The sequence below is a fragment of the Pelophylax lessonae genome (genome assembly GCF_965119305.1).
Source record: "Pelophylax lessonae genome assembly, chromosome: 4".
Classification (NCBI taxonomy): domain Eukaryota; kingdom Metazoa; phylum Chordata; class Amphibia; order Anura; family Ranidae; genus Pelophylax; species Pelophylax lessonae.
This window is the reverse complement of record NC_138771.1, coordinates 322,341,245-322,403,072: the sequence shown is the minus strand read 5'-3', so window position 1 is coordinate 322,403,072 and position 61,828 is coordinate 322,341,245. Positions and strand designations below refer to the sequence as shown.

General features: G+C 41.6%; 1 protein-coding gene across 1 annotated transcript; it reads left to right on the top strand.

Moving 5' to 3' along the window:
- Positions 1–4,657: 4,657 nt before the first annotated feature.
- On the top strand, positions 4,658–32,916 carry LOC309552634 (uncharacterized protein). Its single transcript, XM_082253574.1, has 10 exons — positions 4,658–4,797; positions 7,196–7,236; positions 9,058–9,123; positions 10,598–10,663; positions 11,771–11,956; positions 14,014–14,046; positions 16,507–16,578; positions 26,264–26,329; positions 30,962–31,130; positions 32,824–32,916. The coding sequence occupies exons 1-9, from the start codon at positions 4,680–4,682 to the stop codon at positions 31,118–31,120; spliced, it is 807 nt and encodes a 268-aa protein (XP_082109700.1). The 5' UTR covers positions 4,658–4,679; the 3' UTR covers positions 31,121–31,130; positions 32,824–32,916.
- The last annotated feature ends 28,912 nt before the right edge of the window (positions 32,917–61,828 follow it).

The following is a 61,828-nucleotide window of genomic DNA, read 5'->3' as shown; positions in this document are numbered from 1 at the left end:
TGGCCTAGATAGGAGCAATGACTCTTCTTCTAGAACTAAGATGAGTTCCTCTCACCCCTAAAAGAGGGATGAGTATACTCCTTACCTTCCGATCATATATTCACAATCTAGCAGTCTTACGCTAAAATCTTAGATCAACACTTATTGCTCTAATAATCCATCACTTAACTTTACCCCTCTATCCCATTGGGGACAGAGACTAGGAATCCTACCCTCCTCACACCCCCCCCCCCCCTCCTTCTTACCCACTTCTATATTACCCCTCTCTTCTGCCCCACTGAGAATTAATATCTCTTTTTTTTTTCTGTTTTACATTGCTCCCACTCTGGGGGGAGGGACGAGCGCCCTGCGCCCAATGGGATGCGGGGGGCGAGTTCCCCCCTCCTCCGGGGGGGTTATATGTCTTACAGCAGAATAAATTCAATCTCTCTTATTGAGTCTTGTTGACATTCCAACTTGGATATATGGGAACATTCCTCACACTCAGAGATTCACTTTAAGCTCATATAAGCTATGATATATCACCTATTGTTTTTGATGTCTAACTCCATACCGTTATAAGTATGTGTTTGAAGCCTCTTTATCCTTGTTGACACAGACGTTATTGTGTATTTGCTGTATACCATTCCTTTTTCCTATTAATCTTCAATAAAGATATTTTGGGGAAAAAAAATACTGTTTTTTTTTTTTGTTTTTTAAATTGTTGGCCTTTTTTGTTTAACCACTCTAGCCCCGGAGGATTTTCCTGCTTAATGTCCAGGCCACTTTTTTCAACTTGGCACTGCACAAATTTAACTGACAATTGCACGGTCATGCAATGCTGTACCCAAACAAAATTTAGGTCCTTTTTTTCCCACAAACAGAGCTTTCTTTTGGTGGTATTTGATCACCTCTGTACTTTTAATTTTTTGCGATATTAATAAAAAAAATAGCGAAAATTTCACAAAAAAAAATTTACATTTTCTACTTTTACAGTTTAAAAATATCCAAATATTAAATTTTTGTCATATATGTAGGCCAAATGTATTTAGCTACATGTCTTTGACAAAAAAATTCTCAATGAGCGTATTTTTAACCACTTTAAGAATGGAAGATTTTACCCCATTCCTGACCAGGCCATATTTTGCAATTCGGCACTAGGTTAATTTAACGGACAATTGCGCGGTCGTGCAATGCTGTACTCAAATTAAATTTATGTCCTTTTTTTCCCACAAATAGAGCCTTCTTTTGGTGATATTTGATCACCTTTGCAATTTTTAATTTTTGAAAAAAAGAGCGACAATTTAAAAAAAAAAAAAAAACAATATTTTTCACATTCTGATATATAACATTCCCCCAAAAAAAATTACAAATCAAAATGTTTTAACATTTTAGGCCAAATTGTTTTTTTCTGCTACATACTTTTGGTAAAAAAAATCACAATAAGCGTATTTTCATTGGTTTGGGCAAAAGTTATCACGTTTACTAACTACGGGAAAGATTTGTCATTTTATTGTTTTTTATTTTTACTAGTAATGGCGGCAATCTGCAATTTTTTTTGCGGGACTGCGACATTGTGGTGGACAGATTGGACCCCGAACTGACATTTGTGACACTTTTGGGGGGACCAGTGACATTACTACAGTAATCAGTGCTATAAATATGCACTGTTACTGTAATAATGACACTGGCAGGGAAGGGGTTAACACTGTTGGTGATCAAGGGGTTAAATGTATGCCTCATGCTTACTAACATGTGTGGGGGGAGGGGACTGTGTGGCACAGACACAGATCGCAGGTTCAGCTATGCTGAATCCTGTGATCTCCTCCTGTCTGTCACAGAGGAGATCCGCCCGCTTTGTTTACACAAGCGGACAGATTTCCTCAATCTTTCCCCGCCGATCGGGGAAGAGTGGCAGTGATCACCGCCTCTCCTCCCCTGGCGTGACTCCCGCTGTGTCTGAATATAAACAAACAAGTGTCCCTGGGGAATTTAACTGGACAAGGCTGAGTAGTATGGAAGTATGAAAGAATAGGAGAAGTGAATAAAAAGTAACATTTATTGTTCAATATTAAAATGTGAACGTACTATAACAACAACACATAATTCAATAAAAACTGAGGAACATACTCACAAGAGTATGTTCAAGTGATATTGCATGTGGCCCAATGTAAGAGTGTAGATCACTGGTTCTTCATACAGTTGTAAAGGTCAAACATGTTTCGGACACTGAGTTGCGATTCCTTCTTCAAGGAAGTATGTAAAGTACATGTAATCACCACATCAACATCTGCAGAAATATAGAAAACATGCATGGAGTTTTTTTAGGATGTGCAGAAATGTTAGGCTGTTTTTCCATCAAGGCAACAAAAGGGGGAATAATAATACATTGACCAATATACAGATGCATCCACTTACCGCAATGGCAGGATGCATTCACATAGATCATTCAGCCAGTGGGTGAAAGGAGAATGGTTATAGATAAACCCAATTGCCAGAAGTAGTTGATATAACCCCCTTGGTTACACTGGTGGAAAAGAGGGGGGCTAATAAGGTTCAAAGCAAGAGGTGGGGAACGGGCCCCAGCATGACCCTAGGAGCACCCGCTGTCCGTCGCTCACCTCCCCAAGTCAGCACCCCGATAGCGGTCACAAGGAGCACAGGGATAGGATGGATCATTACCTGTGATTAAATAGTACAGGAGGAGGAATAAGTAAATGAGGTCAAGTAACTCCCACACAATTTTTGGGGGAGAGACACTAACAAAAGCAATTGCTTTTAACTTACCCGGTAGGGAAGGTGAAACGATATGTGGACAGCCAGGGTGTGAGCCCGTCCGCAGTGGCCAAAGGTTATGGAACACTGCCCTCTGAGTGCATATATATGCCTCTCAGAGGGATACTTGCCTTAATTAGGGAAGTGACTGCACGTGTGGGGGTTACACCCACCTGTGTCCCCATGTATCCAACATTGGCCACATCCTGTCCGAAATGTCAAAGGTATGACCCCATCCCGCAGGGAATTGCAGGAAAGGGGATCCATCCATGAAGGACTCCCCCGGTCAATGTGGCGTCCGGTGTCGCCACGTACACCTGTCGCATCGGCGTCCGACGTCACATGACCGCCGACACAAAGACGGGCGGCCGACGCGGGAAGATGACATAATTCCCATGAACAGGTGCGAACGAAGGACACATGACGTCAAGGGAGATGTCTGGATCCCTCCAGCGTCTTAGAGGGCCGCCCAAACTACAGGCCCCAGCATGCACTGCGGGGGCCTTTGTGTGCCGGGGAACGCCACGGGGGCCGACCAGCAGGAGGGAGAGACAGCGGCAGCGGATAGCTCAATATCCCAAAAATTAATAGAGGAAAAGAAGAGAACTCAACAAGGCAAGAAAGACGAGTAATAAATGTAAAATAAATACAAGAATAAGATAAATAAAATAAAACAATAATACAAAAAGAAAATTATATATGGATAAATAAATAAATATATATGGATGAATACAGCGGGAGCGAGCCTCCGGCTGCGCACGCACGCCACCAAGAGAGGGAGAAGTCCAGCGATGTAGGTCTACGTCGCTGGACCCAGCCGAGCCGCTCTGCTGCAGTAGCAGCAATGTGAGAGGTCGGCAAGCGGTTAAAGTGCAAAAAATAAAAACCGCAGAGGTGATCAAATACCACCAAAAAAAGCTCTATTTGTAGGAAAAAAAGGACACACATGTTATTTGGGTACAGCATTGCGTGACATCAGTGTTATCAGTTACAGTACCCCAGTGCCCTATCGTAAAATATGGCCTGGTCATGAAGGGGGATAAATCATCCAGGGCCAAAGTGGTTAAGAGCGCCATCACATATTCACTGTTTTTCGTGTTTGCTTATTTGCACTTATTTGTGATCTCAAACTTGAGCACATATTTATTGTGTTTTTACATTTGCTTTTTTGCACTTACTTATGATTTTTTTTCATTTAAAGGGACAGTGCACCTTTTTTTATTTTAGTACAGTTTATTGGCCAAATATTCAGGATATTCAGGATACCAGAGTTGCAGCAGTGAACAATATTTTTCCTTTGGCTGAGCGCAAGAATTTATTTGACTTTACAGAGCATTTTAAACACTCCATAATGGTAGGCCCCTTTACTCCGGTGGTCAATGGTAGTCGTATACCCCTGACTGAAAAGAATGGCCTAATAGATAACTTTTTCAGAAATTAAAAAAAAAGCAAGGCCCTATTTGAGGTTCTCCCTGAAACCTATATTATTATGGTAGATGTAGCTTCTACAAGAACCCAATAAGTCCAGAAAGCTTGCAAAGTTAATTAGCCAATAAAAGGATAATACTTAAACTTCAAACTCTCAATATACAATGATGGCTATGTTACGAGACTCTACTGCAGTCACCTTAACTCTACTTTTCGTTTTGTGGACCTTTTCTCACCATGGAGCTGGTGGGATACAAAGCAAACCTATTTGTTCAGTTTCATAATCATTGTATATAAAAAGGAAAGTTGGCTTAAATAATTAGATTACAAAATTAGGACAAATGCATGTTCTCTGAATATACATATAAATGTCACAACATCCTTGTCATAGGATGCTGGAATTTTGACAATAATTAATTCCTTGCCAATCAACAAACAAGGAAGCTGACAAGATCTGCCTTAAGCATCATTCTGGATGTATATAAAGGGGATGGTAAATGCTTTGGACTTCAGAGAGCAATTACAATCTGTTAAGTTTAATAGCTTTACGAACATTTTGCGCCATCATGAAGATTGCTGTGATTTTCCTTCTTGTGAGCATCTCCAGCTTTATTGGTAAGAACAGCCCTTGACAATGTATATTTTATTATCGTAATCTTTAAAGTAGATGAATACCCTAAATCAATGACAATCTGCTAAAGCACTGTGAATTTCTTGGGGTTGCCGCAGCTCATTTGCAGCTACTGCTTGTCTGCAAACATGCAACTGCTGAATGCCATTTCTCTAAATGAGGTTTACTAATGCTAAAAACAGTAGAACATGTCTTGGCAATGTACAGAGCTGCCTATAGTCAGGGACAGGCCATTGTCACCCTTTAACAGTGTCTGCAAATGGACCTTAATGGCAAGATCACCCGATATAATTTTTAAAAAATTTGAAATTAGTTGAACACGATAAAGCTTGTATAAGATTTTAATAATTGGGTTAACATATAGGTCAGTAAAAATGTTTTTCATATCTATGTATAGTTTTACAAACAATGCATGTATTCCCACTTTTCTCAAAGATCACAGATCAAAAACTAATAAGGAGGTATAACTACATGAATGATGATTTTTGTCTAATGCTTAAAGTATATGTAAACCCTCACCTTGTAAAAGAGCCTATTCATTTTAAAATAGAAATCAAAGGAAAATATATAATATATATGTATGTGTATACATACATATACATATATACATACATACATATACATAAAAAAAAAAACATTATAAATAAATTTTTTCCCTTTTTTATAAGTAATTACATACCCATTGAACTTCCCAGTGAATGGCTGTGCAAGGGGGAGGTGGGCATGTCAGCACAAGTCTGATCATTGGAGGAGAGCAGGCTCTATGCTATGAGTTTTATGCTCTCATGCCTAGTGTGGTAAGTTTGTAATAGGAATATAGAGTGACTGGCAAGGATGCCAGGAATTTCATATGAAGGGACCAATACACAGAGAACAGGACACTTTTTTCAAACAAGCACAAGGTACAGCAGGTACATATCATAAATATGAAATGTTGGGTTTACATTGTTTAACTGTAGCTACAGGGTCTAAATAAAAAAAATGTATTACTATGTGTTAACATTTAAAGCCTAAGTTTTGATTTAAAAAAATAAAAATCTGCACAAGAGATATTACTTACCTTCAGTGAGATGTGTCCCTTTGTAGCAGAAAACCTCCTACACTAATGCTCCCCCCACTCCTGCCACCATTATCTGCTGGTGCAGCAGAGCTTAATTGAACCTGTGACAGGCACTTAACAAGAGTACCTGACTATGTTCATCCTTTTCACCCAGCTGTTACTATAGCTTCTATGAATGAAACAGGATCTATAAATGGAGAGGTCAACCTTTCAATCATTAGGCCCCTTTCACACAGGGGAGTCCGTTGGCTGACTCTGTTTATCTCAGCGGGGGATCGATCCGCCAATCAGCAGGTGGATGGCAGCTCTGTCTCTGCGCTGTGTGCAGAGACAGAGCTGTCAGGTCCCCGCTGTTCTCTATGGGGGAATCAGATGGGAACGGACCGATTGTCCATTCTCATCCGATCCAATCCGCTGGACGGATGGTAAATAGGGTTTCCATCCGTCCAGATTTGACGGATCGGATGTCAGCTGACATGTCTCCGCTGACATCCGATGCCCCATAGAGATGCATGGGGCATCCATTCAGATCCGCCAAAAAAACGGACAGGTGGATCTGAACGGTCCGCCTGTGTGAAAGGGACCTTATAAAACAGGAAAAAATCTGCGCTAGGTCAAGCAAAAAGAACGAAAAGGTAAGCAGCCACTTAACCAACTATGATACCAGCTGTAACTGATCAATAAAAAAAAAAAAAAAGCTGCGCTAAATACTAATAGTACAATCATGAATAATCATTGATTTTTTTTCAATTATATATTTTGCTCATAATTTATTCACTGCATGTTTAGTTGTTTTCATGCCACATTATTTTCCATATTATAATTCATGATTGCACTATTAGGATTTAATGCCACTTCTTATTTTTATTAACTTTTCACTCATTCCCTATCCTCTATTCTTGTTTCATTTATAAAAGCTGTAATGCTTATTTAAATTATTACAGGTATTTATATATCACCATTTATTTGTACGGGGCTTACATACTGTTCATTCACATCAGACCCTGCCCGCAAAGGAACTTATAATTTGGGGTCTCTAACTCACAAACCTAAATATATTAGGGCCACTTTAGACAGGAGCCATTTAAACTACTAACGAGTCTTTGGAGAGTGGGAGGAAACTGGAGTACCCGAAGAAAACCAATGTAAGCAGAAGAAATACAGGAGTCACACTGAGGTTCCTAGTGCTGCAAGGCAGGTGTACTATTCACTATAGTACACCTGTCATACAGTCGCTGTTATGCCAATGTTAGATATTGATTAAAACGTTCTCTTAGTAGGTTTTCCACTATTAATACATCTTCCAACATTTTTTTTTTTAGAAACAAGTAATGGACTGGTCTCTAATCTGAAACCGTTGGATGTAAGAAACTCATATATTATTGTGCTTTGGTATTGTATAGTGTATTGTATGGTTTTTATTTAGAGTGTTACTACTTAAAACTATCTATAACGTCTAAGTATTACACAACATGCATCCTCCTGAACTGAAGAATTGTAATTTGCTGGGTGATTTCTAATGGGTGCTTATAAATTGTTCCCTGATGTCCCACCAGACAAACCCAAGATTCCCATGTAAAAATTAACATTCTAAAAGTTGATATTTGCATCCCCTTAACCACTTTAAGACTGGAAGGATTTGCCCCCTTCCTGACCAGGCCCTATTTTGCGATTCGGCACTGCGTTATTTTAATGGACAATTGGGCGATCGTGTTATGCTGTACCCAAATAAAATTGATGTCCTTTATTTCCCACAAATATAGCTTTCTTTTGGTGGTAGTTGATCACCTGTGCGATTTTTATTTTTTGTGCTATAAACAAAAAAAGAGCTACAATTCTGAAAAAAAAAAAAAAAACAATATTTTTCACATTCTACTGTATGACATTCTCAAAAAAAAAAAATAATTTTAAAAATTAAAATTGTTTTAACATTTTAGGGCAATTTGTTTTCTGCTACAAATTTTTGGCAAAAAAAAAAAAAAAAGCAATAAGAGTATTTTGATTGGTTTGAGCAAAAGTTATTGCGTCTACTAACAACGGGAAAGATTTATGTCATTTTTATTGTTTTTATTTTTTTTTTACTAGTAATGGCGGCGATCTGCGATTTTTTGCGGGACTGCAACATTTCAGCAGACAGATCGGACCCCTGTCTGACAATTTTGACACTTTTGGGAGGACCAGTGATATTACTACAGTAATCAGTGCTAAAAATATGCACTATACAATAATAATGCCACTGGCAGGGAAAGGGTAAACATTATGGGTGATCAAGGGGTTAAATGTGAGCCTAGGGGAGTGATTCTAATGGTGGGGGGTGTGGCTTCTGAAATGACCATAGAGACATGTCATCCTATATAGAAGGATCACATGGGCTCTATGATCTTTCCAGGGAGAAGAACGGTCAGCTGTGTTTACAACAACTGACCATTCTTCTCTCTCAGTGGGGAACGATTGCGGGTGTCAGGCAGCATGTACGGCGATTTGCCTGGGAGCGGCGCGGTCGTAAAGCGCTTAAGCATGCCCCCCAACAATAACTTAGAAGATGCACTAGAGTCATATTCGATTTATTAAATACACCCTAAATAAACCTAAAATCAAGATTTGCCTCAAGCATTGTTCTTTAAAGGATAAGTTCACATTTTATAACATGTAACATGTTCCACCTGTATTTAGGGTGTAACATGTAACATGTTACTGTTGCAGCAACCCCATTTTTTTCACTGGTTTTCAGTCCCCGGCGCTGGCATCTTAACTATGGGCAGCTGGCTGTGACCCTTGTGGTGTCACAGCTGGCTGCCAACTGTGCATGTGTGAGCTGGGCTGTGCTTTGAGAATGGCCCCACAGTCTTCTGGGACCTTTGACGTGTCCTAGAATGCTGTGGGCAGGTAGGGGGTGGGGAATTCGGCTTACATCCGCAAAAAATTGCACAGTGCAGAGTGGGTGCAGGCATCTGTCAAGACCAGGGACCCCCCCCCCCAATAAAAAGGTGTCAAATATGTAAGAGAAGTTGGGGGTGGGGGAGGAAGAGAAAAACTACCCTTTTGGTTGACGTTTTGCTTTAAAGGCTTCCTCTGAACTGAACTGAAATCTCAAATCTCAACTCTCTGAGTTATCTTTTATTCTTTTTTGTTTTTATTTGCTTCCCTTACTTTGTTATAAAATGTATTTACAATTTGTTTTCAGAAAGATAAGGCTCAGCACTATGTCCGTTGTGTAGAGTCAACTATTGAAAAAGTTGAGATTTTGAAGGTAAATATCATTATTATAAATATTATATGTTAAATAGAAAGCACGGTTTGCCATGCGTTACTGCAACACGTGGTACTTGGTTCAGTGTCATTCATTTAGAATAACACTTCAATGCACAAGGAAAACTGATAGTAACACAACCTAATGGGCTTCAAGAGTTTCGAAGAGGGAGCTTCATGTTGCTCATTCCAGTCTCTCTTCCAGTAAATCTGTGGTTTCACACTTGCCTCAAAAGGTCATTAACACATTTCCTATTGACTTGCCCTTGCGATGGTGCATACATTTCATTATTTCTTACAGGTATCGCCATTAATTTATGCAGGGCTTTACATATGTATTAAACATTCACATCAGCCCCTGCCCTCAAGGAGCTTACAATCTATGGTTCCTAACTCACTTTCATAGATACACATACTAGGGCCAATTTACACAGGAGCCAATTAACAGCTTATTTCACACTGTTTGCAGTGTTCAGACCACAGCTGCTATTTGTATTTTAGGCGTCAGACGTGGAGTGCTGCCTTTAGAAAAACTTGGAATTGAATGTTGTCCTGCACATACATTACAATGTAAATGATCTGTAAAAGCCTGTGTACATGACCGTTGTTTAGATTAGAAATGCTTCTCTTTCCACACCATTTAATGAGAGTACAAAGGCAGCTTGAAGATGGTTAAAATATTCATGTACAGACTCATTGCTGCATGAATTTATAAATTTAAAAGCAAATGAAAGATGGTCTGTTCATACAGGTGCATCTCATAAAATTAGAATATCTTCAAAAAGTACATTTATTTCAGTAGTTAAATTCAAAAAGTGAAACTCATATATTTTATATAGATGCGTTACACACAGAGTGATATATTTCAAGCATTTATTTATTTTAATTTTGATAATTATGGCTTACAGCTAGTGAAAACCCAAATTGTAATATCTCAGAAAATTAGAATATTACATAAGACCAATAAAAAAAAGTATTTTTAATACAGAAATGTTGGCTTACTAAAAAGTTTATCTGTGTATAGTATAGTATGAACTCAATACTTGGTCGGGGCTCCTTTTGCATGAATTATTGCATCATTGTGGCGTGGCATGGAGGCAATCAGCCTTTGGCACTGCTGAGGTCACCCAGGTTGCTTTGATAGCAGCCTTCAGCTCCTCTGCAGTGTTGGGTGTGATGTCTCTCATTGTCCTCTTGACAATACCCCACAGATTCTCGTTGGGTTTGCTAGCCAATCAAGCACAATGATACCATGATCATTAAACCAGGTATTGGTACTTTTGTCAGTGTGGTCAGGTGCCAAGTCCTGCTGGAAAATGAAATCAACATTTCCATAAAGCTGGTCAGCAGAGGGACGCATGAAGTGCTCTAGAATTTCCTGGCAGAGATAGCATTGTACTAACATCTTCATAAAGTATACCCTGTATACCTGGTACACAGTACTAAATTATTTTAAATGTGTGTACTTTTTGCAGAAATGCCCTGAAGAGGAAAGAAAAACAAGACAAATATGCCTAGTCGAAGACTTACTACATACCTTGGTAATTTGGATTACTTTTACTTTTGGTAATTTTTAAGTAAACTATAAGGCTAGGTTCACATCTGTGTGGGTAAGGAACCCATGCATAATCGCATGCGTTCCTGACCCACAGGCAAAATGTACAGCTCAAAAGCTTGGTCGTGCTATTCATTTTTAATGCCATCCCAAAGCATTGAAAAAAACTGTGCATTTCCAGTGCGTTTCTAATAAAATTGGGCTGCGGTGCCCATGCAAACACGGCACATAGGACCCATACAAGTGTGAGCAGAGCATTAGGGTTCCATTTAAATGTAACATTTCTGTTCTGTGTAGTTGCTGATATTTCCATTCCCATGCTATCTTCTTCCACATGGATCCATTGAAGTTTCATAGCAAGTGAAAAGCCAAATGATAGTTTAATGCTTCCCTGGTGGATTTTTTTTTATCAAGGCAGAATCTATCTGTGAGAAAGTGACCTTTTTTGGACTTACGATAGGAGATCTATGCCAAAAAATAGGGTAATTTGATCAGAAATGCCACCCAAAAACAAAATACTGGTTATAAGTGTAGCTGACCTTTAGTTTAATAAACAAAGGCATTTTTAAAAAAGCAACAACTATTTAATAAATTATATTATTTTAATAAAACATGCGACTTAAGGAAACAATCAGAGCCCATTTTAACACTAATATAACCAAAAAAAATCAGACTTTTTTTTTTTAAGTGTTGAAGAAGGAAAAGGCATCTACTAACCAAGCTTTACATGTTGCCTGTTCTTGCTTTAGTAATGCTCCAATACTACCTTATTCTTTAAAGAGGACCAACATTGTAAAAACTGTGTCCAAAAAAAGGCAAGCAGAGAACAAAAGACTATTTATTCACTTGTATTGCAAGATGCCTCTATGCTTAGGCAAAGGCTTTTTCTACTTTTATTTTATAAGAAATTCCAAGCCAATGCACATTTTTAAGGGACTGCTTAGGCAGCATTTCCATTTCTAAATGTTCCCTATAACATAGCAAATCTCCACTCTATGAGTTCAGGTCCAGCCTAAATATGTTTTCAAAACTTGGAAGTGTAACAATGTATAGTTTATATTTTAAGCATGCACTTCTTTGTATATTTTTTCAGACTATGCTAGCCATGGATCTACAATGTACAGTGGAGGATGTCTTGGAACTACTGGTATGGTTATCTGAAATTGGTTTGATCAACTTTCAACATTATTTAATTAGAAATATTTGTTCCCTGTTACTTTTTTCACTTACAAGCCAGATTTTAAACCCTTACCACAGTCATACTACCATATTTTCCGGCGTATAAGACGACTTTTTAACCCAGGAAAATCTTCTCAAAAGTCGGGGGTCGTCTTATACGCCGGGTATCGTCTTATACGGCGGATGCTGGAGCCGAGCTGGAGAATATGCGGTGGGGGGAGTTAGAGCACTTCAGCTATGCTGCCACACGTACTGCCTAAGCTGACAGAGAACTCCCATCCAGGCTCCCCTGCCCCTACCTCCACCGCTGTCTAAGTTAAAAGCCTGTGATTTGTTGTTGCTAGGGCCGGTCCTAGCAACCAATCTGCCTGTTGAATGGAAAGTTGGACACTTCCTGCCTTATGCTCGGACATGCTGCATCCTCTATCTGCTGTGTAAGGTAAGGGGGGGGGCTGTAAAGGGGACTGTGAAAGGGAGTAATGTGCAAGTAAGGCGGGACAACTGTAGAAGAGACTGGGATACAAGGAGGGCGACTGTGGAGGGGATTGGGATACAAGGAGGGGTACTGTGGAGGGGATTGGGATACAAGGAGGGGTACTGTGGAGGGGACTGGGATGCAAGAAGGGGGGTTGTGGAGCATGGCAGCTCCCATGGGTTTGTTTTATCCTTCCTTTCAGCTTTAAAATGGAATTTGGAAAAGTTTAATCCACTTGCACTGTTTTATGCATACTCTATATTTTCACTGGAAAAGTTGGGGGGTCGTCTTATACACCCAGTCGTCTTATACGCCGGAAAATACGGTACTGCTTAAAAAAATAAATAAATAGCTTCTGGCACATTCACATACCTCCCTTTCTGAGATGGGAATGAGAGACGCCTATTAGCAAAAGTATGTGAGCATAGGACACACCTCCTGTCACGCCCCCTTAAAGGAGAATGGAAAAAAAATGATTGGTTAAACCCACAAGTGCTTTTTTTTAACTACTACTATTCCTTTATATTGGCATTTGTAAATTACAAATGCAGCAATTTAGAAATTGGATGAAAGGTTTAGCACTGTAAAACACTTTTTGATAGATAGGGAGTGCATTTTATATACAACTATATAGATCAGATCAAAATGAGGGACAAATGAGGAGGAAAGAGGGACAGAGACATTGTTCCAAATCAGGGACAGTCGCTCAAAATCAGGGACAGTTGGGAGCTATGCATTCATAAAGCACAACTACATGTTTTACAAATGCGTTTTCAGATAGCCTTGCCTGCGTACTCAGCCACCAATTGTTGAAATTGGGAATGATACACGTTCAAACTATACAAGCCCCTTTCTTCTGTCCCACTGTAGCTCACCTTCCCTGCCTCTGTCAGCAACTCAGCTGTCAAAATAAAAATCAGGAGTTGCTATTCGAATATGGCGTATGATACAGATGCCGCTGTCAAAAAACAGACCTTCTGACACAGTTTTTAAAAATACTGTTTGGATCTGAAATAGACAGATACAAGGAGGTTGATTTACTAAAACTGGGGGAGTGAAAAATCTGGTGCAGGGCTGCATTAAAACCATCAGTTGTTTATTTCAAAGCTTAGTTGAACAAGCTGAAGTTTGAAGCTGGACATTGGGCTACCATGTACAGCTGAACCAGAGTTTGCACTCTCCAGTTTAAGTAAATCAATCCAAAGCAACTTTTTTTACATTTTTATTTACTTTGTTTCATTTATCTGCAGATCAATGGATAAACACAAGTAACAGGGACAAGTAAAAAAGTGTTGTTTTTTTTTTTTTAAATGTGTTTCTTTATAACCCTGTATTAACCATTAGCTTACCCCAATCAGCCCTACCAAAATTCCTTCTTTCCCTTCTACCCATTTATTTTATTTTCCTTTTTGTTTTTTTTGTTTTTTTTTATTTCTATTTTTCTAACCATATCATTTAAACTTTTTTTTGTTTTTATTCTTTTTGTTCATTAATAGAAAAAAAAACAACCAAATAGGAAACTTTTTAGTTTTTATTATTTTTGCTCATTAATAGAAAAAAAATCCTAGCTAGCTAAAATATTCTAAAACTAACCCCAAATAATATTGTTTCTTTGCAACCATGAAAACACCAGATGTGTTCTGAGTAGAGAATCACTATGTGCTTATTTTTTTTTTTTATAGGAACTTCCACTCAATGCTCTAGAATTGTTAAAGGTAACTTTGTATTAATCTCCATGACAAATTGAAATCATTGAATCAAATGTTGGTATCAAAATTCAAACAGAAAAAAATGTTTTTGTTTTTCCTTGAAAAAAAAAAAACTTCTTATTAATATTGATTGATAAAGTATTAAACTACAGAAAGCCAGGGAAATAGTAGGGGCTCAGCATTGGCAGTCTATATATATATATATATATATATATATATATATATATATATATATATATATATATATATATATATATATAAACACAGGTTTATTTTACATTTTTAAACTTATACTAAGTTCAGTCAAAGGGATTGCATGATGACAAGAGGGCATACAATGCGATTAGAGGAGAAGCGTTTTAACCTCAGGCAACGTGGGGGGTTCTTTACTGTTAGGGCTACAAGATTGTGGAATTCTCTACCACAAGAGGTGGTTTCTGCGGGAAGTATGGTGGCTTTCAAAAGACTCTTAGACGTACATCTCAAGGATCAGAACATTCAGGGCTATGAGAGATGATTACGGCCACTCACACCTACACAGGTTGAACTGGATGGACTATTGTCTTTATTCAACCTCACCTACTATGTAACTATGTAACTATGTACTAAGTTAAAAGAAAGTTAAATGGCATGAACAACACAATTCTAAAATTGGATGCTATATCTATTAAAAAAACACTATTGCATCCAATATTCTTTTATGTGTTTTATGTGTATACATTTTCCCCACATTTACATATAGACCACAAGTGACAGTGACAGGTGTTGGGCCAAACCAAAACATTGACAGGGGTTCTCTTTTAACTTCAATTTTTTTGTATTATACTGGCATAAACATTTTTAACTCAATATACAATTTTTTTTTTTATTGTTTGACATTACTAATCCAGAGAATTTATGGTAAAAAAAAAAACAGTTTAGCAAAGGTAATGTTCATTTAACTTAATAAAAGAAATTAAGTAATGTTCACTTGAATCAACCAGTCATTTGCTAGGAAAAATCCTGTTTTTATTCCTCACAAATGTTTGGGTATTCACAGTGAATGCATGTTCCCCTTATTTATTATCATTTACTATGCAAAGTAAACTTTTTTTTAAAAAAAGTGAAAATTCACTGTGCTAAGCAAATAGTCTTTACTTCCTTAGTAAAATCAACTCCATAATATTGAGCTACGCTGGTGCCGTTCCTTCAGAGTCCCGTGCCGTGACCGTCGGCTCCCGTGCGCGGGCGCAGGAGTGACGTCACCGTGGCTCCAGCCAATCAGATGGCCGGATGCCACGATCCCGAAAGACGGGCGACTAGACATGTTGCCCTTCATACAGGTAAGCGGGCGGCACGGCGGGGGCTCGTTCTAAGGTAAATATTTCATAATGAGCTAGTATGCGTTGACTGCACCAAGTTCATATCAAATATGTCAAGCCTTAAAATTTTGCACAATTGAAACAGCCACAAACTTTAGTACCCTACAACTATCCATAGGCAATGCTTTAAAAGCTTCCACATGTGACCAGTTTAATGTTACCTGTGAATAATGGCTGTAGAATTATTTCTCTCACTCCAGTATGCACGGTGATATGTAACATGTGTAGAGCAGTCTACTTCTTCATACATAGGTGTCCCGGGCTTGTGTGTATATGTTCATAAGTGCATGTACAATATGTGGAGTCAGGGTGGGCTAAACATTTTTTGGGGGGATTTAAGTGCTTGGAGGTAACTTTATTTTTTTCTTACACTTTTTTAAGACTTTATTTATATCACACAGGGGACCAAAAGTCCCTTGTGTAACACAATTTTGTTATGACAGGTTCTCCTCCATTGAAGCTAATAAAGTGCAGGTTGCACTCCAATAGTTTCTTCCCTGGCCACAGCAGCTGAGAAAAGTGACTGCTGAACCCAGAAGTGATGCAATGCACGTCCCTTCTGAGTTATAATGGAGCCCCTAGGCCTACAGGTAGGAGAGTGAAGCTTGGGAAACATGGCAGGGGTGTGCATGTGAGGGTGTATTAACAACTCTCACATGCACACCCCCCGCCAAAGGTTTCATGGAAGAAGTCGGGAGGCTGTACAATAAGCTTGTTAGATTTACACTCTTTTCTGGCTGCTGTAGGAACATCTGAATGCAAAAAAAAGTGCCCTTGGAGTGACCTGTTTATACTTACCAGATGGCTAAATGCAGGAGTGCCAGCGTAAACGTTTATAAACACCTACTTTATCAGTACCCTAGAAGGTTGACAGACTGCCAAGATTTTGATCCATAAAGAGTAAAAAGGACAAATTTAAAGATAAATTTTTCCATAATGCCTATAGACACAGAAGTGCATTAGGGCTTGTTTAAAGTGCATTTAATGTTAAGAATTGTAAATACTTTAACATGCATAGTTTGGCCACAGTTTTAGCTTAAGCATATATTCAAAATGTGATACATGGTACAGCAATATTAAAAATATATAACTTTTTTATTTTTAGTTGGGGGATCTTACAGCATTACTGAATGTAATAAATTTGGACCAGATACTGTCTTGCTTTACTCGAGTATTGGTAAGTTAACTGTACATACTACTGGATCTCACTGAAGTGATCATCTATAGTAACATTTTAAAAGTTTTTTTGCAGAGCAAAAAGTTAATTGACTGAAAAAAGGCTAACCCCCTTTGGGTGGGTGGGACTTTAAGGGCAACTAGTAATTATCTCTCATAGGAAAGATTAATTTAGAATAAAAAACAATTTATTGAAAAAGGTGATTAAGGTGACGTTCCCTCCTATACCATGGCACGGAAATAAAGATTTTCCAGGATCTTTCCCCGATAACCCTCCAACGCAGAAGAGATCTGCGGCCTCTGCTAGACTCCTTAAGATCCAGAAACATCCAGTACCGGTGGAAATTTCCGTTCTGCCTATCAGCTTCGGCAAACGGTCGCACAGCTAACCTGAGGGTTCCGGAAGAACTCGCTAATTTCTGCAATGCAATGAACATACCGCTCATTGACCTGCCTGACTGGTACAGACCTCTTAACACCCAAAGGCTACGAAGATCGACCTCAATGGATGTAGTACCAGAGAGGGATGATCTCCACATTACACGACCAAGAGTATCATCACACGGCAGTGAATCCCCCGACCGCCTAAGGAACCAAGTCTTCCTGAGCCCCACGGCTTCTCCAGTGCATCGTCGGCCAAGACAAGAGTAGAACTCCTCAACCTGACTTGTCTGACTCTCCAGTACCTTTCCTCGTTCCCCCTGCCCTTTCTCTTATTTTTCCGCTTTCTCCATCTATCCCTGCCCACACTCCCTATTTGCCCCCATCTGCTCTTTCCAACAGATTTCGAGCTACTCAAGAACGGAGGTCCGAACATACATCAAGGATACCACCTGAGATTGTGAACTTCCAGACGCATATATATCCTCTTTCCTCTGATGATCGTGACCGAGGATGGGTAATGTACTCTTCACCACACGATCAACCTTTATAATTAGACTTTCCCATCTTCTTATTTTGCAAACCCACACAACAGAGACTGCCTTGCATCCATCCATTTTTCTTTTCCTTTTAAGAGATTTTTGCTACTGAGTCTTAGAAGAATACATTCTTTACGGTCTCGCCACACAAATACTATACCCTGCTTAATGTGTACCCCGCTATTGGATCCTCTTTTCGGGGTGTGGACTGTGAGAGAGGGGGGGAAGGGGTTTAAGGTAAGAAAATAAGAAGGGAAGGGAAAAAAGAAAAAGGGTAGTAATATCAAACAGAAAGGCTCCCAGGAAGATGAGGAGGCTGACATTAAAAACATAATACATAGACACCTATAGAATTGCTTCGACCCTGGTGCGATAGGTGTCCCTGAACAACTTTATAGTGTAAGCCCGCCTGAATAGACGAATGGGAAGGTCTTGGGCCACATTACCCCTTGCATTTCACATTTTAGAGTACAACCACAGGGACCGGCCCTATTGTCCCTCGAGCAGGTTGGAGCGGTCAGCACTATTCCCCCCGTCTCTCACACTTCCACCCCGCACCTTGGGAGGGACTATCACGAAACCTCCTCTTGATACATACGATATAGATTGTTTACAGGTAGATCAATACGATAAGAATGAGAATGTTGTGAGTTGGGAGGAGAGATGGGAATGGAGGGAGGAAGGAGGGAGGAGGGGAGGGAGAGGGTATCTCACTACAACACTATGACTTTAATGTTTATATACATTATGACTTTATTGTTTTATGTATGCAAATCACTATCTCCCCACCTCCACCTCTTATCGGTTCATTAATCTCAGGCTCCCCTTTACTCATATAATGGTACCTCCTACCCATGTGGCTTCGAATCGGTTACTTGCTCTCGCTCTGCAGAAATGTCTCAGAAGGGATAGTTCCCTGTATATCCCCAAACTCACTTCCAAATCCTTTACTCTTGTTAACACGAAAGATCATTCAAATCTCCCTCCCCCATATCTCTCGGGCCGGCCGGCCCATGATTCCTTCATTTTTATTTACCTCGATCATTTGCCAACCGCTCACCCCACAAGACAGATAGAGTCGAGCTGATCGCCTCATCTGTCTACACCTCCGATATCTGTACATTCAGATAGGTGTGATTGTTTTTCACACTCTATACTTCGGTTTTACCCCTCCACCTTTATACCCCACCCCTCTCCCCCTTCCCTTCTATCCCACCCTCCTTCCTTTAGCTCTCTCCCCCTCCACCCCCTTCCCCCATCGGTCTCTGCCACCCGGTCACACTAAGCTGACTGTAATTGACCGCTCTCACAACTCTCTCCAGGAATAGCTTCCAGTTCCAACTTCATGATGACTCCTCCTCAGGCGCTCCCCAATCCCCTCCAAGTTAAGGTTGTATCCCTGAACGTAAAAGGTTTAAACATACCCGAGAAACGCAGTCAAGTCCTTGAAATTATGCACAAATCGAAGGCGGATATAGTTTATCTGCAAGAGACTCACTTTCACTCACACAACACCCCAAAACTCAACAACTTCCGATACCCCACAGCTTACCTAGCCACCAACCCTTTAGGGAAAACAAAGGGAGTAGCAATCCTTATATCTAAAAACCTTGATTGGAAATGTTCTGACTCCCTTATTGATCCTGACGGACGATACATTATCCTGAAAGGATTCTTAGCTCAGAAACCCATCACCTTAGCTAACATCTACTCCCCGAATTCTGCACAGGTACCCTTTTTTAGGAAGATCTCCTCCTTACTTGCTGAAAACCAACAAGGAATCACAATCCTGGGGGGGGACTTCAACGTAGCGTTGTATCCTATCCTAGACTCCTCCTCAGGCACTTCATCCCTCCCATATAAAGCCCTCAAACAAATTCGTCAATCCCTCCAAGACCTACTCCTACATGATACCTGGCGTACCCTAAACCCCTCCACAAAAGACTTCACATTTTTCTCTTCTCCTCACCAAAGATATTCCAGGTTAGACTATCTATTCCTGTCCCAGAAAGACTTACCCCTGATCAAAAAGGCCACAATTGAACCAATGCTAATCTCCGATCACCACCCAGTTTCCCTGACAATCTCAATCCCTGGAGACTTCTCATATACCAAGTTTTGGAGGTTAGACTCAACGCTTCTCACTCATGAACCCGACATCCAATATTTGAGGAATAAAATTACAGAATACTTCTCTGAAAATACCACTAATGACATTTCCCCCATTACGATTTGGGAAGCCCATAAATGTGCACTAAGAGGAGTTCTTATGTCTCTCAAATCTTCAAAGAAGAAAGCGCACCAAGCACGTACTCAAGCAATTATTAATAAAATCCATTCCTTAGAAAAAAATCACAAAAGCACCAGAGCTCACCACACATACCTTGAACTAGTACATAACAGACAACTCCTCCTAGAGGAACTTCACATCAAAATTAAACGTAAATTTATCCTTCAACAAAAATTATTTTACGAGTTTGGGAACAAGAGTAGTAAATTCCTCGCTAAAGCCCTCCAAGAAAAAAGAGCCAAATCCTCCATTCATTTGATCAAAGACACCCAAGGACACACCTTTGTCAGAACCCCAGACATCGCAAACCAATTTGAGAAGTATTACACCCAGCTTTATAACCTAGGTCATTCAATTCCGATTCACACCCAGAACTCCCTCATACAAGATTTCCTTCAGAAATCCCATACTAAAACTCTTAACAATTCCCAATCCCAAAACCTGGAACAGCCCCTTTCAGAGGAAGAACTCAAACTAGCTATTTCTCAGCTAAAAGCAGGAAAAAGCCCAGGCCCAGATGGCTTCACAGCCCCATATTACAAAACCTTCACAGACCTTCTATCATCTCCGTTACTAAAAGCCTTTAACTCGCTGGCTTCTCCCCCTTATCCCCATCACAGATTGCTTGACGCACATATATCAGTAATACCAAAGGATAACAAGGACCCAACCTCAGTAATTAACTACAGACCCATCTCTCTACTTAACGTAGACATCAAACTTTTCGCCAAAATTATCGCAAATAGACTGCTACCCCTGGTCCCGATGCTAATTGACAAAGATCAAGTGGGATTCGTCCCCGGCCGCGAAGCTCGTGACAACACGGTTAAAGCTATTAATATCCATCACTGGATGACCTCTCATAAAGTAAAGGGCTTTATGCTATCCCTCGACGCCGAGAAGGCGTTCGATAGGCTAGATTGGAATTACATGAGGCAGGTCCTTCAACACATTGGCATTCCGGACCGATTACTCACTCTAATTCTGTCTCTGTACTCCACACCTAAGGCATGTGTCAGAGTCAATGGAAGCCTATCGGACGCCTTCTCCATAGGAAACGGGACTAGGCAGGGCTGCCCCCTATCACCAATTCTATTTGTCCTTACCTTGGAACCTTTTTTACGTACACTTGATCTGAACCCGAACATTTCTGGCATAACCATCTCCCATCGTACGTATAAGATAGCAGCGTTTGCTGATGACATTTTATTATTTCTTAGCGACCCCCTCCTCTCCATCCCGTCACTTTTACAAGAATTTAAACTTTTTCAGACACTGTCCAATTTTAAAATAAACTTCTCAAAGTCAAACGCCCTCAACATTACCCTATCCAAAAGATTGATAGACCAATGTAAATCGAACTTTCCATTCCAATGGGCCCAATCTTCCATCAAATACCTAGGCATTCACCTTACGAATAACCTGAACGAACTATTCCCCACTAACTTTCTCCCAGCTCTACAAGCAATCAAAGACGACGTTAAGAAATGGTCCAGACCACATTTCTCTTGGTTTGGACGAGCCGCCATCCTTAAAATGAACGTTCTACCACGTTTATTATTCCTCCTTCAAGCTATCCCCATCAAAATCCCAAAATCCTTCTTTGCCTCCTTCAAATCTTTATGCTCCAAATTCCTCTGGTGTCAAAAAAAACCCAGGCTCTCTTTCGCGCTACTTTCAAAACCCAAACTAGATGGAGGCATTGGCCTGCCTGATTTACAAAAATATTACTGGGCATGCCACCTAACTAGAATTTTGGATTGGTTCCTACATGAACCCAACAAAGATTGGGTGACACTTGAGAAATCCTTCTGCAATACTCCCCTCAAGTCATTAGTGTGGCTCAATTCTGAACACATACCTATGCCCGTAAAAAAACATCCCCTCTTGAATACCACCCTATCCTCCTTTAGAGATACCTGCAAGCTAGCATCTATTTCCTCAACCCCTAGCCCCCTGACCCCAATCAAACACAATCCAGACTTTCCTCCGGGTATGTCCTCTTCATTCCTACGAGACTATTGGAATAACGACTCCATTGAAGCTTTCCGCTTTTTCGATAAGGGATCCCTCTTAGAACGCCTCCAGTTCAAATCACCCACCACGCCTTCCCCCATACCCAATTGGACCTACTTTCAAATTAGGCATTTTCTCAAATCCTTGAATCATAACGGGGCCCTTACCAGAGATCTCACCCCATTCGAGAAGCTTTGTACTAGCACTACTCCACAACGCCATCTTATTTCGGTAACATACAATCTCCTGGTTTCGGAAATCAAAGAACACACTAACAAAGCTAAGCCCAGATGGGAATCAGACCTCAACCTCTCCTTGTCTGAAAAAGAATGGCAAAATCTATGCCACATTGCCCATAAAAGCTCCCTCAATGTATCCACACAAGAAAATTGCTACAAGTTGCTAACTAGATGGTACAGGACCCCTTCACTCCTACATAAATACAACCCAGATATCACTGACATTTGCTGGAGATGCCACTCTGATACAGGGACACTTATCCATATCTACTGGTCCTGCCCAAAAATACAACCATTCTGGGTATCTATCCATGAAACCATCACGAAAGACCTAAAAATTGATATCCCTTTCTCTCCTGCGCAATACCTCCTGAACTATACTATTGTCCCACCTTACAGGTACTGTAAATCTCTCTCTCCACACCTAATCAATGCAGCCAAAGCATGCATTCCAATCCACTGGAAATCAGATGTAATTCCACATAAACGGGAATGGCTTCACAAAATGGACAAAATTGCTAGATTAGAAGAGCTAGTTGCGATCGCACGAGATAGAACAATCTCCTATGCTCACACTTGGGCTCCCTGGAAATTATTTCGAGACCCACAAAACCATACATTGCTATCCATCACTCCCACCTTTACAACTGATCCTTCAGTTTCCACCACATGACCTTCTTTCCCTCTAATACTTTGCCTCATACATCATGACAACCCTTGGCTTCTCGCACACACACCAAGACCGACAGCACATCGGTAGACCCCTCTCACCCCTAAACAAGGGCTGTAAGTGAGAGAGGTTTTCAGAGCACAATGCGGTAAGCCCAACACCAACCCCGTATACTGCCTTCTCTCATTTTCGGTCATCTTAATGTTTTTAACCCCCCCAGGCTGGCAAGGCGGAGACCGATGACTCCCTACCCTTCTTTCCCCCTTCCTCTCCCTCCCTTTATCCCCCCCACCCCCTACCCTCCCCAATTTTGATGAGTAGGTGTCCTCTTCTCCCCGGAGTGGTCACCTCCCACCAAATCATCTTACTCCTACATATAGTCTTAAATGTTTGGCATTTCTTTCCATTTATTATCATATCAACTTCTCTCTAACATCCCAGTAGATATCTTGCAACATACCCCCTGTATCTTACCTCAAAGTCACATACACCGAGATGTGCCTACAGTTATCTACTTTATTGTATTATGGTTAGAATAGTACTTCCAACTTGACACAATTGAGCTTCAAGTTGACACTCGTTTTCTCTCTAGCTTTATAATGACTTAGTATTGACGGCCACTCCTGTTGAGTCTCCTGTTTGTTAAAAGGTCAAGCCTTTCAATACGTGTCTTACGTTGATACTCGTTTTCTCTTGGATTATTTGTAATAACTTTTCAATAAGCTATGTTGCTGTACATTGTATGTACTGTCTATACGTTGACTTATAAGAGACTGTATGTATTCTTTACATTGTTATAATTCTTTCAATAAAAATTTTTTGGAAAAAAAAAAAAAAAGAAAAAGGTGATTATACAAAGAATCATCAAGGTAAATTATATTACATATGTAACAGTATAATAGACATGTGATACAATACAATGTTACAGGTCGCAACTGCAAAAAGTATTCATGCTAATGATTTGGTATATAATATTTAGTCATTATTTTGCTTTTTTCTTTTCTTTTCTTTTTTATTATTATTTGATTTATTTCTGGCATATGCTTTTCAGGAATATACACAGATTCCCTGAGGAAGATTCTAGTATTATACAATACTTCGAAACGCGTTGGACTCTGTTGTGCACCTGTAACATTGTATTGTATCACATGTCTATTATACTGTTACATATGTAATATAATTTACCTTGATGATTCTTTGTATAATCACCTTTTTCAATAAATTGTTTTTTATTCTAAATTAATCTTTCCTATGAGAGATAATTACTAGTTGCCCTTAAAGTCCCACCCACCCAAAGGGGGTTAGCCTTTTTTCACAATTTTCATGGGATTATGGTAACACCCTATCTGGAAACTACCTACATATTTTTACAAGTTAATTGACTGTACATATTGCCACACATAACACTACATTTATTGTAAGCAACTGTAGATGAAAATAAATTCATTTTTAAGATGATTGTCTCCAGGAATGTCTTTCAGTTACTGTCAATGAAGTATTTACAATTTTTCTTTTACATTTTTCTAAAATATACCTAAAGTGGCTGATGTATGAAAAGTTTGCTAATATGAAAATATTTATTGCCCATAGCAACTAGAGAGAAATGTTGGTTCCCCTGGACATGACAGTAGAAAGTCCTGGCAATCACATATGCTCTTGTTAACATGCTTTTCATACGTAAATTACATAGTGATGGGCAAAACCTGTAGGAAAGAAGAAGCAAGGCTCATCAACCTATGTCAACTGATGCTCATGAAGCAACCCTATGAAAGCTCCCGGCACTGATGCTATTCAACACTCCTGGGTATGTGGAGCAGCATGTTCTCTACAGGACACTGTGGTTCCTCCCACCAACATTCATGTAAACGCAGGACAAAGAAGTGTATGGTGTGGAAGGTTGTAGATGAGGGAGAGGTATATGGGTTGGGGGGTCTTAGAAATAGGAGGTAATAGGATAGACACTATAGTTTTAGGATTAGAGAATGTAAGGCTGGCCATACGTCTTGCTATGTTCTTTCCTTCAACCACATCAAACACTTGGTTCCCCCAGCAACACACTCAGTATTCTGACAGTTGGAGGTTACCCCACTATCAGAATACAGTAAACACTGCTGCCTGCTATTGCCAGCAACAGTGATCGTATGAACAAAAAAAAAAGTGACAGGCTGGTTGAACTGTAGTTGATCGATAGATCAATAGATCAACTTTGGTACAACCAGCCTGCCCTTAGATGGATTGAAATTTGGCCGGTTAGGAATTTCGATCCATCTATGATCAGATTAATTTTGGAAAAGTACTTATGTGATTGAGGCTCAGTGTCCCTTGCTTAATTCTGGCTCTGGGGCCTGGCTGTGTAAACGTACCCAAACTATTCCTCTTTCTCACTATACTCTTTGAAGCTCTTTTTGCTTTTAAGAAATACAACTTCTGCACTGAACCTCTCGGGATTCCAAAATACCTGGATTTTTTATATATTATATCAGGGAATATCTGGAGTGATGGGAAGTTGGAAAATTCGTTTTTGTATCTTTATTGATTTCTATGGTCTAAATAAAATGTCAGAAACTCTAATATCAAACTCTTTGGCCTGCTGCAAATGTGCTCACCATGTGAGAAGCCAGAATATGCAACTAAAAACCTACAAGGGTTAATCATTAACTTTTCCAGTCAGCAAAGGCAGGACCATTGGCATATGGAAGCATAAATTTCTCTTAACATCTGCAAACATAACTGCAATATTTTCAGTGTCCACTAGGATTACATGGATGGAACCACATTATCTCTATAGCAGCAAAAATTATGGCCATTGACCTACTGGACATTTTTGAGGTTTACCAGAACACTTATTTTACACAACATTTTGTAAGTTTGCTTATAATAGGGATTTTTGGCCCCCTAGCATCTCATTACCTGACCTACTTTCTACAATCCTGATTCTCTGAATAATCAATTTTCTCTGCAACTATGTTTTACATAGATAGGGAGAAAGAAGTATTAGCTGTTTTTGTCCCATGCAATTCATAATCTTAGTTTAACATAACAGATATTCTCTAGAACCAGTTTGGGCAGAAGCCTGTTAAGCTACTAATATGACTTTGAGATGTAAAAATAAACCACAGCATCTGGAAGAAACAAATGCACAAGTAAGACAAGACATAAAAGCACAAGGAAAAACATATTTCAGGAAAACAGTGTTTCTGAGGGAACTGACCCTGGTTTTCCTTTTTGCTGCAAACCCATTATGTTCATATATTCAAACTCTTTTACTAAATATGTAAAGAAGTCAGTAAGCATGTACAAGCCGTAAGCTTGTCAGTAATAAACTTGCATCTCAGACAACACAGCTTTACTGAATTTGCATGATGCATGAGACCCTGCTTATTTTTTTTATACCACTTTACTACTTTTGACGTGTCTAAAATTATATATATATATATATATATATATATATATATGTATATATATATATATATATATATATATATATATATATTATTTTATTTTTTTTCATGCTCTGTAAGAAACAATTGAACCATATTTGTATCTTTCAGGAAGCAGTTTTGGCACAAGTTAACATTCTTCTGAAGGAACAACTAATAACCCTAACTACAACTTTGGTAAATATTTTAATTACTTGTCATTCAGTTTATATAAAATAATTTCTACTGTCAGCTATGCTTAACTGAGTGCTTTAGTGCTGCTTATGTAATATATAAGCTTTATTACATACATTATATTTGTACTGTTATTATTCATTTAGAAAGCAACTATAGTTTTGGTAACAACTACAGCACATTCCTCTCGCTAAACTTCTCCTGCTTTTACATAAATCAGAGGCATATTTATAGATGAGCGTGTATACTGTTTTACATTGCAGTTATTCTCCATACCATGACCTGTGTTTTATGTCCCATTCATAAAATGCTGCCCACAGTGTATAGCCTGTGGCAATTCAGAGAGTTGTCTCTGTGATTGGAGGAAAGGTCCACCCATGGCTTCAGTAGGTCAGATGACCAAACTTTGCATCTGACTTTTTAAAATCTCTTTTCTTTCTTTTTCATTTATGTAGCGTTCCTCCTGTAGGAGCCAATTGATAGGATGGGCCTTCTATTCTTTACCTCAACCTTCCTCAAGAATCTTAGTCCCTCTGACACACCAGGTTTAGTGTACAAACATACAATATCACAGGAAATCACTGAAAGTAATACTTTATACCCAATAGTAGTGCTATATTAAAGAATACAGGCACCAATTCAGGTAATAAAGGCAAACTTCATATATTGTCACTCAATATGCTTGGTAATTAGGCAAGTATAAAATAGAATAACAATAATAATAACAAAATGTAGCACACAACGTGATTAACAGTAAGAACTAGGCATAAGATGGCATTTGGCATCCAGATCAGCAAAACAGTAGCAAGGCCACCTCAAGTGCAGCAGTAAGCAGCAGTTAATTTTATTCTACCGAATGCTGGAACTTTACTGCCAGAGCACATTTATGGCGGAAATGCTAGTGCTAGACTGACTAGGTATGCACTGTTCAAAAGAAAAGGAGGATGGTGGTGGAGGGGGAAGAAGAACAAAGGGGGCTTGCAGAATAATTATTATGGGAAGTACAATCCTTTGAGATATTCTTCGCTTGGTGTCCTACTCTCAGTATCTCAGTCCCTGCTAGCAGTATCAGCAATGGGTGAATAGCCCTCTCACCAGTTCCTGGGATACTGCGGTGTCCCCTTGCTGTAAAAGGGAAGACCTCAGTCTCTCCCCAAAAGCCTTCTCTGATTAGCCGTGGGAAACAGAAGGTGAATAGATGCTCCAGTCTCCCTGTGGCAGCGGTGCAGGTGCAGTGATGAGGGCAGTGCTGTGCTGCCCACAGGTGTCCTCACTCTCAATCTCAGGCTAGGATTTCTTCTGCTATGGTCTCCCACTGCCAGGTGAATATCCAAACAGAGGTGCTCTTTCTCTAACTCCCAGCATTCTTAGTACTCTGTTTAAAAGTCTATGGGCTTGCTTGGCTTTAGCTCTCCCCCCTGCTGCCCAAAGAAGGATTGTGCAGTATGGGATTAATATCACAGGAGATAGAGGCAAAAAAAAAAAGGCAATGTCTTGCCCACAATTCTCTCCTCTAAAGGAATGTGGCTTAGCCTATGCTGCTGGTGGATAGGGCCAAGCATAATGTAGTTTGGTTGTACTGCCCATAAAAACCTTTGTCTGATGATTGATTGATACACAGAGTCTGCTCAGTTACATGTCAAATTGGCAGTTTTGCGCAAACACAATTCACAAGACAATACCTATATACACCTACATAAATAATTAACTGCAAGGGCTACTAGAACAAATAACTAATGAAGCTTCTGTGAAACTACAATCAAGAACTGCAAGAGAACAGGTGTCCACATGGAACTCCTGTTTTATATGTGGACTTTATGGGCGCATCATGAGACATATATCAACTACATATTGTTCCATAAAATCAATTTATTGAATATTCCTTAAAAACATCTAAGTAAAACACAGAGACTGGCCCCAATTTGAGCTCAGCTACTACATAGGAGATCAACATCTTCAAACAATCACTGTTATGTATATCATACATATATCAAGATTAAATTGGTACATATCACAAAGTAGTGCAGATATACGGTTCTCATCTGTTCACTGGTCAATGCGTTTCACATAAAGCTTCCTCAGAACTGTGAAGATATACAAACAGCTTTCTTGGTGACAGCCTTGCCCAAATCCCCAAAATATCCTTGCCCAGGGTGGGCACAGGGGAGCAATTAGGACCAATTTCCACTACATATTGTAGATATCTGTCCCAATGATTTTTTATTAGAAATATAGGCTGGCTTTTACAGGGACCTATGATCTATAATTTTCCGACATTATGTTCTTAGTGGGACATCACCTGTTGGTGTAAACATCTAGGTGTAATGATAAGCATCTCTCTTAGTGAAAATCCCTTTATAATTCTGGTGAAAGTTTCAAAATATAAGGTAGGTTTTCCCTCTCATGAAAAAGATGGGGAATTGGTAGATGCACCAGAGGAAAGTAAAGTATCAATAGCTTTAAGGCCTCATGCACACAGGGTGTTTTGAAAAATTAGCTGCAAAGCCAGTATCAACACCAGGAAAAAGGGGCTGCAAAAATACGCTGTTACAATCATCTTGCAATGGCATTAAGGAGCGTTTAGCCGCATTAGTAGTGTTTCTACCCTCTTCTATTTTCCATTACCAAATCGAATTACTATAGCCTAAAAACAATTGACGCGGCTTAACACTGTATACACTGTATACATAGGCATGAAAACGTCTATGCCACAGCTTCTAAAAGCCTATGTGTGCATGGAATTTTCAAGCTGGAAAGAAAATGCCTGACGCCCCTAGGAGCAGCTGTAAAAATGTCCAGCATGCATGAAGCCATAAGGTACAGTGAAAATAGAGTCTTCAGATGAGCAGGCTCTGTCCAGGCATTGTAACATACTAGTCCAGCCTACTCCCTTTTTTGGTAATCTGGTGATCCTGGAACATGTCAATAACTGTCTCTCAATCACCTCTATAGGCTCCTTGCTGTCTCTTATATACAGTAAAATATGAATAGTACAACCACTAATCAAATTCGGTCCTGCCATAAATATTTAATGTGATTGGTGATGTGAGGAGCAGAGGGAGAGAAAAAGAGAGAGGAAGTTGCATAGCACAAGCTTAAGCAAATTAAACTCTTTAACTCTCCTATCACATGTTGGATGACTTGTAAAATCTGGGTGTAGCTTAATACAAGGAATTTGGAATAAATACAATTTAAGACATTTTTTTTGTAATAGCACACTGAAATGTTAATTAGTAACATTTGTTTTTTACTCATTATTTTCCCCCTTTGCCAGGAACTGTCCTTTAAAGTGGACAAGTGTGGTTCCTTGGTGCATAAAACTTAAAATAGGGAAAGAGAGACCAAAACCTGGTTTCCCCAAAAACACAGCAGACTTTGTAGGCACAACATGAGGCGATAAATAAAATGTAACAATATTTTATTTCAAATTTCTAAAAACATAGGGGCTGAAACATCAAAAGACTGGTGGTGATCACAGCAAGGAGCAATGTAGTTTTCATGTTGTAGTCTCGTGTGTTGGTGGTCACTGCAGGAGCAGTAGACAAACTACAGAGCAACACCCACTCTCCACTGCAGTGACCAAGACACGAGACTACAAAATGAAAACCACACTGCTCCTTGCCGTGATTGCCACCAGTCTCTTGATGTTTCAGCTCATATGTTTTCTTAGAATTTTGAAATAAAATGTTGTTATATTTTATTTATCGCCTCATGTTGTGCCTACAAAGTCTGCTGTGCTTTTTGAGAAATCAGGTTTTGGTCTCTCTTTCCCTATTTCATATTAATTGGATGTTGGCAAGGTGAGGGTCTCTCCTTTTCTGAATAAAACTTAAAAAAAAACTGTGGGGTGGGAAAAAGTTAGATTTCTTACGTACATATTTTTCCTTCCAGAGAAATCATAATGAAAGTTGTTTGGTCAAATCTTGCTGAGAATAGACTTCTAGCAATGTGCTGCAGTGTCTTCTCACCAGATGTGGGGAACTAAGCATTCTCTGGCAGGGAGGTTCAGGACTGCAGTGAATACACACAATTTACGAAGTTTGCGAATCACACACTTTTGGTCAAAACATTTGCAGGTTAGCTTTCTCCTGATCACCTCACAAGAGTCACAAGTGCCAAGAATACGAAAAAGTGAATAATCCAGCCCCCTTTCTATGAAACAGTGAACTCACAGCATTGATGGAGCCGCGAGCTGACAATTCTATTTTTTTAACTCATCTTTTAAATTTTGGTATTAATACATGGCTTCCACCACAGTACCCAAGTTCCCCCTGCCGTTTGATGTTATCCTCGCAAACCCTCGCCCCCCCTCCACACACACACTCACACAATATGGAAGCTGGACGAAAGGTAGGTATATTATCTGCTGTAACTTTTTTTCTATACAGGTATTTATTTATTGTTTTTATGGCATTACAGCCATGGGGAGAAGGACCCACCTTTAATGGAGTTTTGACAGGTAGTGGCATTTTAAAATACGTAGCTAGCACTAGCTGCCATTGTTTATTTTAAATGCGTTCTGAATATTATTTTTCTGTATTATGCTAGAAAAAAAGATTGACAGGAATTTTTTGTGATTATCTGTATAAGAAAGAGTGCACACTATTAATGTGTTTTTTTTTTTTTTTTTTTTAGGGACGTACAGTAAATATACTTGTGCTCCCTTTGCACGATACTCTAGGAGCAATTACTACCTCCCTTGTTGGGACTGTTCTGGGAACTGTGACTGGACTTGTTGCACTCCCAGTCAAACTAGTTGGTTCTTTACTAGGAGGCCTAGGAAGCCTAGGTTAACGTGATATAGGTAAGTGATTATCTCAACATGCACATTTTACATCATTTTAACAACAGATAAGAACAAGGCGGTGCCCATTATTATTTCCCTTGTTACTTTCCTGTAAAACAATTTGACTATATGTCTTTAATACAATAAAAATAGACTACACTGTTGGTTAGGAGGATCACCTTATATTAGGCCATTCTTCTTAGCAAAAATAAGCAATGATGTGTGATTTATAAAACACCCACTCTCTTGAAAATGTACCCAGTTTTCTCCCAAAATTACAAATAACTGGGTTATTATCCAACCAGTACTCTTTTCTGCCATATTTTGGAATAAAACACGTGGATTCTCTCCCCTTAATGTTACCAGAACAATGGGCATATAAGTCAGTAACCCTAAAGAAAGAGGGAAAACACCTCCCTGCATGCAGCCCTGCATCACATGTTTGCTTTAATAGAGAGGCTCAAAAATTTAGAGACACCGACAAGGTGCATCATGGGCATTATGATCTTTCACTGTAAGGGATGTTATGGGAATTTAGGGAATATGGGAATTTAGGGAATATGTTAATATGCAGCCTATTTTTTCCCATCTGTTGAATCCTTTAAACTCTCCTGATTCTTACTGCATACCCCCTCTGTGCTGATGAGGTGCAGAACAGCCTGATGATACCAATCTTGTGTTTTGAGAGAGGAACCTAATTTTTTCCACTTTACTCTTGATCATGAAATGCCTCTGGGCTGGTACCTGGGGGGAAACGGCCCAAGTACTCTTGGTTTACTTAAATACCTGATGTAACTAATAGTTTAGTTAAATAACTGTATAAATTAATTAGGGAAAATTTTAAATCATATTTAAACATGTTTAAATCAGGGAATTGATTATTAATTTAAAAAGGACAAAAGCAGAAAACAAACAATGTATATAGGAAAAGGGATTCACTGAAGTATTTTTTATTCTCTCTAAGCACATATTTTGTAAATTTTCTCAAATTTAATATTTGCTTTGTCATATTTTTTACTGTTTTAAATATTGGATTTTTTAGACAAGCCACTATTCACAAGATAAACTATTACAATGATTCTGCCTAACCGCATAATAGCTGATGAGATACGGAACCAATAATCCCTTGTTCGTTTTGGATGTCCTAAATTGGTTTTGGGGTGTTTTCCATTAGGCAACTCTCTCAATTGCAGGGGCCATGATTGGGCCTTTGAAGTGCCATGTTTAGGAATAGCAAGAAGACAAACACCGCACCATATTTAAGATCCAGAAATGGTTTATTGGTCACAAACATTATGGAACACAGCTAACACATTTCTGGGGTTCAACGTGCACCATTCATAAGGGCTTAACAACTTTATAAAATAGCTGGAAGTAGGAATGATTGCCTGTAATTTACATAAATAGGCATATTTATAAAGCAGTTACTGTGACATTCACTGCTATCAAATCTTCCTTCTGCAGGATTGATGAATTTCATATTTACTTCTTAATAAATATATACCTTTTAAATTGAATTAATGAAATCTGCTAAGGTCACTAGTTTAGCATTTGCATCCTAGGATGCTGGAATCAGTGACCTTATATTGTTTGCTAAAGTCACCCTGCATAATGATATCTCTTTATTTACCTAACTGTAAATTCAACATTTGACCTAATACTTTGTAACATATTTATTTTTTCAAACTAAAATTTTATGTATATCTTGCAGGTGCTGTCTGTCATTGGACTGTGTGGACACACTGATCTATTGCTTTAAATTAATTATTCCAAGTTTTCTTAATATCAACACGAATTCTGCTTTCACTTACTAAATATTTTACCATAAAGAAATTCATATCTGTCTACTTTTCAATAAAGTATCTCTTAAGCATAATCTAATGTGTTGATGATTATTGCTAATGGTTATTAAGATTAAAAATAAAATCTTGTAGGATCTGGTTTCTGTTTGGCTCAAGGTAACATAGAGCAAAGTGTGAGTTTTACCATGTATTACCAAAGGACATTGTAACACACAAACTGCATTGAGGTGCAGTGGATTGTAGTGCCATTTATACATTTTGATTTGAAGCCTCTACAATAGTGGACAACACAACTGTACTGCAGCACACCGCAACATGCAAGCTATACATTGCTTTGCGCTACTTGGAAAAAAAAAGTAAATGGTCAATTCTGTGTAGTAGTATGCGTTGCACAGAATGGATGCTTTAATGCAATGCACTTTACTTCACTCTAATGTGTTTCGAGATATGTGTTGAGGATCTCAACATCTTGCATGACCTTCAAAAAGCAGAAAGGAATCACAAAGGTTTTTTAAAAATATTATGGCTCTTAGTAAAACAGAAGAGCTTGATAAAATTTAGTAGGGTAGGTTATATAAAAACATGTTAACCAAAACCTCTCCCCAAGACACCAACACACCCAGATTGACTATCATGCGAGATTTTCTGAAACAGTATACCCCTAACCTGATATCTCAAGAAATAACTCAATTTCTTGACAACCCTATCTCGGAAGAAGAATTGTCCCAAGCGATCAAACAAAAAAAAGCCGGAAAGAGCACAGGCCCGGATGGCTACACAGCTGCATATTACAAAACATTCAAATATACCCTCACAACTCCCTTTCTTTCCGTATTCAATTCACTTGCATCATCATCACTCCCCTCACACCACCTCCTAGAAGGCCACATAACTGTAATACCCAAAGATGGGAAAAATCACACTAGTTTCAAACTACCACCCAATCTCCCTCCTTAACGTGGACACCAAACTTTTTGTCAAACTCCTGTCTAACTGCCCCCTCTCACATGTTCCATCGTTGATTTCCACGGACCAAGTGGGTTTTGTTCCTGGTCGAGACGCTAGGGATAACACCATCAAAACCATCAATCTCCACTCCTGGCTAACCTCCTCTAAACAAAGTGGCTTCTTCCTTTCACTAGATGTGGAGAAAGCATTTGACAGAGTGGCGTGGGACTACATGACTGAAACCCTCTGATTCCTTGGACTCGGGGATAACATGCTTAAAATGATTCTAGCCCTCTATACAAGTCCAACTGCACAAGTAAGAGTCAATAGCCACTTGTCGAGTGCCTTCTCCATACATGGTGGCACTCGCCAAGGCTGCCCTTTATCCCCACTTCTTTATGCTCTTACCCTGGAGCCCATCTTCCCCTGCCTCCGATCCAACCAAAATATCAAAGGCATCTCGATCTCTGGACACAGATTTAAAATTGCGACCTTTGCGGACGACATCTTACTGTCCCTTTCTGACCCACATACCACCCTCCCAAACCTACTAAGAGATTTTACTCACTTCCAACATATCTCCAACCTAAAAATTAATTTTGAAAAATCGTACGCCCTAAATGTCTCCCTGTCAAAAGACACATTATCTCACTGCCAAAATAACTTCCCCTTTATCTGGAAAACAAAAAAAATCACATATCTAGGGATTCAACTCCCAACACATCTTACCGACTTATACTCCCTCAATTTTACGTCACTCCTAACTTTGATAAAAGAAGATTTACAAAGGTGGAATACCCCTCCTTTTCCTGGTTTGGAAGGGCTGCTATACTAAAAATGAACATTCTCCCTAAACTCTTGTACAGCATATCATGCAAGCCATCCCCATTCACCTACCACCCACATTTTTCTCTACATACAAAGCTATCTGTACAAATTTCTCTGGCACAACAAACGTCTGTGCAGCAATTTGAACATCTAACACTACCAAAAAACAAAGGAGGCATAGGCCTACCAGACCTACATAATTACTATAAAGCTTGCCTTCTCACCAACATAGTAGAATGGAACTTACATGCAACTACAAAACAATGGTTTACAATAGAAGAATCCATATCTCCTCTACCCCTGGCTACCACACTCTGGCTGCTCCCCAAGCACATTCCAACCACCTTCGCCGATCACCTAATCAGAGGACCCACCTTACGCTGCTTCCATGAAACAAACACTAAATTCCCCATCTCCTCCACACCAGGCCCAATAACACCACTCTGCCTTAACCCTGAATTCCCTCCAGGGAGGTCCAAACTATTTTTATCTGCCTCATGGCCACATAAACATGTCCTGGCTAAACACTTTTTCCACTGAGCTAATTTTCTAATTCACAAAAATCTGGCTCCTCAAATTATCACAATTTTCCATTATGGACCTATCTTCAAATACAACACTTTTTCTTGGATCTGTACCAAAAACATCACTGGTCCCACCAACTCACTCATTTTGAATCTCTTTGCTCTGCTATATGACATTCCCAAAAAAATTGTAAAAATCAAAATTTTTTAACATTTTAGGCCAATTTGTTTTCTGCTAAATATCTTTGGTAAAAAAATCACAATAAGCGTATTTTGATTGGTTTGCGCAAAAGTTATTGCGTCTACTAACTACGGGAAAGATTTATGTAATTTTTATTGTTTTTGTATTTTGGACTAGTAATGGTGGCGATCTGCGATTTTTTGTGGGACTGCGACATTGCGGCGGACAGATTGGGCCCCTGACTGACATTTTTGACACTTTTGGGGGGACCAGTGACATTACTACACTAATCAGTGCTAAAAATATGCACTGTTACTGTAATAACGACACTGGCAGGGAAGGAGTTAACATTGTGGGTGTATAAGGGGTTAAATGTGAGCCTAGGGGAGTGATTCTAACTGTGGGGGGGGGGGGCATGGCCTGTGAAATTACCACAGAGACATAAAAGACCATAGAGTGTTTACAACAGCTGACCGTTCTCTTTCAGCGGGGAACAGTCGCGGGTGTCAGGTGGCAATCGGAGCTACCTACTCGCTGCATCGGCTTCCCCACTGATGAGCCTCCTGCGCTCGGCGACGTATAGTTACAGTATAACTGTGGCGTGCGGTTGTAAAGCGGTTAAAGGCACATACTGTAGTCTCAACCATATACTCCTTACTATTCGCCAAACATCCCATGAAAATTAAAATACATGTCAATTCTGGGAACCAGAACTGTCCTTAGACCTCACAGACAAACAATGGGCACAAATATTTGAAACTTTCCTCAAGGGCTCATAAAATATATAAACCCAGGGAAATGGTTATAACTAGAGTTGAGCGGACACCTGGATGTCCATGTTCGGCGGGTTCGGCCGAACTTTAAAAAAAAGTCCGGGTCCGTGTCCCGGACTTTTGCCGAACTTTTCCCGGACACCGAACCCCATTGAAGTCAATGGGGACCCGGACTTTCAGGCACTAAAATGGCTCTAAAACACCAATGGAAAGGGCTAGAGTGCTGCAAATGGCAGCAAAACGTAGTTAAGAGCATGGCAAGTGCTCTGCAAACAAATGTGGATAGGGAAATAACTTAAAACAACAAAAAAAAAAAACAGAAAAATAAAACAATGTTCTTCATCTCTGAAGGACGAGGCCCATATGGAGTAGGAGGGAGGTTGAGGTGGTGGTGGATGTGGCGGTGTCATAGGCGTGCGCACAGGGTGTGCCGGATGTGCCTGGGCACACCCTAATCACCTAGGGCACATAGCATTATCGCTCTGTTTGCCAGTGAGGAGATGGGAAAGATCTCCCTCGGACCTGCTCTGCTCTATTTCACTTTGCCAGCAGGGAGAGTAATGTATCGGGGCCATGTACATGTAGGCAAACACATGCATGTGTATTTAAACTAATGCAATAGGCTGCGCACACCTATGGGCGGTGTAGGTGGAAGCGGCGGTGGAGGAGGACCAGGGCCAGATTAAGAGCATCATGGGCTTGGTGCTGAGGATTTTGAAGGGCCTTAAGGGCCTAAAATTGGAAAGGTGTATCTCACACGTACCGACACAGACTATCCCGCAATTTAATTGTTTATACCCAAAGGTTTTGATTAAATAGCGGAATAGAAAATATGATCAAAAAAAGTTTATGTATCTCACACGTACAGAAGCACACTAGGCCCCAATTACTATTGTTTGTACCCCTAAAGGCAGGATGAGGAGTAGGAGGAGTATGGAACAGGCAGCACCCTCAAATCTACAGAAGTATGAGATGAACCCCAAAAACTTGGAAAGGTGGATCTTACACGTACCAACACAAACTATCCCGCAATTTAATTGATCCCCAAAGATTTTTATTGAATAGCGGAATAGGAAATATGATCAAAAAAAAGTGTATGTATCTCACACGTACAAAACCACACTAGGCCCCAATTACTATTGTTTGTACCCCTTAAAGGCTGAATGAGGAGTAGGAGGAGTATGGAACAGGCAGCACCCTCAAATCTTCAGAAGTATGAGATGAACCCCAAAAACTTGGAAAGGTGGATCTCACACGTACCAACACAAACTATCCCGCAATTTAATTGATCCCCAAAGGTTTTTATTGAATAGTGGAATAGGAAATATGATCAAAAAAAGTGTATGTATCTCACACGTACAAAACCACACTAGGCCCCAATTACTATTGTTTGTACCCCTAAAAGGCTGAATGAGGAGTAGGAGGAGTATGGAACAGGCAGCACCCTCAAATCTTCAGAAGTATGAGATGAACCCCAAAAACTTGGAAAGGTGGATCTCACACGTACCAACACAAACTATCCCGCAATTTAATTGATCCCCAAAGGTTTTTATTGAATAGCGGAATAGGAAATATGATCAAAAAAAGTGTATGTATCTCACACGTACAAAACCACACTAGGCCCCAATTACTATTGTTTGTACCCCTAAAAGGCTGAATGAGGAGTAGGAGGAGTATGGAACAGGCAGCACCCTCAAATCTTCAGAAGTATGAGATGAACCCCAAAAACTTGGAAAGGTGGATCTCACACGTACCAACACAAACTATCCCGCAATTTAATTGATCCCCAAAGGTTTTATTGAATAGCGGAATAGGAAATATGATCAAAAAAAGTGTTTGTATCTCACACGTACAAAACCACACTAGGCCCCAATTACTATTGTTTGTACCCCTAAAAGGCTGAATGAGGAGTAGGAGGAGTATGGAACAGGCAGCACCCTCAAATCTTCAGAAGTATGAGATGAACCCCAAAAACCCCAAATATCATTCAGCTCTGCTGCAGGCCACAATTTAATTTTTTTTAACCCAAGGCTGTATATTGAATAGTGGAATAGAAAAAAAGTGTATGATTTCTGAAACCACTCAATATTAGCACATGTGAACTGAACACAGCAGTGTATGATCAGTCACTCAGCACAGCTGATGAAAAACGGTGGTATACTCGCGCCTAGGTATTAATTTTGTGGTACTATGGGAAGCAGCAAGTATTTAAGAACACTACCGAAATAGTGTTCTCATGAGTAAATGATGAATATGTAAATAACCGCGCTACCCTATTAATTTTCCTGTGACAATATATAAATGAAAAAGTGCCTGTGCAATTTTTAACCAAGGCTCATATAATAACTTGGTGGGATAAATATTAGTTAAATATAAATAAATAATATATTAATGTGAAATGCCGTGATTCCTCTTAAAGTGCAACGTGCTGAATAATAAATAAATAATAAATACATATAGTAAAATATCACTCAAATAAATAAATGTAAGAGTCCAATACAATCAAGTCCAAAGGGTGAATACAAAAATTGTGCAAAAAACGTGCTCAAAACACTGCCGGTGTGGGGATGAAAGTGCTGCGTGCTGGTGATCCTTGGGTTCTCACTCTATGCCCAGGGGTAAGGTAGCACACTTACCGGAAGGTGTGGATTCCAATGGCGTACGCCAAAAGGAATCGAAATCGCTTTGTCTGCTGCTCCTGTATATCGATAGGTGGGTGGACGGTCTCCTTATGGATATAGGCAAGCGTTCCGCATGGAAGAAAGAAGGTAGAAGCTCCTCATAGTGTAAAAAGGTTTTTCCTTTAATTAGACTTCAACTTCATAAAACAAAACAACATCAATCTTCTCATACAGCTTCCATAAAAACATCCATTGAAACCCCCGATCGGTGATGCAGACTTTAAAAGCACTCCAAATGTGGTATAAAACACTCCAGATAAAAACGTAGGTGACACAGCAAAAATGTGACAAACTCGACCCAAAAATAAATAGTGGGGTCAATAAAGTAGTAAAGCCGCTCTTAGAGCTCCTATGGTGCCTCGCGGCTGGGATACCTCATAGGATGCTGGCTGTAACCGCTAACTCGCGCCGAACCCGGAAGTCGGAGCCTCGGCGTGCGGTCCAGCTACTAACTCAGAGCGAGGCAACGTGCGTGCCAACTTGACGCGTTTCGTCAGAGAGAGTCTTCCGAAGACGTCACATGAGGAGCTTCTACCTTCTTTCTTCCATGCGGAACGCTTGCCTATATCCATAAGGAGACCGTCCACCCACCTATCGATATACAGGAGCAGCAGACAAAGCGATTTCGATTCCTTTTGGCGTACGCCATTGGAATCCACACCTTCCGGTAAGTGTGCTACCTTACCCCTGGGCATAGAGTGAGAACCCAAGGATCACCAGCACGCAGCACTTTCATCCCCACACCGGCAGTGTTTTGAGCACGTTTTTTGCACAATTTTTGTATTCACCCTTTGGACTTGATTGTATTGGACTCTTACATTTATTTATTTGAGTGATATTTTACTATATGTATTTATTATTTATTTATTATTCAGCACGTTGCACTTTAAGAGGAATCACGGCATTTCACATTAATATATTATTTATTTATATTTAACTAATATTTATCCCACCAAGTTATTATATGAGCCTTGGTTAAAAATTGCACAGGCACTTTTTCATTTATATATTGTCACAGGAAAATTAATAGGGTAGCGCGGTTATTTACATATTCATCATTTACTCAGCACAGCTGAAGGAAAAATGCTGCACACAGTGCCTGATAGAAAAATACTTTTCTCCCTCCTCCTCAGTGGGCAAAAAAAGATTGTGTTCACTGCACCCCAAAAAGATTGTGTTCACTGCACCCCAAAAAGATTGTGTTCACTGCAGCCCACACACAGCAAAATGGATGTGGACCACTGACACCTGCCTATCTCCTATCCCACACCACACAGCAATATCGATTGTAGTTTGTAGAACACACTGTCTGACCCTAAAAATCAGCAGACTCTGTCCCTAAAAGGATTGATAAGATCGTAGATCGGGTGACTGCAAACCCCCCCCCCCCCCCCCACACACAGCAATATCGATTGTAGTTTGTAGAACGCACTGTCTGACCCTAAAAATCAGCAGACTCTGTCCCTAAAAGGATTGATAAGATCGTAGATCGGTCACTGCAAACCCCACCCCACACAGCAATATCGATTGTAGTTTGTAGAACACACTGACCCTAAAAATCAGCAGACTCTCTCCCTAAAATGCCTACAACTCGCCCTGCCTAACACACTCCGACCTGTCCCTCAATTCTATCCGGACACAAATGTTTTTTTTTTCCTGTCTGTCCCTAATCAGCAGCCAGCACCCCAAAAAGATTGTGTTCACTGTACCCCAAAAAGATTGTGTTCACTGCACCCCAAAAATATTGTGTTTACTGCAGCCCAAAAAGATTGTGTTCACTGCAGCCCGCACACAGCAAAATGGATGTGGACCACTGACACCTGCCTATCTCCTATCCCACCACACACAGCAATATCGATTGTAGTTTGTAGAACACACTGACCCTAAAAATCAGCAGACTCTGTCCCTAAAAGGATTGCTAAGATCGTAGATCGGTCACTGCAAACCCCACCCCACACAGCAATATCGATTGTAGTTTGTAGAACACACTGTCTGACCTAAAAATCAGCAGACTCTGTCCCTAAAAGGATTGCTAAGATCGTAGATCGGTCACTGCAAACCCCACCCCACACAGCAATATCGATTGTAGTTTGTAGAACGCACTGTCTGACCCTAAAAATCAGCAGACTCTGTCCCTAAAAGGATTGCTAAGATCGTAGATCGGTCACTGCAAACCCCACCCCACACAGCAATATCGATTGTAGTTTGTAGAACACACTGACCCTAAAAATCAGCAGACTCTCTCCCTAAAATGCCTACAACTCACCCTGCCTAACACACTCCGACCTGTCCCTCAATTCTATCCGGACACAAATGTTTTTTTTCCTGTCTGTCCCTAATCAGCAGCCAGCACGTTGATGTGTGCTCTCTCCCTTAACTAAACAGCAGAATGACGCCGCAGCGACGCTGCCTCGAACTTATAAAGACTTGGTCACATGCTTCAGACAGCCAATCACAGCTACTGATACATTTGTAGGCATGGCTGTGATGGCTTAGGCACACCAGTTAAACGCTTGTTGATTGGCTGTTGAAAGCCCGCCATGAAAAGCGTGCCAAAGCATGCAAAACCCGGAAATAAAACGACCGAACACGGATTTTTACCCGAATATACAGTAAAGTTTTCGGGTCCGTGTTCGGGTAACAAAAATCCAATTATTCGGTACGAACACGAATAATACAGTCCGTGTTCGCTCAACCCTAGTTATAACATCTTTACGCGCTGCTACTGAGTCCCGACCTCTCTCCACAAATTTATGCCATCTGTTTCCAATCTATGTTGGAGATGCAACTCAGCACCAGGTTCTCTTATCCACATATGGTGGTCATGCCCCATCATCCAAAAGTTTTGGAGGGAAGTACATACCAAAATCTCAAGAATTTCTACATTCACATTAGAATTTTCACCCGCACAATACCTCTTAAATCACACATCAACATCCGGACGCACTTATTTCAAATCTCTAGCAATGCATATGCTAAACGCAGCCAAACTATGTATACCAGTCTTATTGGGCAAAACCCGTAACCCATCAATTAAGGATTGGTTCGGGAGAATTGATAAAATAGCCAAAATTGAAGAACTCATAGCCATTCCCCATGAAAATATCGCCAAACATACCACCTTATGGTCTTGTTGGTATTATTTTAGAACCACCTCTGAATATATCTAAACTATGAATGCCAAACCTTAATGAACAAGGGCAATACTCAGAACACCTCTTCACTAGGGTTGAGCGGACACCTAGATGTCCGTGTTCGACGGGTTCGGCCGAACTTTAAAAAAAAGTCCGGGTCCGTGTCCCGGACTTTTACCGAACTTTTCCCGGACACCGAACCCCATTGAAGTCAATGGGGACCCGAACTTTAAGGCACTAAAATGGCTCTAAAACACCAAAGGAAAGGGCTAGAGTGCTGCAAATGGCAGCAAAACGTAATTAAGAGCATGGCAAGTGCTCTGCAAACAAATGTGGATAGGGAAATAACTTAAAACAACAAAAAAAAACAGAAAAATAAAACAATGTTCTTCTTCATCTCTGAAGGACGAGGCCCATATGGAGTAGGAGGGAGGTTGAGGTGGTGGTGGATGTGGCGGTGACATAGGCGTGCGCACAGGGTGTGCTGGGTGTGCCTGGGCACACCCTAATCACCTAGGGCACATAGCATTGCCAGTGAGGAGATGGGAAAGATCTCCCTGGGACCTGCTCTGCTCTATTTCTCCTTGCCTACAGGTACATGGCCCCGATACATTACTCTCCCTGCTGGCAAACACATGCATGTGTATTTCAACTTTGGGGTGCACACCTTAATGCAATAGGCTGCGCACACCTATGGGCGGTGTAGGTGGAAGCGGCGGTGGAGGAGGACCAGGGCCGGATTAACAGCATCATGGGCTTGGTGCTGAGGATTTTGAAGGGCCTTAGGGCCGTGCCTTGCCATGCACCCAGAGGAGGAAGGGTGCAGCCATGCATGCCTAATTCAACATGGGATGCTGTCTCTGAAGCCCATAAACACATCCATGCATCGCCAACTGTCCCTCCTTGTCCGGCCTTCACGCTGTGTGGGGAGGTTCTGAGGGTGCTGCCTGGGGAAGCGAGCATAGAAGCCAGACTTCTGTGTTTACAAGTGACAGAAGAGCGGTAACAGTGAATATGGCCAACCCGGGGCCTATATAAAAGGTAGGGGCCTGGAGCTGCAGCTCCAATAGACCCTACATTAATCTGGCCCTGAGGAGGAGGACGAGGTAGCCAACACTGCTTCTTTTCACAAATTTTAAATGAGGGTACACCCCAAAAGAGTGAGAAAGAGCAAAAATGGAACAATGGGTGGGTAAGGTCGGTATCCATTGCTATTCTGCATAAGGTACGGAAAAGTCCCGTGGGATCCATGCCTGGTTCATTTTAATGAACGTGAGCTTGTCCACATTGTCTCTGGACAGGCGGCTGCGCTTGTCTGTTATAACGCCCCCAGCCGTGCTAAATACCCGTTCAGATAATACACTGGCTGCAGGGCACGCCAGCACCTCCAAGGCGTAAAGGGCAAGCTCAGGCCATGTGCCCAATTTGGAGACCCAGAAGTTGAAGGGGGTAGACCCGTCATTCACTACATGTAGGCGTGTGCACACATACTGCTCCACCATGTTGGTAAAATGCTGCCTCCTGCTAAGACGTTCCATCTGAGCTGCTGGTGCTGCTGTTTGTTGTGGCGTGCTGACAAAGCTTTTCCACATTTCGGCCATGCTAACCCTGCCTTCTGAGGTGCTGGCGGTGCCCTGGTTGCGTTGGCGACCTCCTCCTCCTCCTCCTCTGCCTTGTGCTTCCACTGTGGCCCCGCTGTCAGATGGGAATGCCAGCAGCATGGCGTCTACCAGCGTGCGCTTGTACTCGCGCATCTTGCGATCGCGCTCCAGTGAGTGAATTAAGGACGGTACGTTGTCCTTGTAACGGGGATCCAGCAGCGTGGCCACCCAGTAATCAGCACAAGTTAGAATGTGGGCAACTCGGCGGTCGTTGTGGAGACACTGCAGCATGTAATCGCTCATGTGTGCCAGGCTGCCCAGAGGCAACGAAAGGCTGTCCTCTGTGGGAGGTGTATGGTCCGTGTCCTCTGTATCCCCCCAGCCACGCACCAGTGATGGCCATGAGCTGGCCTGGGTGCCACCCTGCTGTGAACATGGTTCCATCTCCTCCTCCAGCTCCTCCTCCTCCTCATCCTCCTCATCCTCCAGAACTGTGCCCCTGCTGGACAATTGCGTCCCTGGCGTTTGCGTGTGCAGGAACCCACCCTCGGAGCCCCTTGCGAATGACTGCCCTGAAAGCCTTGGAAATGTTACCTCTTCATCCTCCTCCTCCTCCTCATCCTGTGCCACATCCTCTTCCATCATCGCCCGAATTGTTTTTTCAAGGAGGCATAGAAGTGGGATAGTTAAGCTGAGAACGGCGTCATTGCCACTGGCCATGTTGGTGGAGTACTCAAAACAGCGCAACAAGGCACACAGGTCTCGCATGGAGGCCCAGTTATTGGTGGTGAAGTGGTGCTGTTCCGCAGAGCGACTCACGCGTGCGTGCTGCAGCTGAAACTCCACTATGGCCTGCTGCTGCTCGCACAGTCTTTCCAGCATGTGCAAGGTGGAGTTCCACCTTGTGGGCACGTCACATATGAGGCGGTGAGCGGGAAGGCCGAAGTTACGCTGCAGCGCTGCCAGGCGAGCAGCAGCAGGGTGAGAACGCCGAAAGTGCGCACAAACGGCCCGCACTTTCTGCAGCAGCTCTGACATATCGGGGTAGTTTTTAAGGAACCTCTGCACCACCAAATTCAGCACATGCGCCAGGCAAGGGATGTGCGTCAAACCGGCTAGGCCCAGAGCTGCTATGAGATTTCGCCCGTTATCGCACACCACCAGGCCGGGCTTGAGGCTCGCTGGCAGCAACCACTCATTTGTCTGCTGTTCCATGCTCCTCCACAACTCCTGCGCGGTGTGTGGTTTGTCCCCCAAACAGGCAAGTTGTAAAACTGCCTGCTGTCGTTTACCCCTGGCCGTGCTGAAGTTGGTGGTGAAGGTGTTACGCTGTCCGGATGAGGAGGCGGTAGAGGATGAGGAAGCGGAGTAGGAGGAGTTAGGAACAGGAGGCAAACTGAAGCGCCCTGCAATCCTCGGTGGTGGAAGGACATGCGCCAAATTGCTATCCGCCTCAGGCCCATCCGCCACTGCATTTACCCAGTGTGCCGTTAGGGAGATATAACGCCCCTGACCGTGCTTACTGGTCCACGTATCCGTAGTTAGGTGGACCTTGGCACAGATGGCGTTGCGCAGTGCACACCTGATTTTTTCCCCCACTTGGTTGTGCAGGGAAGGGATGGCTTGCCTGGAAAAGTAGTGGCGGCTGGGCACGACGTACTGTGGGACAGCCACCGACATAAGGTTTTTAAAACTGTGCGTCTCCACCAGACGGAATGACAGCATTTCAAAGGCCAATAATTTTGAAATGCTGGCATTCAGGGCCAGGGATCGCGGGTGGGTAGGGGGGTACTTCCTCTTCCTCTCAAGTGTTTGGGAGATGGAAAGCTGAACGCTTCCACGGGACATTGTGGAGATGGTTGTTGGTGACCCAGGTGGTGGTGTTGCTGACAGATCGTCTGTTTGCGGGGTGGCAGGTGCCGGTATCACTACAGATGTGGCTGGAGCGGCCGAGACTGCAGCAGAAGAGGAAGCAGGATGAGCCAGAGACGTTTCTTGGTTTTGAAGGTGTGTACTCCACTGCAGCTCGTGCTTTGCACTTAGATGCCTGATCATGCAGGTTGTGCTCAGGTTGAGAAGGTTCATGCCTCGCTTCAAGCTCTGATTGCACAGGGTGCAAACCACTCGTGTCCTGTCATCAGCACATTTTCTAAAGAACTTCCACGCTAGAGAACTCCTTTGAGCTGACTTTGGTGCGCTCGTTCCCTTGCTGCGTTGGGCAGTAGCGGGCGTAGTGTCTAGGGCACGGCCGCTCCGCTTCTGCACCCTGCTCCCTCTTCTGCTGTGCTGGTGGCTCTGTGCGACCACCGCCTCTTCCTCCAAACTACTCAGTTCACCTGCATGACGTTCATTCCATGTGGGGTCGAGGACCTCATCGTCCTCCACATCATCTTCCACCCAGTCTTCACCCCTGCCCTCCTTGTCGGTCTCCACAATGCTGAACGCCGCAGCAGTTGGCACCTGCGTTTCGTCATCATCGGAGACGTGCTGCGATGATCCTTGCATGTACTCATCTTGAGGAATAAGTGGTTGGGCATCGCTGCACTCAATCTCTTCCACTTCTGGGGCAGGGCTAGGTGGATGGCCCTGGGAAACCCTGCTGACAGAGTCCTCAAAAAGAATAAGAGACTGCTGTATGGCTTGGGGCTCAGACTGCTGGCCTGATTTGCAAGGGGGTGAGGTGAAAGACGGTTGGACATTGGCTGCAGGTGCCAACTCTGACCTTTCTGCAGTAGACTGGGTGGGAGACAATGTGAAGGAACTGGAGGCACTGTCAGCAGCAAACCAATCTACTATCGCCTCAACTTGTTCTGGCCTCATCACTTCTAGGGGCGTTTGATGCCCTACCAAATACTGATGCAGGTTCTGTCGCCTACTCACACTTGAGGAAGGTGTTTCACTTGTGCGTGTAGCTGGCACAGATCGACCATGTCCTCTCCTTGCAACAGGAGCTCTACCAGCAGCACCACGACCCAGGCCACGGCCCTTATTTGACGGTCTCCTCATATTTCTGTAATTTAAGGTCTTGCCCTAGAAAGGTTTTTATTGAATAGCGGAATAGAAAATATGATCCAAAAAAAGTGTATGTATATCACACGTACACAACCACACTAGGCCCCAATTACTATTGTTTGTACCCCTAAAAGGCTAGATGAGGAGTAGGGGGAGTATGGAACAGGCAGCACCCTCAAACCTTCAGAAGTATGAGATGAACCCCAACAACTTGGAAAGGTGGATCTCTCTCACACGTACCGACACAGACTATCCCGCAATTCAATTGATCCTCAAAGGTTTTTATTGAATAGCGGAATAGGAAATATGATCAAAAAAAGTGTATGTATCTCGCACGTACACAACCACACTAGGCCCCAATTACTATTGTTTGTACCCCTAAAAGGCTAGATGAGGAGTAGGGGGGGTATGGAACAGGCAGCACCCTCAAACCTTCAGAAGTATGAGATGAACCCCAACAACTTGGAAAGGTGGATCTCTCTCACACGTACCGACACAGACTATCCCGCAATTCAATTGATCCCCAAAGGTTTTTATTGAATAGCGGAATAGGAAATATGATCAAAAAAAGTGTATGTATCTCACACGTACAGAAACACACTAGGCCCCAATTACTATTGTTTGTACACCTAAAAGGATGGATGAGGAGGAGGAGGAGTATGGAACAGGCAGCACCCTCAAAGCTTCAGAAGTATGAGATGAACCCCAAAAACTTGGAAAGGTGGATCTCACACGTACCGACACAGACTATTCCGCAATTTAATTGATCCCCAAAGGTTTTTATTGAATAGCGGAATAGGAAATATGATCAAAAAATGTGTATGTATCTCACACGTACAGAAGCACACTAGGCCCCAATTACTATTGTTTGTACACCTAAAAGGATGGATGAGGAGGAGGAGGAGTATGGAACAGGCAGCACCCTCAAAGCTTCAGAAGTATGAGATGAACCCCAAAAACTTGGAAAGGTGGATCTCACACGTACCGACACAGACTATCCCGCAATTTAATTGATCCCCAAAGGTTTTTATTGAATAGCGGAATAGGAAATATGATCAAAAAATGTGTATGTATCTCACACGTACAGAAGCACACTAGGCCCCAATTACTATTGTTTGTACACCTAAAAGGATGGATGAGGAGGAGGAGGAGTATGGAACAGGCAGCACCCTCAAAGCTTCAGAAGTATGAGATGAACCCCAAAAACTTGGAAAGGTGGATCTCACACGTACCAACACAGACTATCCCGCAATTTAATTGATCCCCAAAGGTTTTTATTGAATAGCGGAATAGGAAATATGATCAAAAAATGTGTATGTATCTCACACGTACAGAAGCACACTAGGCCCCAATTACTATTGTTTGTACACCTAAAAGGATGGATGAGGAGGAGGAGGAGTATGGAACAGGCAGCACCCTCAAAGCTTCAGAAGTATGAGATGAACCCCAAAAACTTGGAAAGGTGGATCTCACACGTACCGACACAGACTATCCCGCAATTTAATTGATCCCCAAAGGTTTTTATTGAATAGCGGAATAGGAAATATGATCAAAAAAAGTGTATGTATCTCGCACGTACAGAAACACACTAGGCCCCAATTACTATTGTTTGTACACCTAAAAGGATGGATGAGGAGGAGGAGGAGTATGGAACAGGCAGCACCCTCAAAGCTTCAGAAGTATGAGATGAACCCCAAAAACTTGGAAAGGTGGATCTCACACGTACCGACACAGACTATTCCGCAATTTAATTGATCCCCAAAGGTTTTTATTGAATAGCGGAATAGGAAATATGATCAAAAAATGTGTATGTATCTCACACGTACAGAAGCACACTAGGCCCCAATTACTATTGTTTGTACACCTAAAAGGATGGATGAGGAGGAGGAGGAGTATGGAACAGGCAGCACCCTCAAAGCTTCAGAAGTATGAGATGAACCCCAAAAACTTGGAAAGGTGGATCTCACACGTACCGACACAGACTATCCCGCAATTTAATTGATCCCCAAAGGTTTTTATTGAATAGCGGAATAGGAAATATGATCAAAAAATGTGTATGTATCTCGCACGTACACAACCACACTAGGCCCCAATTACTATTGTTTGTACCCCTAAAAGGCTAGATGAGGAGTAGGGGGGGTATGGAACAGGCAGCACCCTCAAACCTTCAGAAGTATGAGATGAACCCCAACAACTTGGAAAGGTGGATCTCTCTCACACGTACCGACACAGACTATCCCGCAATTCAATTGATCCTCAAAGGTTTTTATTGAATAGCGGAATAGGAAATATGATCAAAAAAAGTGTATGTATCTCGCACGTACACAACCACACTAGGCCCCAATTACTATTGTTTGTACCCCTAAAAGGCTAGATGAGGAGTAGGGGGAGTATGGAACAGGCAGCACCCTCAAACCTTCAGAAGTATGAGATGAACCCCAACAACTTGGAAAGGTGGATCTCTCTCACACGTACCGACACAGACTATCCCGCAATTCAATTGATCCTCAAAGGTTTTTATTGAATAGCGGAATAGGAAATATGATCAAAAAAAGTGTATGTATCTCGCACGTACACAACCACACTAGGCCCCAATTACTATTGTTTGTACCCCTAAAAGGCTAGATGAGGAGTAGGGGGGGTATGGAACAGGCAGCACCCTCAAACCTTCAGAAGTATGAGATGAACCCCAACAACTTGGAAAGGTGGATCTCTCTCACACGTACCGACACAGACTATCCCGCAATTCAATTGATCCTCAAAGGTTTTTATTGAATAGCGGAATAGGAAATATGATCAAAAAAAGTGTATGTATCTCGCACGTACACAACCACACTAGGCCCCAATTACTATTGTTTGTACCCCTAAAAGGCTAGATGAGGAGTAGGGGGAGTATGGAACAGGCAGCACCCTCAAACCTTCAGAAGTATGAGATGAACCCCAACAACTTGGAAAGGTGGATCTCTCTCACACGTACCAACACAGACTATCCCCCAATTTAACTGATCCCCAAAGGTTTTTGATTAAATAGCGGAATAGAAAATATGATCCCAAAAAAGTGTATGTATATCACACGTACACAACCACACTAGGCCCCAATTACTATTGTTTGTACCCCTAAAAGGCTAGGAGTAGGGGGGAGTATGGAACAGGCAGCACCCTCAAACCTTCAGAAGTATGAGATGAACCCCAACAACTTGGAAAGGTGGATCTCTCTCACACGTACCAACACAGACTATCCCCCAATTTAACTGATCCCCAGAGGTTTTTGATTAAATAGCGGAATAGAAAATATGATCCCAAAAAAGTGTATGTATATCACACGTACACAACCACACTAGGCCCCAATTACTATTGTTTGTACCCCTAAAAGGCTAGGAGTAGGGGGAGTATGGAACAGGCAGCACCCTCAAACCTTCAGAAGTATGAGATGAACCCCAACAACTTGGAAAGGTGGATCTCTCTCACACGTACCAACACAGACTATCCCCCAATTTAACTGATCCCCAAAGGTTTTTGATTAAATAGCGGAATAGAAAATATGATCCCAAAAAAGTGTATGTATATCACACGTACACAACCACACTAGGCCCCAATTACTATTGTTTGTACCCCTAAAAGGCTAGGAGTAGGGGGAGTATGGAACAGGCAGCACCCTCAAACCTTCAGAAGTATGAGATGAACCCCAACAACTTGGAAAGGTGGATCTCTCTCACACGTACCAACACAGACTATCCCCCAATTTAACTGATCCCCAGAGGTTTTTGATTAAATAGCGGAATAGAAAATATGATCCCAAAAAAGTGTATGTATATCACACGTACACAACCACACTAGGCCCCAATTACTATTGTTTGTACCCCTAAAAGGCTAGGAGTAGGGGGGAGTATGGAACAGGCAGCACCCTCAAACCTTCAGAAGTATGAGATGAACCCCAACAACTTGGAAAGGTGGATCTCTCTCACACGTACCAACACAGACTATCCCCCAATTTAACTGATCCCCAGAGGTTTTTGATTAAATAGCGGAATAGAAAATATGATCCCAAAAAAGTGTATGTATATCACACGTACACAACCACACTAGGCCCCAATTACTATTGTTTGTACCCCTAAAAGGCTAGGAGTAGGGGGAGTATGGAACAGGCAGCACCCTCAAACCTTCAGAAGTATGAGATGAACCCCAACAACTTGGAAAGGTGGATCTCTCTCACACGTACCAACACAGACTATCCCCCAATTTAACTGATCCCCAAAGGTTTTTGATTAAATAGCGGAATAGAAAATATGATCCCAAAAAAGTGTATGTATATCACACGTACACAACCACACTAGGCCCCAATTACTATTGTTTGTACCCCTAAAAGGCTAGGAGTAGGGGGAGTATGGAACAGGCAGCACCCTCAAACCTTCAGAAGTATGAGATGAACCCCAACAACTTGGAAAGGTGGATCTCTCTCACACGTACCAACACAGACTATCCCCCAATTTAACTGATCCCCAGAGGTTTTTGATTAAATAGCGGAATAGAAAATATGATCCCAAAAAAGTGTATGTATATCACACGTACACAACCACACTAGGCCCCAATTACTATTGTTTGTACCCCTAAAAGGCTAGGAGTAGGGGGAGTATGGAACAGGCAGCACCCTCAAACCTTCAGAAGTATGAGATGAACCCCAACAACTTGGAAAGGTGGATCTCTCTCACACGTACCAACACAGACTATCCCCCAATTTAACTGATCCCCAGAGGTTTTTGATTAAATAGCGGAATAGAAAATATGATCCCAAAAAAGTGTATGTATATCACACGTACACAACCACACTAGGCCCCAATTACTATTGTTTGTACCCCTAAAAGGCTAGGAGTAGGGGGAGTATGGAACAGGCAGCACCCTCAAACCTTCAGAAGTATGAGATGAACCCCAACAACTTGGAAAGGTGGATCTCTCTCACACGTACCAACACAGACTATCCCCCAATTTAACTGATCCCCAGAGGTTTTTGATTAAATAGCGGAATAGAAAATATGATCCCAAAAAAGTGTATGTATATCACACGTACACAACCACACTAGGCCCCAATTACTATTGTTTGTACCCCTAAAAGGCTAGGAGTAGGGGGAGTATGGAACAGGCAGCACCCTCAAACCTTCAGAAGTATGAGATGAACCCCAACAACTTGGAAAGGTGGATCTCTCTCACACGTACCAACACAGACTATCCCCCAATTTAACTGATCCCCAGAGGTTTTTGATTAAATAGCGGAATAGAAAATATGATCCCAAAAAAGTGTATGTATATCACACGTACACAACCACACTAGGCCCCAATTACTATTGTTTGTACCCCTAAAAGGCTAGGAGTAGGGGGGAGTATGGAACAGGCAGCACCCTCAAACCTTCAGAAGTATGAGATGAACCCCAACAACTTGGAAAGGTGGATCTCTCTCACACGTACCAACACAGACTATCCCCCAATTTAACTGATCCCCAGAGGTTTTTGATTAAATAGCGGAATAGAAAATATGATCCCAAAAAAGTGTATGTATATCACACGTACACAACCACACTAGGCCCCAATTACTATTGTTTGTACCCCTAAAAGGCTAGGAGTAGGGGGGAGTATGGAACAGGCAGCACCCTCAAACCTTCAGAAGTATGAGATGAACCCCAACAACTTGGAAAGGTGGATCTCTCTCACACGTACCAACACAGACTATCCCCCAATTTAACTGATCCCCAGAGGTTTTTGATTAAATAGCGGAATAGAAAATATGATCCCAAAAAAGTGTATGTATATCACACGTACACAACCACACTAGGCCCCAATTACTATTGTTTGTACCCCTAAAAGGCTAGGAGTAGGGGGAGTATGGAACAGGCAGCACCCTCAAACCTTCAGAAGTATGAGATGAACCCCAACAACTTGGAAAGGTGGATCTCTCTCACACGTACCAACACAGACTATCCCCCAATTTAACTGATCCCCAGAGGTTTTTGATTAAATAGCGGAATAGAAAATATGATCCCAAAAAAGTGTATGTATATCACACGTACACAACCACACTAGGCCCCAATTACTATTGTTTGTACCCCTAAAAGGCTAGGAGTAGGGGGAGTATGGAACAGGCAGCACCCTCAAACCTTCAGAAGTATGAGATGAACCCCAACAACTTGGAAAGGTGGATCTCTCTCACACGTACCAACACAGACTATCCCCCAATTTAACTGATCCCCAGAGGTTTTTGATTAAATAGCGGAATAGAAAATATGATCCCAAAAAAGTGTATGTATATCACACGTACACAACCACACTAGGCCCCAATTACTATTGTTTGTACCCCTAAAAGGCTAGGAGTAGGGGGAGTATGGAACAGGCAGCACCCTCAAACCTTCAGAAGTATGAGATGAACCCCAACAACTTGGAAAGGTGGATCTCTCTCACACGTACCAACACAGACTATCCCCCAATTTAACTGATCCCCAGAGGTTTTTGATTAAATAGCGGAATAGAAAATATGATCCCAAAAAAGTGTATGTATATCACACGTACACAACCACACTAGGCCCCAATTACTATTGTTTGTACCCCTAAAAGGCTAGGAGTAGGGGGGAGTATGGAACAGGCAGCACCCTCAAACCTTCAGAAGTATGAGATGAACCCCAACAACTTGGAAAGGTGGATCTCTCTCACACGTACCAACACAGACTATCCCCCAATTTAACTGATCCCCAGAGGTTTTTGATTAAATAGCGGAATAGAAAATATGATCCCAAAAAAGTGTATGTATATCACACGTACACAACCACACTAGGCCCCAATTACTATTGTTTGTACCCCTAAAAGGCTAGGAGTAGGGGGGAGTATGGAACAGGCAGCACCCTCAAACCTTCAGAAGTATGAGATGAACCCCAACAACTTGGAAAGGTGGATCTCTCTCACACGTACCAACACAGACTATCCCCCAATTTAACTGATCCCCAGAGGTTTTTGATTAAATAGCGGAATAGAAAATATGATCCCAAAAAAGTGTATGTATATCACACGTACACAACCACACTAGGCCCCAATTACTATTGTTTGTACCCCTAAAAGGCTAGGAGTAGGGGGAGTATGGAACAGGCAGCACCCTCAAACCTTCAGAAGTATGAGATGAACCCCAACAACTTGGAAAGGTGGATCTCTCTCACACGTACCAACACAGACTATCCCCCAATTTAACTGATCCCCAAAGGTTTTTGATTAAATAGCGGAATAGAAAATATGATCCCAAAAAAGTGTATGTATATCACACGTACACAACCACACTAGGCCCCAATTACTATTGTTTGTACCCCTAAAAGGCTAGGAGTAGGGGGAGTATGGAACAGGCAGCACCCTCAAACCTTCAGAAGTATGAGATGAACCCCAACAACTTGGAAAGGTGGATCTCTCTCACACGTACCAACACAGACTATCCCCCAATTTAACTGATCCCCAGAGGTTTTTGATTAAATAGTGGAATAGAAAATATGATCCCAAAAAAGTGTATGTATATCACACGTACACAACCACACTAGGCCCCAATTACTATTGTTTGTACCCCTAAAAGGCTAGGAGTAGGGGGAGTATGGAACAGGCAGCACCCTCAAACCTTCAGAAGTATGAGATGAACCCCAACAACTTGGAAAGGTGGATCTCTCTCACACGTACCAACACAGACTATCCCCCAATTTAACTGATCCCCAGAGGTTTTTGATTAAATAGCGGAATAGAAAATATGATCCCAAAAAAGTGTATGTATATCACACGTACACAACCACACTAGGCCCCAATTACTATTGTTTGTACCCCTAAAAGGCTAGGAGTAGGGGGAGTATGGAACAGGCAGCACCCTCAAACCTTCAGAAGTATGAGATGAACCCCAACAACTTGGAAAGGTGGATCTCTCTCACACGTACCAACACAGACTATCCCCCAATTTAACTGATCCCCAGAGGTTTTTGATTAAATAGCGGAATAGAAAATATGATCCCAAAAAAGTGTATGTATATCACACGTACACAACCACACTAGGCCCCAATTACTATTGTTTGTACCCCTAAAAGGCTAGGAGTAGGGGGGAGTATGGAACAGGCAGCACCCTCAAACCTTCAGAAGTATGAGATGAACCCCAACAACTTGGAAAGGTGGATCTCTCTCACACGTACCAACACAGACTATCCCCCAATTTAACTGATCCCCAAAGGTTTTTGATTAAATAGCGGAATAGAAAATATGATCCCAAAAAAGTGTATGTATATCACACGTACACAACCACACTAGGCCCCAATTACTATTGTTTGTACCCCTAAAAGGCTAGATGAGGAGTAGGGGGAGTTTGGAACAGGCAGCACCCTCAAACCTTCAGTATGAGATTGTGTTCACTGTACCCCACAAAGATTGAGTTCACTGCACCCCACAATGATTGTGTTCACTGCACCCCACAAAGATTGTGTTCACTGCACCTCACAAAGATTGTGTTCACTGTACCCCCCAAAGATTGTGTTCACTGCACCCCACAAAGATTCTGTTCACTGTACCCCACAAAGATTGTGTTCACTGCACCCCAAAAAGATTGTGTTCACTGCACCCCAAAAAGGATGTTGTTCACTGCACCCCAAAAAGGATGTTGTTCACTCCACCCCAAAAAGATTGTGTTCACTGCACCCCACAAAGATTGTGTTCACTGCACCCCAAAAAGATTGTGTTCACTGCACCCCAAAAATGATTTTGTTCACTGCACCCCAAAAAGGATTTTGTTCACTGCACCCCAAAAAGGATGTTGTTCACTCCACCCCAAAAAGATTGTGTTCACTGCACCCCAAAAAGATTGTGTTCACTGCACCCCACAAAGGATTTTGTTCACTGCACCCCAAAAAGATTGTGTTCACTGCACCCCAAAAAGGATGTTGTTCACTGCACCCCAAAAAGGATTTTGTTCACTGCACCCCAAAAAGATTGTGTTCACTGCACCCCACAAAGGATTTTGTTCACTGCACCCCACAAAGATTGTGTTCACTGCACACCAAAAAGGATTGTGTTCACTGCACCCCAAAAAGATTTTGTTCACTGCACCCCAAAAAGATTGTGTTCACTGCAGCCCAAAAAGATTGTGTTCACTGCAGCCCAAAAAGATTGTGTTCACTGCAGCCCAAAAAGATTGTGTTCACTGCAGCCCAAAAAGATTGTGTTCACTGCAGCTCACACACAGAAAAATGGATGTGGATCACTGACACCTGCCTATCTCCAATCCCACACCACACAGCAATATCGATTGTAGTTTGTAGAACACAGTTTCCCTAAAATTCAGCAGACTCTGTCCCTAACAGGATTGAGAAGAGATCGTAGATCAGGATTGAGTGCAGATTCACCCCACCCCCCACACAGCAATATCGATTGTAGTTTGTAGAACACAGTTTCCCTAAAATTCAGCAGACTCTGTCCCTAACAGGATTTAGAAGAGATCGTAGATCAGGATTGAGTGCAGATTCACCCCACCCCCCACACAGCAATATCGATTGTAGTTTGTAGAACACAGTTTCCCTAAAATTCAGCAGACTCTGTCCCTAACAGGATTGAGAAGAGATCGTAGATCAGGATTGAGTGCAGATTCACCCCACCCCCCACACAGCAATATCGATTGTAGTTTGTAGAAGACACTGACCCTATATAATTCAGCAGACTCTATCCCTAAAATGCCTACAACTCGCCCTGCCTAAACACTCCGACCTGTCCCTCAATTCTATCCGGACACAAATGGTTTTTTCCTGCCTATCTTTCCCTAATCAGCAGCCAGCACGTTGATGTGTGCTCTGTCCCTGAATCTAAGCAGCATAATGACGCCGCTGCGGCTGCCTCGAACTTATAAAGACTTGGTCACATGCTTCAGACGGCCAATCACAGCTACTGAGACATTTGCAGGCATGGCTGGGATGGCTTAAGGCACACCAGTTAAACGATTGTTGATTGGCTGTTGAAAGCCCGCCATGAAAAGAGCGCCAAAGCATGCAAAACCCGGAAATAAAACGACCGAACACGGATTTTTACCCGAACATACAGTAAAGTGTCCGTGTCCGTGTTCGGGTACAAAAAATCCAATTATTCGGTACGAACACGAATAATACAGTCCGTGTTCGCTCAACACTACTCTTCACTCTTTACTTATGTCCACACACCAATCCACACTCTACTGGAATCCAGGAGTAGTTGAGTGCAAGTGGGCCGTAAATCAGGGTCTAGCTTGAGGCACTCGCCCCCCCCCCCCCTCCAATCTAGTTTTGGCCTACTTCACTCCTTTCCTCCATTCCTTTCACATACATTTCCTTAAACACCCCCTACCCCCATTTCTAACCCGCTCTCCCCAAATTTCCCTTCATCCCTTCAACCACCTTCCCTATCACACTCCGTCACTACCCCAAACGATCAACGTACCTGACAAGGCTAACAGCAGGTCTGTCAACCATGAAAACCCCCTTACAAGCATAATACCACTACCTTACACATTCCTCTACCCCATAGACACCTCTCATCCATCCCCCCACAGATTAGCCCTACTGAATATCTCTTATCTTAGGAAACCAGCTCAACCCACAATAATGAAATAATAAAGAAACCAGCGCCTAGGATACTTGTGTACAAAGTGTGAAAAAAATGTGTAAAAACTAATTATTTTCTAAGAATTAATTACCAGAAATGCAGCCACTAAACCATAGCGAAGCTATGTGAAAAGTGAGAAAATAAATTAGGCGCAATATCTGTATCAAAATTATTTTTTGGTTTTTATATCAAAATAATTTTTTTGAAAAAAATGTTTTGGAGTGGTGGGTGTTAAATGATTATAAAATGAAATCTCATGTGAGGTATGTGAAAAAAAGTGCTAGTGCAAATATGTGCTAACTTAAAATGCTAATAATTCAGTGTGATGATATATGTCATAAATGTTGAAAATCATAAACCCAAATTATGCTCTTTGCTAGTGAACAATTGATATAAAGCAGAATAAATATATCACAAAGATATCTTCTATACACAAAAGTGCAAGTGCAAAAAGGAAAATATTGCAATAATGCTATTAAAGTGCAATGCATAAATATAAAAAATTCACCACATTAATAATTCAATAAAATGTATAAATAAAGTCCATTAAATAAAGTCCATATTGCAATCCTCCCATGACAAAAAGTGCCAATTGTGTATTATTGTGTATTGTGTATATTCTGCTGGTAAGATTATAAACCAGCAGCCAAGCCTTATTCACAATTAGTTATACATTGGATTACTCTCTCTTTGATCACCACAGCTCAGTTATATGTAGAACCACATAGAGGGATAAAAAGGGATGCCACACATAGCGTTATACTGTATAGCTAAAGTACTTTGATTATAAAAGATGAGCTCCAAACACTCACAGTGGATGGTGTCTGCCAGACACTTGGGATTTGCGATTGTTTAAGATATATCCCCTGCTCTCACCGTCTATGAGCAGGGATGCAGAAAGATGTGCGTTCCTCACAATCACAATCAAGCGGTGCTGTCTCAGCGTCCTATCGCCACTCCCTACCGGTTTCGTCACCTGACGTCTTCTCGGGACGAACCACTGGGGGTGGGGCAAGCAAGTGCCTCCCCGTCCTGAACCAGACCAGGCCACATGCCCTCAACATGGGGTGGTTGGTGCTTTGGGGCAGGGGGGGCTGTGTTGATGGGGACAGGGGTCTCTCCCCGACAACCCTGGGCTGTGGTTGTGGGGGTCTGAGGGGGGAGGCTTATCAGAATCTGGAAGCCCCCTTTAAAGTATTTCAAGTATTTAAAAGCAGCAAAAAAAACAAAATAAAATGAACTCCCATAGAGAGCCACTGGCGACCCAGAATCGCTCAATGGCAAGACGTCAGCACCAAATTTCCAGGCCTGATGCATTTCGTCCAATGGGACATTCTCAAGGGCTCATTTGGTCTTGAGGCCTCATCAATTATTTAGATGTAAGTGTCCCCATCCACAGGTGTACGAAATTTTGCTGTAACGCTGTCACCGTAAGTGGTGCAAACGGCCATCTTGCAGAAGAGCTAGAAGTGAGCCAAGCGACAATGGTTGTCAAGAGACAGAAACGGCTCAGCAGCCATAATGGCAGAAAGCCAGAAAAGGCTCAGGGGCTATATTGGAGGCCTGGAAGTAGATCCGCAGCCATATTTGTATAGGGTTCGAGAATGCTTACCGACCTTAAACTAAAAACAAAAATTAGGAGATAGCAGCCGGAAAAAGCCAAGTTGCCATTTCAGATCTAGGAAAACTAAAAAAAGCAAAAAAGCACCAGACGAAAAAACCTGCAGAAGCATTTACATAGACAGGGTTTACCATGCAGAACAATAAAAACGTATGGTAACTGTTTCAGTTTCAGTTACTCTTTCTGGGCGCAGGAACGAGCCCTGCTGGTAAAAATTCCATACAAATTTAAAATTGCATGTACTCGTCATACAGGTGCAGAAAAATAGAGCCTTTGAAGTTGGTGGTGCCTGAACATTGCAACACCTTGCAGTTACTCTTGCTAAACGCAACGGGCCATGCTGATAAGAATTCTATACAAATTTGAAATTGCATGTATTTGTCATAGAGGTGCAGAAAAATTGGGCCTTGGTTTTTGGTGGTGCCTGAACACCGCAACCCCTCACAGTTGCTATTGCTGGGCGTGGGAACGAGCCTTGCTGGTAAAAATTTTATACAAATTTGAAATCGCATGTACTTGTCATATAGGTGTAGAAAAATTGGGCCTTTGTTGTTGGTGGTGCCTGAACACAGCAAACCCTCGCAGTTATTCTTACAGGGTGCAGGAACGGGCCCTGCTGGTAAAAATTTTATACAAATTTGAAATCGCATGTACTTGTCATACAGGTGCAGAAATATTGCGCCTTTGGTGTTGGTGGTGTCTGAACAATGATCCAAACCATAAAGCAAAATCTACAATGGAATGGTTCACAAATAAACATATCCAGGTGTTAGAATGGCCAAGTCAAAGTCCAGACCTGAATCCAATCAAGAATCTGTGGAAAGAACTGAAAACTGCTGTTCACAAATGCTCTCCATCCAACCTCACTGAGCTCGAGCTGTTTTGCAAGGAGGAATGGGCAACAATTTCAGTCTCTCGATGTGCAAAACTGATAGAGACATACCCCAAGCGACCTACAGCTGTAATTGCAGCAAAAGGTGGCGCTACAAAGTATTAACTTAACAGTTTTTTATTTGTTAAAAAAGTTTGAAATATCCAATAAATTTCCTTCCACTTCATGATTGTGTCCCACTTGCTGTTGATTCTTCACAAAAAATTACAGTTATATATCTTTATGTTTGAAGCCTGAAATGTGGCAAAAGGTCGCAAAGTTCAAGGGGGCCGAATACTTTCGCAAGGCACTGTATATATATATATATACAATCAGGTCCATAAATATTGTGAAATTGACACAATTCTAATCTTTTTGGCTCTATACACCACCACAATGTATTTGAAATTAAACAAACACGATGTGCTTTAACTGCAGACTTTCAGCTTTAAGTTGAGGGTATTTATATCCAAATCAGGTAAATGGTGTATTATATATAAACAATATTATATATATTTATATAATGTATGGTCTATACTAAACTGACCGATAGATACTCAATTGCTTTATATATATATATATTGTGACAGGAACTCAGTTCACTAATTACTATAGGGTGTCGGCTAAAAAGGTAGCCAGGACGGCTTAAGGAAGTTGAAAGGCCTTCAGCTGTTCGGAATGAGGAAGTTAAGGCCTCTATAATTGGTCCAAAGGAAGTCTATTGATTGCTGCCTCCTGACCCTGTGTGAGTGTAATGTTCTGGTACCTTTGGGTACCCTAATTACTCTTTCATAAGTGTATGCGCCCCACCATTCTCTTTTGGTAAGGTGCGCATACACCTTTAAGACCGATGCTGTCATCACTGAGCGCCGGACTGGATGGCTATTTAGATCGCCGGCTCTCACTCACATGTGTTCGTTCAAACTACTTTGTGCCTTGATGGTAACCTGTCTTGAAGCTCTCATGCTTGCAAGCATACCTCGCTGTCGGAACCACGCTGCGCTGATCCCTGTATCCCGCTACCGGATCATCCGCTCTTGCTGAACCTCTCCTCTGCTACATTGCTATTAGTGATAAGTACCCCACAGGGGAAACCTCTATAACCTTTATACTAAAGCTTACACTATCTAGCTCTGCATACTAAGGACTATTACTACATCTGCATTATCTAAGATTGCTAGCTCTTGAACCTACTATCACCTGTTCCTGCACTGGGTTGATCTCTCTTGTATGTCCACCTGCTACTCTGTCATCTGCTACCATACATGATTGCTAAACCTATCTGCATCCCATCTGTTACTATCTTACTTTCAAGAACATTTCCTTTCAAGTGTCTGTCATCTACCATCTCTACCCAACCTGTCTCTTCAGCCTATCATCACTGTGATACTATATACATAAGTCACTCTAGGAAACATCTTATTGAGTGTGTTTATTTACTTGCTGAATTGAGATCCTCCACACATGATGAGTCATTGAGAGTTGGGAATGGTGTCTCAGCGTTTCTCTTACATGACTACTGAAGTGGAATATTTCTGCAGCTGAAAATCCACACCATACATAAAACGCAGGAGCGTTACAGATTGAACGAACCACAAATGGATTCAGCAGAAATAACCACTCAGGTGACACAATTAAAACAGCAAGTAACTGCGTTAATACACGCACTTGCTGAATTAAAAGAAGACAATCAGGCTCTGTCGCAGCAGGTAATTAGACTGACACAACTTACCTCTGCTCAGTCCCCTGAACCCAAAATAAATCCTCCTTTGGTATTTACAGGCGATCGCAAAAAATTTCGCGAATTTAAAAACGCATGTGAGTTACTTTTCTTGCTAAAACCCCGTACCTACCTTACTGATCACATTAAGGTTTGTACTATTATTTCTTACCTAACAGGCGATCCTCGGGCCTGGGCAGACTCTCTTTTTGAGAAAAACGACCAGCTTCTCAACTCCTATGCCTTGTTCCTAGCAGAACTCACTAGCCTATATGATGATCCCAATAGGCAGAGTACTGCCGATCTTCAATTAAGATCTTTGAAACAAGGTAGGAGACCTGTAGAAGACTTTGTCACAGAATTCAAGAGATGGACCCTTGATTCAGAATGGAATGATGCA

Bases quoted from the DNA above. Each gene is read 5' to 3' on its own strand.
- LOC309552634 (XM_082253574.1), top strand. From the start codon at position 4,680: ATGCTTTGGACTTCAGAGAGCAATTACAATCTGTTAAGTTTAATAGCT. The intron at 4,798-7,195 runs GTAAGAACAGCC...TTTTTTTTTTAG, and splicing joins GAGCATCTCCAGCTTTATTG to AAACAAGTAATGGACTGGTC. The intron at 10,664-11,770 runs GTAATTTGGATT...ATATTTTTTCAG, and splicing joins AAGACTTACTACATACCTTG to ACTATGCTAGCCATGGATCT.